General features: G+C 34.2%; 4 protein-coding genes across 6 annotated transcripts; 3 read left to right on the plus strand and 1 right to left on the minus strand.

The window, feature by feature from the left end:
* LOC109725956 (GDSL esterase/lipase At3g26430-like) lies at window positions 2216-7114 on the minus strand. Of its 2 annotated transcripts, none has more exons than XM_020255365.1 (5): window positions 6746-7114; window positions 3477-3689; window positions 3162-3331; window positions 2732-2997; window positions 2216-2616 (listed from the first exon to the last, which is right to left on the minus strand). In XM_020255365.1, the coding sequence occupies exons 1-5, from the start codon at window positions 7044-7046 to the stop codon at window positions 2448-2450; spliced, it is 1119 nt and encodes a 372-aa protein (XP_020110954.1). In that variant the 5' UTR covers window positions 7047-7114; the 3' UTR covers window positions 2216-2447. The 2 variants fall into 2 exon arrangements, with proteins under 2 accessions (XP_020110954.1, XP_020110953.1); XM_020255364.1 differs by having other exon boundaries at window positions 2727-2997; window positions 6746-7111.
* On the plus strand, window positions 13501-15409 carry LOC109725906 (pentatricopeptide repeat-containing protein At3g48250, chloroplastic). The gene has a single exon (XM_020255307.1). The coding sequence runs from the start codon at window positions 13641-13643 to the stop codon at window positions 15147-15149; it is 1509 nt and encodes a 502-aa protein (XP_020110896.1). The 5' UTR covers window positions 13501-13640; the 3' UTR covers window positions 15150-15409.
* Window positions 36124-38798, plus strand: LOC109725766 (beta-1,4-mannosyl-glycoprotein 4-beta-N-acetylglucosaminyltransferase-like). Of its 2 annotated transcripts, none has more exons than XM_020255109.1 (2): window positions 36124-36499; window positions 37244-38798. In XM_020255109.1, exons 1-2 carry the CDS (start codon window positions 36431-36433, stop codon window positions 38342-38344), a joined length of 1170 nt encoding a protein of 389 aa, XP_020110698.1. In that variant the 5' UTR covers window positions 36124-36430; the 3' UTR covers window positions 38345-38798. The 2 variants fall into 2 exon arrangements, with proteins under 2 accessions (XP_020110698.1, XP_020110700.1); XM_020255111.1 differs by having other exon boundaries at window positions 37247-38798.
* On the plus strand, window positions 53317-59914 carry LOC109725514 (protein NBR1 homolog). Its single transcript, XM_020254724.1, has 7 exons — window positions 53317-53588; window positions 55240-56354; window positions 56819-56927; window positions 57013-57249; window positions 57612-57761; window positions 58957-59451; window positions 59553-59914. Exons 1-7 carry the CDS (start codon window positions 53535-53537, stop codon window positions 59655-59657), a joined length of 2265 nt encoding a protein of 754 aa, XP_020110313.1. The 5' UTR covers window positions 53317-53534; the 3' UTR covers window positions 59658-59914.

Raw genomic sequence — 63832 nt, forward strand, 5'->3', positions numbered from 1 at the left:
TATATATATATATATATATATATAGTTTAATTATGAGTTGAGCTAGAATACTCTCAAAAGCACCAAGGGGTTGGTACTTTTGAGTTTTTAGCCTTTGGATGGAGAGATATAGGGTTGAGATGATGGTGGTAAGTGGTGGTAGATGGAATAGTGTTTGATCCAAAGATTATTAGTAATCAAGAAATAGATCTAAAGGCTAGAAACTTAGAAGCACTAAGAGGTTGATGCTGCACCGTTTGGTTCTGGTATAAGCAAGAACTAGCTATTACAGGGATAAGTACAAGTATAGGGATAAGAAAAATAGCGTTTGGATGAAAATTGGGTTGTTCCCAGGAATAAGAAAAAATAGCGTTTAGATAGATAATATAGAATAAGAAAAATAGTGGATAGCTATATATAGAAAATGCAGGTGTTGGTGGGAATAGTTATACCCGGTTATTGTAGGTAACCGAGAACTACTATTCTCGGATAAAAAATTAGCATTTGGATATAAAAAGTATCCCCAATCCGAACGCAACATAAAGTATTCTAGCTCAATTCGTATAATTACTCGTATGTATACGTTGAAAATAGCAAGGTGTAATACATAACAGAGTAAAAAAAAAGTTAAAACTATTTATTTATTCATTAAACCGATTGGCCCCTAACCCTAGAAAAACCCTTTAATATATTTTTAAACTTAAGCAGATAAAAAATAATCAAATAATCGGACTCAAAATAAAAAAGAAATATTGAACTTTCCGAAAATAACCTAAAAGTACGAAAAATGAAGGCCGTAATAATTAAATTTGGATCCCAAACTCGGCTAGAATGGTTTCGTCATCCGACGGATAAATCTAGAAAAATATTTTCCAAATTGAAGTTACACGCTGAAATCAGATACTTGAGCGAGCAATTATAGCTGTTTAAAAATTTTCCACGTCGATTATAAACGTTATCGAACTCAGTAAAATTTTCGGCTCAACTTGGTTGAGTTGTATTTTTTCTGAAAACTCTAATGTTAAATTGACCGCATCAGATACTAAATCTATAATCTGAGAAGCCCCGAGATCCTACAAACTCTTGAAAAGCCACAATTACAACAACCAACTATTCTAAGCAGTAATTAATGTAAATTTTAATAGAATAAATTTCCTTTGATAACATTACTCAAATAGTATTATGTACATACATTATTCAAATAGTCCTATATGACCTCCTAGTAGGGATGCAAATGGATCTGGGTTGGTGAAGCTCCGCCCCGATCCGCCCCGAATGGGATGGTAAGTGGGAACAAAAAATATAAAAAAATATAACCCGCCCCGAATCCGTCCCGATCCGCCAAGTAAATGGAGCGGAAGGTGGAAGACTCTTTTCTTCCTTCAATCCGCCCCGATCCGTTAAAAATCCGGCTCCCGCCCCGATCCGCCCCGAATGGAGCGGTAAGTGGGAGCCAAAAATAAAATAAAAAGTAACCTGTCCCGAATCCGCCCCGCCCCGATAATAAATGGAGCGGGAGGTGGGGGAACGGATCCGCCCCCGGATCCGCCCCGTTTGCATCCCTACCTCCTAGTGCTTAGAAAAATTACATATGTGGTCCTCAAACTATAAGTTGCATAACAATTTATTACTCAAATTTTAATTTGTTATAATTTCTGGCGCAAACGTTCTGAATTATTATAATCAAGTCACAAAAGCCAATTTAATTGACTAAATATTAATTTGTCATATAAAAGCGATGTAATAGTATTATGATTAATAATACGACAATAATTAAGATGTCACATCACTTTTACATCAGCAATACTTCAATATTTAATCAATTAAATTAAATTGTAAGACTTTATTGGAATAATTTATAAAATTTGAACCATAAATTACAGCAAATAAAAATTTGAGGATCAAAATATCACGCGCCTCAATTTGAGGACCAAAACTGGTGTGTTGTATTGTTAGCCAAAAGAAAAAAGGCTAAAATTAAAATACAGAAAATTCTGATGAAAATATCTTCTTTTTTTTTTATCTTTTCTCTCTGACTCTCAAAAACTTATATTCCGCCTTTTTAAAATTTCAAAAATAATTTTAAAAATAATTTTAGAGAATTCCAATATTAATAAAAAGAGCAAAATGACCAAATTGTCCTTATACTTGTTCTAGAGAAAAAATAATAATTTTTGAATATTTCTTCGGTTTAAAGGGCATTTAAAATATAAATTGACATGAAATAACAGAACAGTGACGAAACCCTGACAGTGGGGAGACAAAAGTGCATCAACTGAAATTTCACGCGAGTATTTACAGGAGAGCTTCCTGTATTTTAGTCAAGAAAGAAAAAGAAAAAGAGAACAAAAAATAACACGATTTGTGCTCACTACTGTTCTTTCTTTTGGCAGGCCAATCTTAAAGGAATTGGAGGATCAGAATATGCACCCCCAGCAATGTGATCAAACACAAACTTGTTAGCAGCCTCAGTGTAGTGAATCCCATCCCAGCATATCCTCTCCGACGGATCTTCGCACGACTTCCCGACCAAAACCTCGGTGTTGTTCACCGTGATCTTCGACCCGCAGCCCATGTGGTCGTCGTAGTTGTACTTCCCGCCGTGCCCGCAGCACGCCATAAGCGGATGCTCGAACCCTTCCACCAAGTCACAATCCACAATCAGTTTCCCTTCGAATGTTTACGCTTGGACCGCGTTGTTCGAATCTTAGTTGTTGAACTACATGTGTTTAGACTTTAGATCTTACCGTACTTGTTGGCTCGGCTTATGAGCTCGTACTTGACGGAGTAGACGTCGACGTAAGTAAGCGCCGCGAGGGGGAGCTCTTCCCTGAGCTTAGCCACAGTTTCTTTGAGCTTCGCGTTGAAAAGCTGCGCGACCTCGTTGAACGTCGCGCCGCACCCGACCCTGTCCTTTCGAGCGGCTATGCGCGGGACGCGAACTAGGACGTACGGGAGGCAACCGAACGGGCCGGTGTTGTGGATCCAAAAGTACCTCCCCCCGAGATAATACACACTCTTGCGCACACAAAAAGAAAAAAAATCTCACACACTACTCGAAGTTATAAATGTTTCTTAACAGCGTAGATCAGTTCTATCGATACATAATACAAATAATAGATGTATTTAGGGATAAAATTTAAGCTCGACGGCGAATACGGTAATAGGTAACTGTGAAGTACCTTTATAACGTCGGCGAACTTGTCCAGGACATCGGGGATATATGCTTTAACATCCTTGGTTGTCTTGTTATGGAAGTACCCCATAGTTAGGTCGTTTTGGCCGATGTCGAAAGTGTAGAGCGCGCGAGAGAAATACTCCTCATTTGGAAACAAGTCCTTGTAAAATCCTCCTGTTGCAAATAAAACCATATCACAAACTAAAACGTTTATATATAAACTTGAATTTTACAGGACCATATACGTAAAAAGCTCCTTCGAGGAAAAAAAAACTGCAGTTGAACGAAGTAGTTTGAATCAGTTAAAAGCATTGCTCACCTCTTTTAGAAACCACCTGAGACCTAGTAACGAATTGCGAAAACTGCCACGATTGCACATCTAAGGAGAAGGGGCTGAACCCGCCGCTCTGAAACAGCGTCGTGTTCGACCGTCTGATCGACGAGCCCGCCGTCGCGAAATTGGCTCCGTGCGAGAAATTACTCCCAATCGAGTCGAGATACGCACTTAGAAAAGGAAGTCCCAGGCCGCTTGCTGCAGGCCCATGATTGAAAGTTGGTCAGAAACTGTATTTGACACGAAGCATTCAGCGTAAAATCTATGTATAGAAAGTTGAAGCAGAAATAAAGTGCCGAAACTTCGACATGCGAATGTGGATGCTCCCTCAATTGCTACTATTACAAATCAAATCGAGCCCACGCATCGCGCGGAATTAGGGGCTAGTACATCATTGGATACTAACCGATAAAACTTAACAGTTTCTACTAGTACAAATGTCCTGTGGATCTTCTTATTGGGGGAATAAAAGCAAGCTCTGGATTCCATCTACTGAAATCTACCTATCTGATTAATCCACAGATTTCGACGAGTAAATTCGATCAAAAATCGACGACTAATTCAGAAATTGAATTTGCTGTCGGTAATCGACCGAGTTGGACGCTGGTATGGTTATTCTACTGTTCTTTCCAATAAAGCCTGTAGTGCTTGTTGCATTTGTTAGGAATACATCAACAGATGTTTTCCGCCACTGGAGCTTCTGCAGAAGTGCTGCTCGAGCATTTACAGAAGCTAACCCAAACCAAAACTACTGCACAAAATCGACTGTCTAAAACTTTTAGATTGAACGAGTTTCAGTAAATCCGCCACATGCATAAGTTTTATGCAGCATAATTTCCCAACACTATCCAACAAGCCCTTACCCAACTCTCACTGAAGATTATTAAGTAAGAGCTCAAAAACTTGTACTTGTGGACTAGTAAATTAAACTGTCCCACAAAGCCCCAATTAAAGATGCAACTATTAAAAGCTACTTTTTTGTTTTCTATTTTTCCTTTCATTATGGTCTTTTTTTTCCCAAAGGAAATAATAGATGCTCCCCCCCTGTCCCATGACAATGAACCCAGAGGCCTCTGTGTGTGGTCACATGCATGTGTCTTGTCCCAGTCAAAAAATTAAAGAACCCTGTCTTTTTATGTACCAGTCAAAAAAATTAAGACCCCTGTCCTTTTCCATAGGCTTTGGCTTCTCTCCCCCTCTCTCTCTCTCTCTCTCTCTCTCTCTCAACACATTCTCACCTCTTCTTACTTATGTAGATACTTTTCTCTAGATAGAAGACGGACTCTGATAGCTCTCTTCGCATCTGATCCACAACACGCGTGGGAGAAGACAAGATACGTGAAAAATTCAGAAGCATTGAGACAAAGACCATCCAAGAAGGCTAGTAAAACAAACAATCCGATTCGATTTCGGTTTCTGAATACATTGACTATCTAATTTGTAAGTTTTTGCTACCCTCTAATTTCAATACTCCCTGAGAGAAAAACATGTATTCTCTATCTACCACCACCCATTAAAGCACATATAGAGTGAAAAACAAGTGCAAAGACTACAATAAATTGTGGTCTAGTTAATTAGGAATGTGCGCTCCAAGCGCGACTGCTTTGATGCTTTAGATGATCTGAAATTTTTAAAATCACTTTAGATCTTATCTTTATTCGAAATGCTTAAAAAGACCTTCTCGACCAACAATGTAGAATCTTTTGATTCATTCGTGAATTCGCGCACTCCACAAATGTCTTATGAATTTGTCAATGTATCACTACCATGTAGAGACAACATTTTGCGAGACTGAGCAATTCTATACAAGAGATAAGGTAATGTTATCCAAAAAAAATAAATCAATCTTAATAGAAAATGAATTAGCTTTAACACCTTTATTCACACGATGGAACCATGCCACGCGCACTAAATAAAGAGATAATGAAATAGACAACAACAAAATAATAAACATGATTACTAGTCATAAAATATCAAACATGGAAATAAATTGGGGTTTATACGTATAAATCTTACACTTTAACCTCTGAGAGGCCAAATTTTATTCACTTATAAACTTCAGAAAAATCTAAAAAGATTTTTCAAACCCTTAGATTATAGGATATCAAAAATATACACTAGTAATAAGATGTGCGGATAGCATTTTTGTTATAGAAAATGGCCTATTTTGGTAATGTGGTAACTAAAATCACCATTTTTATACAACAGCAAGTAAAGAACTCATCAAAATGTGGGCTTAGAGTTCAACAAAACACTCATTATTTTTTTTAAAAAAATATTATATCTCTCTCAAAAGGAGAAATTTGTTTGGTAGATAGATGATGCGGTGCAACTACTACATAGAAGACAACATTAGAGGATGAGAAAAGACTGAAAATAAAAATTTAAGCGGCCATCGGCATAGACCATATCCACTGTATCGTATCGTGCCAATAAGATATCAGCACGGTACAGTCTCGCGCCGATACCACAGCTCAAAATTTTCTTTTCTTTAGAAAAGTAAATAACTTTCTTAATGAAGTTCAAATAAATCGATAAAAATGCATAATAAACAATTAGAATTTTTAATTGCTAAAAAAAATAAATATTTTATAACATTTTGTGTCAACACATATGTATTTTTTTCTATCGCTGTATATCGGTACGATCCGGCACACACCATGTCGGTAAATTTGCGGCACGACCGCATGTCACGACACTTAAATCATTGATTGAAAGTATTTTTAAAATTTTCAAGTCATTCTTTTTAATAAAAAATGATTCTTTTAGTCACGGCATTACAAGAGTAGGAGACGTAATAAGAGGCCGTTTAGTTAAATATAATTACAAATACAGTATAATTAGAGATGCATGCAATTGAAAAATACAGCAATTGCAACTACATCCATTATGTTTGATCGGATGCAGTAGTAGAAAGCACTGCAACTACAAATAATTTATTTAACTGCATGCAGTTGAGAAATAATTTTTAAGATTTTCTCATTAGATATAAACGATGGTGAAATTACTTTCAATGTAAAAAAAATTTATTTAAAAAATAATTAAAGAGATAAGTTTACTGTTTGCTTAAATTTACTCTTTACAACTGTTGCAGTTGAAACTGCGGTCAATTTAAGCGTAGTTCTAACCGCTGCAGTTGGACCTTCTCCTACCGTTCCTACTGCAGCAGCAGCTAGAGCTAAATATATCAGAATTAAATACTGAATATAATGTAAAAAGTATCAGAGCAGCTGCGTCCGGAGAGAGGGGCGCACCGATGAAGTCGACGACGAGGCGGCCGTCGCAGTAGCGGCCGACGGGCGCGCCGAAGAAGGTCTCGCCGTTGGGCGGCGGCGCCTGCCCGAAGGCCGCCGACAGCCCGCCCGTGTCCGAGTTCGAGTCGCCGAAGTTGAACACCGCCGGAAACTCGCACTCCGCCCCCGCCGCCGCCGCCGCCGCCGTCGCCTTCCCCTCCTCCTCTACCACTACTGCCAGAATTAATCCCCAAATTATAATTATTTTTATTTTGCAGAAAAATATTAATAATGATAATGATAAATAGCGCAGAGGACCCATCGATCCCCTTTTCCTCTAGACTCTATATAGAGAGAGAGAGAGAGTGAGAGAGTGAGAGAGAGAGAGAGGAAAAGGTTGAGAGGGGAGATGTAGAGATATGGAGGGGAGTGGAGTGGAATGAGTGGAGTGAATTCATGGGCCGTACCTGGCAGGCAGACGGGACTGACGTACGACGTTTGGCAGGTAATGGCTAGCGTGAGGGACTGCTGCCGGCTTGTCGTGTTATGTAAACTTCCTCCTACAGTCGTGTGGAGTACACTCAGCTTGAAATTAGCCCAGCATTGATGGCGTAATTAGTGAACAAAATCCGAATATATGGTCGGCTACATAGTGTGTGAGCATTTGGTACTTACAAAAATTACATCATTTTATAAAAAAAATTATTACTACTTAGTATAAATATGGGATTATAGTGTTTGAGATAAAAATTATATTTTTTAAAAATAAAAATTATGCTTTTTCGATAAAAATTATACTGTTTCAGAAAAAATTATACTATTCTCCGACCCTCGTCGCGCCGAAAAACGAAAACAACTTCATCGCCTCTGTCCCTCATCCGAGCACGCTTCGAGTTCTTATTTTCTTTCTCCCGCGCCGGCAGAGGTAAAAGACGCGGCGCCGCTCCGGCGCCGACAAAGAAGGAGATGGAGGGAGAGGATTTGGCGTCGCCTTCGTTACTATCGCCGAGAGCTGCGGAGAGGATGAAGAAGGTGATGAGGGTCAGAGAAAAAAAAAACTGAAAAAAAAGAATAAAAAATAAAGGTATTTTAATCAATTTGTTGAAAATTCAATCTGAATCTATAAAATCAGAAAAGACGGTCCAATTTTATAAAAGCTCAAAATTTATAAATTTTTTTATACTTGACCCAATTTTTTCACCATTTCCTACTCCGAATCCATTTCGAGTTAAAAAAAAATATATATGATTCCTATTTAATGTCCTGAATTCGTATATCAGTCCCCACTTACCGCCCCATTTAGGCGGGAGCTCCGTTAACTCAAATCCGTTTGCATCCCTACTAATAAGCTATAGAATGAATCCTGCATACAGGGAATCCTATGCATGGGATTGTACGCAATGCATCAACATTGGATCCTCTAATTTTAATTTATTATAATTTCTAAATTTTAACTTGAAAATTTTAAATTATTATAATTAAGTTCTATAATATGATTTAAATTGACTGAATGATAATGTAATATAACAATATTGCGGTTGACGATATAGCAACGACTAGATTGTCACATTATTATCATATCAACGACGAATTTTTATTTACTTAGCTAAATTGGGCTCTAAAAATTAATTACAATAGTCTTATCACAAATTAAAGTTTGAGACGAGAAGAACCATTTCCCTCATAGCTTAAATTATTATGATTTGTCGAGATTGTCACATTATTATTATATTAACGACACATCATCATTTAATCAGCTAAATTAGATTGTAAAATTAATTGCAATAGTCTTAAAAAAATTGAGCTAAAAATTATCACAAATTAAAGTTTGAGACTAGAAGAATCATTCTAGAAGAATCATTCTCCTCATAGTTTGAATTATTATGATTTGTCGTCTAGAATATAACAAAAGTTTGCGTTCTTTTGTTTTTCGATGGGACAATAAAAACTTTTTTTTTTTTTTGAGAGATAGGTAGCACACTATCCGCTTCGTTTATTTTATTTAGAAATAAACTTAGTTGAAAATGTGAATCAACTAGGATTCGAACTTGGGTTTCGGGTACCAACCATCAAACTCTTTGCCACTTGCTCTAAGGACGGTCGGTAATAAAAACTATATGTTAACCACATCAGTGTGATTTATAAAAGGAAAAACTTCAAAAAACCCCCATGTGGTTTCGTAGTTTCTCACTTTGCCCCCCTGTGGTTTAAAATGTATCAATTTGTCCCATGTGGTTTCTTTTTTCTCTTTTTCTTATCAATTTCATTATATTTTTTTCTTAAATCAGTGATAAAGTTAAAATTAAAGAGTACTAAAGTGAATATTTGATAAATCTAAATAGGTATCTGAAGTTTTTTGTATATAATTTAATGAAATATTAACGGAAAAGCTATCAAAAAGATAAAAACGAAACCACAGGGGAGCAATTTGATACATTTTAAACCACAGGGGGGCAAAGTGAGAAACTACAAAACCACAGGGGGTTTTTGAAGTTTTCCCTTTATAAAATGTGTTACCAATGTCGGTTTAAATCATATTTCAGAATAATTTTTATTTCCTATATCGTACTCCCTCATTTTTGACAACGATACTACCAAACTATCTATTTTTATACAAAAACAAGCAAATTTATCAAAAAAAATGCACTAATTGAAAATAAACAGAGTGTATACTCAGTTCATTTTAATAAGAAAAAAATACAAAAAGTTAAAAACATTTAGAATAGCACAAAAAATAGTTGAGACTAATTTAATAGAAGCTCTGAAGTGAATAACTAGCCCTTTTTTCTTTTTTTTTTTGATAAATTTGCTTGTTTTTGTCTTAATAGAGTCATTAGGTTTACTAATTTACAGCTTATTTACTTTAGCAAATAAATCAGAAATTAAAAAAAATCCAATATATTTTTTATTGTACTTTTTTATCATATAAAACACATTATGTTCTCATTTGTATTGAGAACTATCTAATAATATTAAATAAATAGAGTTGAGATGACTGCATGCAGCGTTATGNAGAGAAAGATAGCATACTACTCGCTTCGTTTATTTTATTTAGAAAGAAACTTAGCTGGAAATGTGAATCAACTTGTATACTTTTCTCATTTCTCAAAAATATTATTAACTTATTATTTTCTTTTTTTTTTTGGTACTATTCAACCAATTTCTCTTAATAGAGTCATTAGCTTTGCCCTAAAACATTAAATTTATTGATAGTGGATAAGTAGAAAAGAAAATAATAAGTTAATAATATTTTTGAGAAATGAGAAAAGTATACAATAATATATAAAAATAAATTTAAACTACAATGATGACAAGGGAACGATTAGCTCAATGGGGTCTTTGAAAAATAAAAAATAAATCAGAAATTAAAAAAAATCCAATATATTTTTTATTGTACTTTTTTATCATATAAAACACATTATGTTCTCATTTGTATTGAGAACTATCTAATAATATTAAATAAATAGAGTTGAGATGACTGCATGCAGCGTTATGCTTCTCTACTATTTGTTAGGAATGCAAAATAAATATAGCCGGACTATATCTATCTATACTCTTATATGAATCCTCAATATCAAATGATGACGTGGCAAGCTCTTATTTTTTTATATTTTTTCAATTATTTTATTTTATTTTTTAATTATTCTTTTCTCATCTTCTTCACCGTAGACTTCCTCACCTTCTAATAATTCTAACTCTTCTTCTATTCTTTAACGTCTGTCTCTTTACCTTCCAATAACCTCACATTCTCTCTCTTTATTATTATAATTAATTAATAATTAATTTTTTCTTCCCCCTATATCTCTATTAATCTCTTCGTTTTTCAACTTTGCTAAACCTCTTTCACCGATCTCCCTCTCCCATAAAAGTCGCTCGCTTTCATCACTGTCACATCACGTCGAGTCCATAGAATCCGCAGATCCCGTTGTGTATTTGGTGGAGATGGCAGTGATGGTAGAAGATGAAGATCTTGGATGCGGCGGCGGCGGCGGCGGCGGCGGCAGCGACGACAGAAGCGGAAAAAAGTGTATGGATATATAATCAACTTACTACTAATAGTATATATAGTGATAATCAAGTGATCAGAATTTTTTTATATTTTGCATTTTCTTTAATGTTTTTTTTTAACTATCATATCTATTAGCTTTTTTCAATTTCTTTTATAGTTATTTAGATGTATGAATTATTAAATAATAAGCCGATAAAAAACATATTTTTTTATAGGATTTGTTTCTAGAATTAGATGTCTTTTAAAGGATTTGCATGTATATTATAAATAATTGCTTGCCCCAATTTACAATTTTATATATACACTGAATAATTTTAAAAAAATTACTATTATACAATTAAAATCTAATTCAACAAATACAATTTAAATCATATTAAAGTTTATATATAAAAATTAGACTAAATTACAGAAAACCTCCCTGTAATAACCCGCTTTTTCACTTTCCCCCCTGACATTTTAAAACCTACACTTTGCCCCCTTGTAAAATGAAAAATGTTCACATGGGGGTCACGGTGTGTAAAATGACCATTTTGCCCCTCGCCATTGTTGTCTTCTTCCTGAGCTTTCTCAGCCGCCCCTTCGATCCGCCGCTATTTCCACCTCAATCGGCCACGATTCCTCTCCAATTTCTTCTCCACCTGCTCCCCTTCTCCTCCTACACCGTCGCCGCCCATCGATTTCGGCGACAGTATGGAGGATACTAAGATGGGTGTTGATGGAGAGGTAGGTAGGGACAACGAGGGCGAAGGCGAGGTAGCGGAGGAGGACGAAAGGGATGTGGGCGAGGGCGAAGCAGTGGAGGACGGCGAGGCGGCGAGGCGGCGAAGCGGCGAGCCGGAGGGAGCGAGGCATCAGAGAAAAGGTAGAGGGGTATTTTCGGTATAAAAAAATATTTTTTAACAGAACCCCTAATGGAACCCTAACGGTAGGGGTGAAGTGCACATTTTTCATTTTACAAGGGGGCAAAGTGTAGGTTTTTAAATGTTAGGGTGGGAAAGTGAAAAGCCGGGTTATTACAGGGGGGTTTTCTGTAATTTAGCCTAAAAATTATAGCAACTTGAGCTAATTTTATTTAAATTATTTTTATTTAAATTAATTGAATTATTAATCTGGCTAATAATTTTATTTAAATTATTTTGCCATTCCTTCATTTTACGCCTCTCTTTCTTTCTCTCTTTTTTTCTTTCTTCATCTCCTCACTGTATTTTTTTTTTATATATGTACAATTTCAGACTATCATTAATGATAAACAATAATAAAAAAAATCGCTTTGATAATATCTGTCTGCTGCATCGTGCGGACAACTATACTAGTGTATTATTAAGATTTTAATTTTTTTAAATTTTTTTCAACTATTTATTAAATAGTAGGACTGACAGTCTAACCTGCTGTTCACGAATCAGCTCATGTCCAACTTTTTAATAAACAAGCCAAAGACAAATTATATTTTTCAGTTTGATATTTTAAAAAGGGTTAATTTCATACAGGTGCTCGTAAATATGATGAATAGCAGATATATCCCTGCAAAGTTCAACTTTCATAAGTTATTCCTGTAAAAGTCTTAACGTATGCAGATATGTCCTTCTGGTTAGGATTCGTTAGAGAACTTTTAACAGTAGAGTTGTGAAATGATAATTTTGCCCTTGCCCTCTTACTCTACCTCTGCCTCTTCAGGCTGTGGGAGTGGACAGCGGCGGTGGCGACGGTGACCTTGCGGAACTTGTTGGGTTGTGGCCAACAAGGACTAGGAAGAGGCGGAAGGGTAAGGTGCGGCCGATGCCGTCGGAGGCGCCCGTGACGACGGCCCACGCGGGCACCACGACGGGGACGACAATCGGATCATCGACGACGACGATGAAGAAGAAGAAGAGGAGAAAAGGAGGAGGAAAATGAAGATACGAAGAAGAAGAGGAAGAATAAGAAGCAGGAGAGGGAGAGGAAGAGGAAGAGGAAGAGAAAGAAGAAGAAGAAGAGGAAGGACAAGAGGAAGAAGGATAAAAATATCATTTTACCTTATTAACTGACCATGGTTAAATATTTTAACTGTGGTTAACTAGATTTCTCTAACGGATATTAACGGCAGAGACATATCTAAGGCTTAGTTTGGTAATGAGATCTATCTAACGCTATTAGATAAAATGGAGTTGAGGAAAAAACATATAAGGATATACTTCTGTATTCTCCGTTGGGAACGCAAAAAATATATCGTAACCGACTCATCGCGATATGCAGAACACAATATTACCTACGAAAATAAACATGGCATTTTTTTAACATACTTTCTCACCGCACGTAACGCAATCTCCCTACAATCCCAAACGAAGTCTAAATATATTAGAATTTTCACAGTGATAACTTATCAAAGTTGAACTTTACAGGAATATATCTGTTATTCATCGTGTTTGCAGGGATCTGTATAAAATTAACTCTTTTAAAAAATCAACTCGTTGGTATTTTAATGTGCCAGCTCGTGTCTGGCTTGTTTATTTCCACTTGTTGACAGCCCTAGTGTGTATCCATTCACCTCTTCTCTCTCTCTCTCTCTCTCTCTCTCTCTCTCTCACATTTTGCATCAAACACTTCATAGTTAAACCCTCCAAACCCTAAACCCTATAGAGAAAAATGCTCCCTTCTTCGTCTTCTTCTTCTTCCTCATCTCGCTCCCTCCTCCACCGCCTCCTCCACCACCACCACCATCGCCACCACCTCCTCCTCCTCCCCTTCTCCTCCCTCTCCCTCCCCACCACCCCCGATCCCCCTCCTCCCACCACCCCCCTCACCCAAGAATCCCTCCTCTACGCCCTCACCAAGCTCTCCAAATCCCCCCACCACGCCCTCTCCCTCTTCCGCCGCGTCGCCTCCGACCCCTCCTCCTCCTTCGTCCCCGCCGCGCCCGCCCACAACCTCATGCTCCGCATCCTCGCCCGCCCCGACTCCCTCCCCCAGTTCTGGTCCTTCCTCTCCTCCATGTCCCGCTCCGGCCACTCCCTCGACCACGGCACCTTCCTCTCCCTCCTCGCCTCCTTCAAGCGCGCCAATTTGCCCTCCGACCGCTCCGCCCTCGCCCAGTTCTACTCCCGCTCCGCCCTCCTCTCCGCCTCCGACGCCGCCCTCCGATCCACCTTACACCTACTCTCCTCCCCCTCCGACCCCCCGTCCGACGATCACTGGAACGATGCAGTTGAATCGAATTTGAACGCATTGAATCCCCAATTATCCGAGGATTTCGTCGCCAAGGTCCTCAGAGAGCTCCGCAATCGCCCCCTCACGGCTCTGGGCTTCTTCCGCTGGGCCGGTACCCGTCCTGGCTACGCGCACGGCACTGTGGCGTACAACGCGATGGCCCGCGCCCTCGGCCGCGGGGAATCCATCGAGCAATTTTGGAGCTTGATCGAGGAAATGAAGCAGGAGTCGCGCGACATGGATATCGACACCTACGTCAAGCTCTCGCGGCACTTCCAGAAGTGTTGGATGATGAAGGAGGCGGTGGAGCTCTACGAGCGCATGATGGACGGGCCCTACAAGCCGGCCGTGCAGGATTGCGGCATCCTTTTACGGCACATCGCGATGAGCAGCGCCCCGGATCTCGAGCTGGTTTATAGGGTGGTGAGGAAGTACGAATCCGCAGGGTATTCTCTTTCGAAGGCCGTGTACGATGGGATTCACCGGTCTCTGACGAGCAACGGGAGGTTCGGTGAGGCGGAGGAGATAGTAGAGAAGATGCGAAGCGAAGGGTTCGAGCCGGATAACATCACTTATAGCCAGTTGGTGTATGGGCTATGCAAGGCTCGGAGATTCGATGATGCGTATAAGGTGTTCGACGAAATGGAGGCCGCCGGATGTGTTCCGGATCTTAAGACTTGGACGGTATTGATTCAGGGGCATTGCACTGCCGGAGAGGTGGATAAGGGGTTGGAGTGTTTGGCGAGGATGATAGAGAAAAACTGCGAAGCGGATGCCGACGTTTTGGATATCTTGGTTAAAGGGTTGTGTGGTAAGAGCAAGGCGGAAGGCGCTTACAATCTGTTCGACGAAATGGTTGAGAGAGCTCGTTTGCGACCGTGGCAAGCGACGTATAAGCATTTGATTAGTGAGCTATTGAAAGTGAGAATGCTTGAAGAAGCATTGAAGCTTTTGGGTTCGATGAAGAAGCAAAACTTTCCGCCGTTTGCGGACCCGTTCCCTCCTTATATAGCCAAGTTTGGGACGATTGACGATGCACGGCAGTTTCTGAAAGCTTTGACGGTGAATAATTATCCATCCCCGGCTGCTTATTTAAATGTATTCAAGGCCTTCTTTGACGAAGGAAGGTATTCAGAGGCGCAGGATTTGCTTTTCAAGTGCCCTCATCATATTCGTAAGCATGCTGATATTTCTAAGCTGTTTGGTTCCATTAAACCTGAGAATTCTTCTTGATCATATTGCCTTTCCCTGTATTTCGAAATTATGTTGTGATTTCCGAGATCTCAACTATGAATGTAGGAGTATCCATATTTTGGTCTAATCGGTTTCGTAACATGTTTGTTGTTGGTCAATATATTTACATTATGTTCACAGTTCCTTGTATATCACTTCTATAGATGTTGTAACGTAGGATTCTTGTCTAAGTGATACGGGACCAAAATTCTTATGTTCGTGGTTTCTAGTTTCAGTTGAATTGAATAATCTTCTATACATATGAGGTTGTAAAACTTATACTTTAGTTGATCTTACGATTTAATTGATACGATGGAGAATCTTTTTTTCCTTAGAAGATCATGCAATCGACATATTAATGTATGTCTTTGAATTCAAATTTGTAATTTTCCTCTATAAGAAGAACCGGATAGAATATCTCCTTGGAGCTAATTTTGAGGAAACCTAAACGTTTCGTGGGAGACAAAAGTGGATGAAAATATCCTCCTACAAGGGCCAGAAAACTACAATTGCATGGTTGAAATTTGGTTCTTACTTTTGATTAAGCTAATCACTTTGTTGAAGTTGTTGCAATATGGTAGTTCCAGGAAAAGCTATATATGAGGCGTAGAACTTAGGTCATCAGGTGTGCTTTTATTCCTCTCCAAGTTACCTATCTCTCATTCGTATATAGTTTGTTTTTTTCCTAAGCACTATGATCTGTCTCGAAGGATGTTTCATGGCCTACCACCATAATGAGTGGTTGCACAGTTTTCCTTCGAGAGGGATGTCGAGTTGTCATCCCCAGCAATCGGTATTAGAGCAAAACTTTTAGGATGTGAAGGTCGGTATTTTTGATGATTCGAAATTCGATTGCTTGTTAAGAAAGAAGATCGTGGAGATTATAATGCTGTAAAATAATTTTAACCTGATTAGGTGTGATGGAATAGGAGATTATTTGATAGATCAAGACATTTTCGGAATAGAGACCCGAGATCGAATAGGAAGTATAAAAATCCTTTTGTTTTACTTTGTATCAACCACTTGATCGAAAAAATATTCTGGAGATTACCTTAAGTGCGCAAACAGCTAAAGAGGCATGGAATCTGTTGAAGGCAATCGACTCTCGAGATTATAATGTCCGATAAGTTGCAGTAAACAGAATAAGCTATGGTGATGGATCATGGATACAATTAAAACTCAAAAAAAAACCATAATGTGAAATTCGCTAGGATGCTAAAAATATATTCAACAATAAGCTGATGATGATGATGATGATCCGTATAGTTGACTGTGTCAATTTGATGCAGAAGATGGAACAAAGAGAAGATAAACATAATTCAGTCGGCTTCTTATTTCCCTTAGACAACATTCTTAACACAATGTTACAGTCGTATTCTATTACATGAGATTTGTATAGCTAGAGAGAGTACGAAGAGATATATCTCTAGTTTATTTTAGCATAGTGGGGATACATCAAACAGGTTGTATATAGATTCCATTCAATTGTTCTCTAAGCCAGCGGCTTCGATGACATGAGCTTCTGGAGGTTAAAGTACTCGTGCTTGCGCTTGATGAAATCGCTAGCCTCGACGTCGATGTTCACCTCATTTGCTGCAATCTTGGCGGGTTCGCGGCTTGCTTTCTTTTCTTCTCGCTCAGCCCAACCGCGAGGGGCGGTGGCAAAGCCGACCCCCGCATCGCGTGCTACCGTTTCGTAGGTATATTTTGCCTTTTCTATGTAAACCTTCTGAAGATCCGGGGAGCAAAGCTCTTCGTAGGTGTACTTCATCGAATCATTTGCAGGGTTATCATTGGCGGGCGGGAGGCTATTATCCTCAAACTTGACATGCTTTCGTCGGGCGTGGTTGCTTCGGTTGATTTTGAGAGAATGCATCTTCTAAATAGGCTTCTTTGGGAAGTGCTTCAGGCTTTGTAAGTATTCAACTTCTCAATCCCCTTTTATAGGCCAAATAAGTTTTTTGGAGATGATAAGTTTGCATCTTTCTTTCGTCAATGTTCACGAATCTTTTTCACTTTTCCTTATTCTGCTTCAGTCTTGAAGGCATCTTATTCTTTCAAAAGGCATGACGATGTAGCAGCCCTCCTTTTTGAATAAATATCTTCTTGGTATAGCATTTATTCTCAATTTGAACAGCACTTCAATTATATCCAATCACATTCGACGAATAAGAAACCCTATCATTTTTCACGTTCATTGGATCGCTAACATTAGGAAGCACTCTTTTAAGGCACATGCTTTGTATGCGCAAGGAATATCTCTTTATGGCGGCGATTTACTCCGTCAATCTCGAAATTTTTTATTGATTTTGAAAATTGTGTGCATGTTTGGCCTGACTTCTGAAATAGCTTTTTGAAGTTTTCGACGGTGTGAGATTGAAAGCTTTTGAAGAGATTTTAGTAAAACCGCAGTTGATAAGTGCTTCCAAAAAGCACTTTTTTGTAAGCTGTAAGCTTTAGCCAAACTGCTCTAAATGGACCAAGTATTTCTTGTGATTAGTTTTTGACCCTTGCAACAAACCAAGGAACTCAATCAACTAACTTTGCTTGTCCCAGTTAATTTCGTCTTTCGAGTTGTTTACGGTACCGGGTCGTTTCGCGACGAACCCTTTTTGTTTCGAGTTGCTTCGAATTCAATTTGTTCGAGTTTTTCGAGTTTAGTTGAGTAGAATTTGGTTTTTCATTTGTTTCATGAAGGAATTTAGTTTGAAAAGAAGCTTTTTGAGGTGATGTGTGTAATTACATTAGCATATGTTGCATGAAATTTAGATGTTTTCAAGGGCACATGTGAAAATTTGAATTTTGTAAATTTCTAATTTTATTGGGGAGCAAATTCTGAGTATACTACAAGTTGATTACTCACATAATCAATTGATTATTATTTTTTTTTTTGAAACATCATTTAGTTTTTAAACATAGTAAACATGTTCACAATAATCCCAAAAGTGTATTAAACTCCAAATATATTTTACAAATTATGGTTGTCACACATTTTCTTTTTCTTTTATTTTTTTTTTAAAATGTCATTTCTTTTGCTTGCAAAATAATAATTGAATTAAATTTATCTATTTTTTTTGATTAATAATTACCAGGTTTTCGACAAATCTCAGTATACTCGGTGCGGATTATGGGATAATATTTTGCGAAAAATATAATGATTTATGCCAAGTTGAAATAATTTGAAGTGTATAAAAAGGTTTGAGAAACTACAGGGCTCAACTCTTGCTTCAAAATAGTCTCAAAATCAAATTTAAATAAAGTTTCATATTCTACAAAAAAAACTACACGGGCTCGAGTCCGAATCCGAATCTGAAATTGGTGGAAACCCGGCCCGAAATAGAGCTTGGACCCAATCATATTAGAGTCCTTTTTGAAAACTTTAAAAAAAAAATCTAACATATGTTAATGTTTGAATTTTATAATCATACACAAATAAAAGATAAATAAAAGATATTTATTGAGTATTTCATCAGTTTTAGTTTCTACAAGTTCTGAGTGTGTGTAATAGATGTGAATTTTTTAATATATTTTTGAATATGAAATCAATATACATTTGAAATTGAATCTCAATTTCTAAAACACACTTTTTTTTTAATTTTTTCCTCTTAAGAAAGTAACTAGTCTCAACTCACTCTTAACTTCTAAAAATAGTAATAGTAAAAGATAGAAAGGGCATTGTTGTATATTCACTTCTCAAGGATTATATATTTGAAAATTAGCATTTTGTTAAACAAAACCCTAATTTTTTTAAAAAACTCTCTTTATTGCTTTATTGGCCAAACTCAATGCAAGGCATGTTATATTTGTCATTTAGTGATGATTTTGTCTTTTTTCTCACCCCCCACCCCACCCAAAAAGCATGAAAATAATTATACTTTTTATTATTTTCTAACTTGTATCAAGTTTGGATTGGTGTTGCACAATTCTAGTTTAAGATTTAGTTTCTGTTTGGCTTAGCTTTGAATATTATGGTGGCGATAGTGCGCCACAACAATCTATTTGGTAAAAGTTAAAAATAATTATAATAGGAACTAGGCTGGAATACTATCAATAGCACCAAGCTATTAGTGCTATTAGGTTTTCGGCCCTTGGATGAAAAAATGTACGGTTAGGATGATGCGGGCTCTTTAGGGTTGAGTGAGTTATTAGTTGAATAGTATAATCTAATGGGTGAAAATAGTCAAAGTGTTAAATCTAACGATAGAAAACTCGATAGTACTAAATGTTTGATACTATCGATAGTATCCCAGCCGGACTTATTATAACAGATACTTTTTGTTCTAATCTAGTGCTGTAAGTGTTGTACTGTAGATTAGATCAAATAGACCCTAAAGCATAAAAGAAACATACAACTAGTAATTTTTAATTTAGTCCTATTAAAAAAGCACTTTTTGAAGAAGCTCCATCTTTGCAAATAGGATCTTATTTTTGGCCATTTAAAAGAACCCCTTATTAGTGAATTCCTATGAGAAAGCATATGTTGCTTTCTTGGCCAAACTTAATACATAGCATCTTATGCTTGTCACTTAGCATTTACATAAAAAACAAATGGTAGGTTACTAGTCCATCTATCAAATATCTAACAAAAGCTCCTTTCAAATGATAGTAATTTGTTTTGTTTTTTTTTTTTCCCTTTGAGAGAGAGAAAAGAATAGTATGCTATTCAGTTTAGTCTTTTTTTTTTGAATTGAACGTAGCTGAAAATGTGATACAATTAGATTTCAAATTTAGGATAGGATTCAATTTTTTTTAACCGATCGTACCTAGCACAATTGGCTAAGAATTTGATGGTTGGTATTTAATGTCATTTCTTACTTTCTCTCTCTTAAAAAGGAAAAAGGAAAAAAAAAAAACTCCCTTTATTCTTTTCTTTTTCTTTTTGCTCCATTTTCCTTGGGTTGGTCAACAATCTAAGAGCTATTAGCATGAGAGAAATTATCTCCTAAGCCCTGTCTACCATGTCAGCATGGCTCGTCTAGTGAATTTGTCATCTATTCCATCTTTACCAGCGAGTTGCAATCCTTTTCCGACTTTATTTTTACCATAGTTTCGTTTTGGATCGTGAGAACTGCGAACAGATATGAGATAAATTGTAGATCGTTCGGTGGCGCACAACCAATTCGGTGGACTAGGTCCAAGCAAATTCCTTGTGGCATCATGAGATGGTCACATAATTTGGTTTATTGTGTAGTTAGTTAGTGGTTGCTATAATAATTAAGATTGAAGTGTAGCACTTGGGGGCACAAGCAAAAAAATTAAAAAATAAGCACTTTTGAGTTCTTTCTTTTAGTATGGTCAACAACAATTTAACTGATCTACCAACTCTTTTTAGGTGTTAAAAGGGAAGTATTAATAGGTTGTGGTCTTTTGGTAACTAATATGTATCTTAGCACATAAATCATTGATTAAGGGCCTAAGCCTTGAAAAAGCTTCCATTTGTGACCCATTCACCGCTGCTTTTACACTCGACAATTAAAGAAGTTCAGAGCTTTTTTGTGGCGAAAATTAGGAATAAAATCTAGAAGTTCAAAAGCAGAAGCTCTAATAACTTCCAACTGAAGCGAAAGCATGAGTATTAAATGGAGCATGTAATCTTGGAGCCTAAAAGTTCTTTTTGTTTATATCAAAAGTTTAATCGTTTAGGAAATCATGCATCTAATTTTGGTGGTTGTTTTTTTTTGCGAATTTTACACACTAGAGCTCTACGTTTCGTTTTCTCGGTTTCAAGTGCTTGACTTTTATTTCTTCAAATAGAAAAAGTTAATCAGAAGTTAGGTCGAACAGGCACGAACTTAACCTTAATATATAGTGGCTTTAAAAGCAAAATAAAAAAAAAAAATTGGCTCTCATTTGGGCTTTATCCCAACAACTTAGGAGTTGGCAAGTTCAAGTGGCCTTTGGCCTATGAAAACATCACTTATTAGTGAAGTCCAAAGTTAATGTGCATCTTAAACTAAATTATATGTTTTCATAAATTCCAAACTACTACATACTTATCTCATTGTTCTCTAGCTTTAGTTTGCTTTCAACATTAGTTCACCTTAATAGGGCTTTGTTTATGATTTCCCAACCCCACACTATATCTAATATTTAAATCAAGTGTGTACAAACTCCCTTAGGTGCTTACATTTTATTGATGGTATTATTCTTTAACTAATCTCAGCTAATTGATTGGGTTGGGTTTGATCCAAACCCTAATTGCAAGTTTTTTTCTTTTTTATCCATTTGACATGTAACTTTAGTGAGTTTTTTCACATCATTTAAAGAGTACTTAGTGGAGACAATGAAGTTGTTTCATGATCATGATCATCATCAAAACCTTTTCCTGCCAATCCATTGTTGTTTGGTTGTATATGGTTGTAACTATACTGTATTTTCAAACTAAATACAGATCGAAAATTGGTATTTAGTTTGACGCATTTAAATCCATTGTAGCTGTGGGAACTACACGAGCAGATTCAGTTGTATTAATAAGAATTACGCCCATATTGACCATAGTTCCTACTATAATAGTTTGGGAGAATATATAAAGTAATAAAAGTTTGTAACCTCAACTGCGTGTAACCAAATAAAATAATTTATAATTGCATCATTTTCTATTATCTTTAAACTTGTAACTAATACATTTCTAACTCCATGAATATTCAACTATACTGTATTTTTATTTACATCCAATCAAACGACCCCTATAATTGGTTAATTTAGGAGGGATATTTTTGGGATAAGAGCCTATGAAGAGCTTTAAAAAAGAAAATAGGGAAAGAAAGAAAGAAAAAAGGAAAAAAAAAAAGGAAAACCTTTTCCCTAACCATTGGGGGACTAGATATCTTTCATGATAATAAAAGACAAAATTGAGAAAGCTAATAATAATAATAATAAATCAATGCTTAGGAACATTTCATTACTAAGATTATATGTACATTGGAGTTTCCCTTCATAATAAAGAATGTAATCTTACAATTTAAGAATAAAGACAACAACTAAGAGGAGCAAAGCATACATAAAAAAAAGTACTTTGTGATTCCTTGTTTGTGTGGTCACTTATTTATATATTATATTCTTCTTGCACTACAACAACCACAAAAATAAAAGAATATTAGTAGAATCTACAAGATGCTTTTTAGGGCATCATGTGCTTGTCTTGCAATAGTCTAGGACAAACTTGGGCAAAAGGAGATAAGAGTTTGTTTATAAGGTTATAAACATAGGGCTTTATGAAATTTGGGTATTTCTTCTTTAAATAACTTTACAAATCTTTTCAAAAAAATTAATTTTCTTTGTATTGAGGAGAAATTTTAGTCACAACTATCAAGTAATTATCCACTCTTCAATTTTTCTCGGCCCTAAATGTTTACTGTCATTGATTATATAAGTCACTGTAACTTCACATTCAGTCAAAACTCATTTTCTAAAACCAACTCATTTTCTCTCACTCCTTCAGTTTAGAATCAGAAAAACTTTAGCCTATAACTATACAAATAAAAAAATGAAAAGAAAATAATTTTCACCTGAACTGTAGCTCACTTAAAAAATAATTTCAACATAAACTTCACTTTCGTTGAAACATGAGATTGTTTAACTTTAGAAGCTTAAAACTAGCAAAAATAGTAGCCATAATTTTGGCAAACATGTGGGCATAAAAATGGTGGGGGGTATTGATGCAGATGAGGGGAAAGTAGAGACTGCCTCATGCCACTAATGATTAACACAGACTGCCTGATGCCATTACCAAAGTTGATAAATGCCTTTTAATGATTAAGAGCATGTCAGTGTAACATTGTGACCTTTTGATTCTTGTAACTCCATGGCCTATAATGCTTATAAATTGGGGAAAACTTCAAATACCACCTATGTAGTTTCGTATTTTCTCACTTTACTATCCTGTGGTTTAAACTGTATCAATTTAGTATCCTGTCGTTTCACTTTTTTTTATTATCCATTTCACTAAATTTTTTTCATTAAATCAGTGATAAAATTAAAACTAAAGGATATTAAAGTGAATATTCGATAAACCTAGGTGGGGTATCTGAAGTTTTTTGTATACAATTTAACGAAATATTAACGGATGAGCTGACGAAAAGAGAAGAATGAAACCATAGGATACTAACTTGATACACTTTAAACTGCATGGCACTAAAATAAGAAAGTGCGAAACTGTAGAGGTGGTATTTGAAGTTTACCCGGTAAATTAAGAGCATCTTTAAACCTTTTGGCACATGTCAACACAATTCACACTCTATTTCTTCTATTTCTTTATTCTATACACTTGAGAGAGGCCAATAAAAGGTATTCTTTGGAGGAGTCACTACAACAGAATTAGATTATAGGAACACATGTTTGTGACACTTTTGAGTAAGTGTCCTATTTATGCTAAAACTTAAAAACACATCTACTAATGCCTAAATATAAAGCCCAATCCAACCAAAAATAAAAGATTACTCTACTCAACCCACCACACCCAGTCCATTTGGCTCGATTACAAACAGAAAAGAAAAAAAAAAAGAAAAATTAATTACCATCTTTTCTTCTCTCTTCACTCAATCCACTGAAATTCTAGATGAAAAGCCTTTACTGTCATCCTCCTCCACCACCGCAGCCAACGAGATAGAGTTTCGGCGGTTGCTAAATGCTTAAATAAGTGTTGGTAAATTAGCAGCACTCTTTTAGGTTATAGCGACACTCTTTAACTGTCACTATATACCTAGCGACCCCACATATAGCAACACTTTTTAAAAGTGTCGGCAATTTTAGCTAGCAGCACTTTTTTGATATGTACCTATATTTAAAAGTGTCGCTATAAATCGTTTTTGTTGTAGTGAGTTTTGAACTCATTTACTTATACAGGTTTAGTGAACCTACACAACGAGGGGGGTCGAGTCATTTGTACCATGGAGGAGACAAGTCAGAGTTCTGTCACATCAGTTCGAAAATTATCATGTATTGGCTTTGGGCTCCTTGTAGTAACATGTTGGCCCTGGGATATTTCAAAGATAATAAGAGGAGTTACAAACATGCTATCAAATAAAATGGCCTAATCCTAGTTTTTCTCACTTGGAAAGGGACCCTTCAAGGAGAATATGCTTCAGTGGCCATTTTATTGTTTACTCCCCCAACAAATTTTTTTTTTTTTTTAAAAAAAATGCATTACTTAGAGAATATCTGTGCCAGCTCATGGGTGTTGACTTACTGCATTGTGTAATTAGCTGGACTTTTTTTTTTCTTCCCATTCTTACCTAGACAGGTGTCAGATGTTTCCAATTCTATTATTATTATAAAGATTAAATTTTGGAGGATGCATTGAGGGCATGTAGAAGAAGACTCTAGTAAAAGCTATGTATAATTTGACTTGGTTGCAATTTTAACTTGGCATGGGATAAGATAGATATGAAGAACATCATGGTGTTATTAATAGAACTGATTTTAATACTAATTAATAGTTTAATTAAATTTGATACGTAGAATTAATCGGAATCGATCAGATTCAATAAATCTTTTCTGTCCCTGGAGACTTGGAAGTTTTTAATTCAATTTTAAAGCCTAGCTAGTGATTCTTTTCAATCATTAGTTGTGGTCATACTATTACTAGACTTTCTTTTTCTTTTTCTTTTTTTTTTCTTTTCCCAACTCTCTCTCTCTCTCTCTCTCTCTCTCTAACTTAGTTATAAAACATTTAATCTAACCACAAATACATTGAGGCTAGTTCATGCAATGTTACATGCTAACAAGTTGGACAAAGATCGACTCATCGCGAAGGAATGTAGCTACAAAACCTGATCTGATCTGACTCAACTATCTGAAGAATTTATCGAATCGTAATTTTAGTGAATTTCGAAATTTGATCTACCACGCGACCAACAAATTGGCTAGGATTGGATCTGGCTCACACATCTTTTATAGTAGAGGTTTGACCCAAACACAAATCAATGTCCCATTCAATGTAGGTTTATAATTGTGGTGTTGAAATTGATCAAGCTAATATACATGGAACAACAATTCCACTTAGAATGTGACTCCACTTAGAAAGTGACATAAATGAAATGTAGGATGATTCCCTTCATTGAAAGGGAATTGTGGTGTCCACAACCTCATGTTAATTTTGGTAGTGGAATAAAACCACATAACCAATTCTCCATGGGAGGATATATTATTCTTTGTGAATGGTTTTCAATTTTTTTTTAATTTCTAGAGTTTTCTCCCCTCCTATCAAAAAATATGGTTACTTCTCATTAATTTTGTGCAAATTTAGTCTATTTTTTATGCTTAAAAATTTTCTTTTTTAATTTAGCTTAAAAATTTATTGCTAATCGAATCAAATCAAACCAAACCAAACCAAACCAAACGCACCCCTATTAGTATTCATTTGTTTGAGAAATTTTCAAATTACTAATAATAATCATGGAATAAAATTATGGTATATTGAATTTTTTTTTTAATTGATGGCTTGTGTTAATGTAGAAATCAACCTTTGTCTTTGTTGTAAACCATTAAAATGTCACCATTGGGTTGTCACTTGATGCACATTATGAGGTGCTCATAATTTTTGACCTACCAAAAATATATATACACATGTGGTCCATGACAAATAAGATGGTATATCATTAGATAAAATGCCTAGTCCTTTTGATATTTTTATTTCTTATTTATTCCCTCCCTCCATTTTTTTTTTCCTCTTTCTTTCTCATGCTCCACAAATTATTTATCATCAATCTCTTGGCTTTTGAGAGAGCATGTGGGTCATATGTACTTTTGATTGTACCATTTGAAAGGACTAGATTATCTATATTATTATATGAGTTTATATTGACTCAAATTTAAAGTTATGTAAGATAGATTGTGTTGTTAGGAAGAAAAGGGCTGCATAAAACCATGAATTTAGTGCTCCACATTAAAACTTATTCAACTTAACAAGTTAAATCATAATTTTCACATGTTAATATCCTAATGAGTGAATTGCAATGCCAATTCTTAAACTTTAGGTCCAGTTTGAATTTTGGTACTCGAACTTGCGAACTCCACGTTCGAGATTCTGAGTTTACTTTCAACGATGTTTTATTATAGTCTTTGACCTTTCAACAGTACTATTTTATTTCAACCATATTCATAAAGTACAAATCATTGCTTTCACTTGGTTTCTTCGTATGTCCATGCGCCATGAATCTATTCATCTTTCATCTATCTCAAACATCTAATAATTCAAAGCGGTAAGACTAAAATATAATATAGAATAAATGGTTGACAATGCGTATAGCTTGAAGTTAAACTGTTTCAAGAGCTATTCCAATAGAATTTGATCTGCATTTAGGTTATATTTGGTCTAACTTGTTGCGTTGTTCATCATTTATTATAGTAAACTATTTCACCACAGAAACTTCGAAGAGGAGTTTCTGCACGAAGACTACTTCTTTGATTGCACGTCACAATGCTCAATAAGTGCTAACGCGCGCAGTTGTATAAGGCCCCATTTTAGTGTTGCTACAGAACACGATATTTTTCGATAAACTGTTATTTGAATAGTGCATATACAACAATACAATCATGTATCTCAACAGTTTTCTCTGTATAGAAAATTCCTCAGAATCTTATGTTAATCTCTTTTTTTTCAACATAAATTTTATTGTATTTTATTTTGGTTTATTCATTAGACATTTTACTATTCTTAGCCAAAAGAAAAAATTTCTAGTAAAAGGACAAAGGGTTGTGCCAAATCAATAAAGCGCGTGAAGATCATGTCATAGATAGACTCCTAAGATTTGACTAAACCAAGCCACAAATCTTGATTAGGCGCCAAATGTACACAAACCCTAGCTAACTTGTTTGACTCACCCAAATTTATTAAGTTTACAATTTGGAGGCCTAACATGACTAATTCAATGAACCAAAGTACTTCTCCAAGAAGCATTTACATATGTGATTTATTAGTCCACGTAATTATTGCCAAGACCAAGTCCATCCTATACTTCATGTAAATCGTTAAATCTGATCTACAACATCAAAAATACTCGACAATGTATATATATTAAAAGTCTAAGTTTTATAAACCCGACAACAAACTATCTACTCATCAAGCAATCTCAAAAGCAAACGATGTTGAAACATATGTTCGATCGCCTACTACATCAAAAGAAAAAAATATTTGCAAATGAATAATTTCTAATATATAACGGTTCATACATTAGATTTAAGAGAACTAGTTTTGATATTGATAGATCAATTCAGTAAATTTTCGCCATTGTTTACTGAATTTAACTAGATTCGAAAAATCTTTGAGTTCACTATTAAAAATAGATCTGTTAATATCTGTTCCCCCCCTTTTTTTTTTAAAAAAAAAAAGAACTTTAAAGGAACATTTCATGGTGGACCAGGTCCACACAATAAATTAATTTCTTGATATGTGTGATGTATTTTGACCAGGCTCTTCCCACGGCCACATGTTATGTACCAAGAAAAGTCAAACTCTTTTGACCATGGTCATTTGACTAGAGCAACTTAGATTTTTTTTTTCTTTTTCTTTTTTTTTGGTCCAAATATCTAATTTGGATTTTGAGAAACTTCGCAATCCGACATGACCATAGATTTTTATTTTATTTTGATTTCATAATTTTTGTTGTTGGTTTTCATTAAATTTGAAAAAAAAAAAAGAAGAGAAAAAGAAAAGTCTCTTTTGAAAATGATAGTAGTGGGTATTATTGTACCAATGATGAGCTTTCAATGAATTAATGTTCCTTAATTTGTTCTTTATGTTGTTGTGGTCAAACAAACATGAACCATTTAAAGTGGCACATAAATTTAAGGATAAGTTCAAGTGGATAAAGAAAATGTGAATTTACACTTCTACCAAAAAAGAAACTCCAACGAAACTTCGTTGAGGAGCTCCTCTATCCAATGTATTTTGCATTTATATCTTATCATTTCTTTTCAATCTAAAGGGCTATTTAATTTGATGTAATTAGAAATACAGTATAGTTAGAGATGGATGTGAAAGTGTCGTAGTTATAAATAATCTATTTGGTTGCATGTAGTGAGAAGTACATTTGCAAAATCTTATTAGGTACGAGATTACCTCCAATATCAAAACAAAAAATATTTTTTATTTAAAAAAGTGATTAGGAAGGTAAGTTTACCTCTTATTTAAAACTGTTACTAGCTACAAAAAAACGTCTATAGCGACACTTTTAAATGTAGTACATGTTCAAAAAGTGCTTGCTAGCTAAAATTACCGACAACTTTTAAAAAAGTGTTCTATATGTGGGCTAGGTATATATGCACAGTTAAAGAGTGTCGCTATAACCTAAAAGAGTGCTGCTATATTTACCAACACTTATTTAAGCATTTAGCAACTGCTGAACACACTATCTCGTTGGTTGCGGTGGCGAGGAGGACGACAGAAAGGCTCTTCGTCTAGAATTTCATGGAGATTGAGTGAAGAGAGAAGAAAAGATGGCAATTGATTTTTCTTTTTTTTTCTTTCTATTGTAACGGGCCAAATGACTGGGTTGGTGGGTGAGTAGAGTAACTTTTATTTTTGGTTGGATTGGGCTTATATTTAGGCATTAGCAGATATTTTTTAAGTTTTTACGTAAATGGGACTACTTTACTCAAAAGTGTCCAAACATTGTCTTCTATAACTAATTCTGTTGTAGTTACTTTCTCCAACTGTTACAATTGAAACTGCAAACCAATTTGAGTAACAATTTCAACCAACTACAGTTGTGGTCCTCCTTATGTAATTCCAACCGCAGCAGTTGATTCAAACGCATAAAATCAAACCCGGATTGACTTCTGAAATATTTCGCCCAAATCTTATGATGGTATTAGATAATATAGATATAGAAGGAAATAATAAATGAGATTGCTAGAATGTGGAACTCCTTATTCAAGTTTTTTTTTCTCTCATTAGAAACCCGGTCATCAGTTAAAGATGTATAGTTCAAAATCTAAATATCAAACCTGAACTCGAAACATTATTTCTCTTTACCATATTTTCAAAACATAAAATACTGAAGTCTAAATTTTAAAATACATATAATAGGCAAGTATTCATATATATTATATATTGCAAAGTCTATTCGAGTTGGGTTCGGTAAGGTAACGGTACAAAAATTCCGGAATAATTTCTACATATATTGTATTAATATGGATAAGAAATTCAGAGATAACACATAGATGCCTAATAAATTTTTCCTAATTTTTTTTTCATTTAAGCTATCCATTCATATAAATATTAATGTGTTTTCCCCCTTTAGATATATTTTTTTTGCCTTTTTTTTAATACAACTCAATGGATACAAAAATGTAGCTCTCATAATTTGCGTGACCATTTCATGCATGTTTCTCCCTTGTAGAAGTAAAGAAGATTACAACAACATTGTGGATATTCCAATGCTATGTGCTTCATGTGATACAAGCAAAGTACAAATGTGATAGATTGATATTATAAGATTCCTTTGTTTTGGAAAATTAAGAATATGCTCTACATAATGAATAGTATATAAAGTTTTTAATGCAACTATATTAATAGGTCAAAAATGAATTGAAGATTAGTTTTTAAAAGATGACAATTAGTTTGTTTCAGATTAAATATCCAACTCAAATACTACAGAAAAAGTAATTTGATTCGACGATCGTATTTGGTAAATCTATTGAAAGACACAAATACAATGTCCATTAATAGAAGTTACAAAAAATGTTGAATATACATATTAAATATATTATTTTTGGCAACTTTGGTTTTTAGAGAATAATAAATTTTTATATGATTTAATTAAAAAAATTGCATGTGTCATGTACTAAAGGTTCCATTCAATTGGAGTACCCAACAAAGAGAAAGATTTTTTTATTTTATTTTAAGCTTGAGTGAAACGACATGAAAATATCCACAACCCAATTATAATGCAACAACTAAGTTTTTGTTGGTTACATTAATGATGTGGTATCTTAATGGATACCGGTGCAGTAATCCATGCGATGCGATAAATAGATAATTAAAAATAATAAAAAAAAAAATGACGATAAAGAAAGAAAAAACGGTGATAAAATTTATTTTGCCCAATGAAAGAAGATAACAACCGAAAGAAGAGGAAGATTTTCGCCCAATGTAGAGATGTGACTGTAACGACCCAATCCACTAGCAACAATAACTCGTTGGGTCCACAACATCGGCCCAAAATGCTTAAGCTCAGTTATTATTACTAGTGTCTAAGTCTCTTATATACCCAATCACATCTCTATTTCTATTCGATGTGGGATTAATGGGGTGTGACAGTAACCCAATTCGGTTTAAGCAAAAAAAAGAGAAAACGTTGAGCCAGGTTGAGATGAAGCTCACACTTGACAGTAATCAGTTCAATTTACGCAAAGAAAGAGCAAAATTCAATTCAAAGATAGAAATATGTGGAGCAGTTAGGCCAGTTCGGCCTAATGCGATGGGTTGACTCAGTTCGGTCAAGCAAATAAAGACGAAAATCAAGTTCGGTTCAAGCAAAAAAAAAAAGAAAATGTAGAAAACTTGAACTGATTCGGGAGGAGTCTACATTTCACAATAATCAATTTGATTCAAGCAAAAAAGAGAAAAATTAGTTTGGTTCAAGTAAAGAAAAGAGGAAAACATGTAGAAGAATTGAGTTAGTTTGTGCTGGAGCCCAAACTCAATAATGAAAAAAATGTTGTCATATAACAAATTTAAAAATAATAATGTATAGATATAGATATAAATACTTCAATATATTCCTCACTTGTCCTTTTTTCTATCTTAGGAAACAAGGTTGGTATAAATAAATATATATATGTAGGTACTCAAATGTACAATAGAGCATTAGGATAAATTCCACATATGAATGGTAGGTACCTAGTTAAGTTAATGTACAACCCTTAATTTTGGCTAATTAGGAAATAAATAAGGTTTTAACTACATGAGGAGTATTACTATAGTTACCATAAAGTGTACCCCCAAGGTGTACTTCAATTCAAATTTTAGGGCTTTTTAGTATAATTTGCATGTCAATCCATGAGTGTTGTTAGGGTTTGATCAGCCTAACTTTTTGAACATATTTTCTTATAAATAAAAGTCTGAAGCTGGTGGTAAGAATAAGATGAAATGAAAATTTTTAAACTACCAAATGACAAAGGTACAATTTGATTTTTATTTTTATTTTTTATTTTTTTTCCTCCGAGCACAGCATCGGGTATTATAAATGAAGAGGTCGAAGCATTTTTTTTCAAACAATTCTATACACATATTTTCTTTTCAAAAAAATTTGATCTAAATTTTTTAAAAGATAAAGTTGCATCGCTGCAAAAGATGACTACAGCTAAAAGTATAAATAGAAGCAAAGTCAACATACTACTAATTGTTGGCTTAAAGAGACCGGCATTCTTTTCTGTGACGGAAGGTCAGGTTAAGCTGAGTCATGCTCCGATGGCTTGAGACTGGGTTGGGCCGAGTCAGTCATGTTCGAAGTGAGGTGAGGCTGGTTGGACCAATTCACAATTGAGACCCGTAGGTGTTATTTCCATACGTTTTAAGTAAATTAGTTATGTATTTTTAATAGCTCAAGCTTTTAGAATTAATAGTTTACACCAACGATTCGACATTAATATAGAAAAATATACTGGTTTTGGTAAACTTGGGTACCCATAAGCACTCCTTTTATTTGAGAATTAAAGTATTTAGAGAGAGAAATGGGTGAGTGAAAGTGAGAAATGTATGGAGAGAGAGAGAGAGAGAGAGAGAGAGAGAGAGAGAGAGAGAGAGAGATGGGTTAGAGTAAGAGTGTGGGTTTACTGATTGACCTGTTGGACTCAGTCAACTGGTCCAGTGGGTTGAACCGGGCCGGGGGCGACCCGAAAGGTGTGAAATGACCAAAATAACCCCGACTGCCCCAGTAAATAACAATATACTTAAAGCTGGAACAGTAGTTTCAAACTTATACCACATCAAATGGTGTTTGGATACAAGTGGGAGAATAAGAGCTTATTCCCACACTTGATTTCCAACCAAACAGTCTTAGAATATGTAGAATATGACTGAAGTCTTGTTATTTTATACTCTCTTAGCTAATTCATAAATTATTGAAAATCTGAATAAAATAGTTCATATGCAAATTTTTTTCCCAAAAAAGGGATAAAACACGAATTTATGAATTNATTACTGAAAATCCGAGTAAAAAAATTTATATTTTTTATTTTTAAGTATTAACTATCTTATATTTTATGTTTAAAGTATGCATTTTGTGTTTGTTCGACCTAAGAAAAAAATCGTATATATTTTATGTTTAATTATGAACTGTCTTAATCTCTTTCTTACTTGATTGTTTATATATCGTGGTGTATAATATAGTTTTGCTCTATTTTTTTACTTATTTTATTTTATTTTTAGCCTTTTATTTTATTATTCTTAAAATTATAACTTTTCATGCTAGTAGTATAAATCTAGAAAAAAAATTTAATTTAATAGCCGAATTTTTAATCCCGAATTTTTAATGGATGAACGTATAATTTTCGTATAAACTACATATATGAATAATTGACAAATTCATTTTTTAAACCGTATTTTTTAACAAATTTAAAAATTAGGATACGAATTTTATTCATATTATATTTGTCCCAAATTTTTGCCGAATCCGAATTAACTAACTATGATTTTATATGATGTTTATTTTTGTGTAAATCAAATTTAACGAAACCGATTGTCGATTTGAAAGCTGTATCATTAAAAATAATTTAGCAGCACGGAGACCTCCGTACAACTGATAGTATAGCAGTCGGACTTTAAATATCTATTAGATTCAAAATTACAATACAAACATAATAAATGATGAACTAAAAATAATAATAATAATAATAAATTGTGGACTCCAATGAGCATGTAGCATTGTCCACCAATTTGTAGATAACAAAATAATAAATGAAAAATGTTGGACTTTCCCAAATAATGACATTAATTATTATCACTAAATAAATAAATAAATAAAGAATATAAAAAGTCAGTAACCAACCACCCAAGTCATCATTTCCAAGAATTTTTCTTAGTAGTTATTAGTCACATTAACTCAAATAAAGTCAAATAATCCTAAATTTATGGGTAATTTAAACTTAGGGTTCCTCAACATTTTCGGCGCGATATTTTATTTCAGCTCCCAAGTAGCGATGTCAATGGATACGAATATCTAAAATTTTACTTGAATCCGAATCCGTATAGAGCAGATTTACGCGATGCCAAACAGATATAGTTTTATATATGAATATTAAAAATAAAAATCCGACGGATATGGATTTGACTGTACTAGATCCGAACCCGACCTGAATCCGAATTTATTTTACATTATATATGTATATAAAAATTTGACGTTATATCTGAATTTGTATTTTAAAAAATTTAGATTTAATGTAATATATTTTGAAACATTAAAAAAGAAATATTTTTTTTGGGTTTGGATTTCGAATTTTTGATCGGGTTTCGAGTTTCGGGTTTCGAGTTTTTGAAAATCTGCGCTGAATCCGACCCGTTGACATCCCTCTTTCCAACCTTTCAATTACTATAATTATATTTATTATTATCTTTATTATTTGACGCATTTAAGTTTTTCTATTCAAAATTTCATTTAAATTTGATGAATAGTTATTAATATACAATTACATAATATTTTGCTGCATCATATAATCTATTATAATTTTTTAAAATTTTAAGTAAGGACACAAGAAACACATACTAATATTCACTGAGTTTGATTTATTTTTCCCCAAATTTAAATATGAAAAATTAAAACCCCACATCTAAATCCCCCATATTATTGCATTCTTATTGGTTGGTCCACATGCAATGTGGTACACCATGTTCACCAAAACATATCTCTATAAGTAGATAAATTTATTCATGCTTACATAGGAAGGTCTTTTTTTTTTTTTATAAACTTCAAAATACTACTCCTGTAATTTCGCACTTTCTTACTTTAGTATTTTATGGTTTAAAGTGTGTCAAGTTAGTGTCCTGTGATTTTATTTTTATTTTTTTGTCAGCTTTTTCTTTAATATTTTATTGAATTATATATAAAAAATTTCAGACACTCTACTTAGGTTTATCAAATATTCATTTTACTACTCTTTAGTTTTAACTTTGTCACTGATTTAACGAAAAAAAAATTAGTGAAATAGATAATAAAAAGATAAAAATAAAAGCATAGGACACTAAGTTAATACACTTTAAATCACAGTGTACTAAAGTAAGAAAATGTGAAACTACAGAAGTGATATTTGAAGTTTTTCCTAAATTTATTTATGCTTACATAGAAAGGGTTTTTTTTTTTTTTTTACTCTTCACAATAATAATAATGATTTTTTTATGACATTTCTCCAAGGAATATCCCAACACCTTGTATGTATATCTTATACCACTTAAAATAATAAAAATTATTTTAATTTTATTTTTTTTGGCTTTTTGCAAACCCCTCTCCTTTGTAATTATCATGTCACACACACCCCTTTGGCCCTTTCCAAGACCCCCTCTCCAATCTCCATGTGCTTTCCCCTCCACCCCACACTATGTAAACAAAGTCCCCCCCCCCAAAAAAAAAAAAAAAAAAAAAAAAAAAAAAACTCATACATTTCTCTCTCTCTCTCTCTAAAAATAATAAAAGTAATTTGCAAAAAATTCTATTTTATGTTGTTTTAATAGTTGTGAGAAGTGATACGTGGGGATAAAAAAATTATATATAGAAAACAATTATTATTATATTTTATCGTATAATATTTTAACTTTTCGTCCAAAGTGAAATATATGAATAAAAAAAAATATGCGGTAAACGATTCGAGCAGATGCTTTTTTTTTTCTACTTCTAAATTTTTATTTACGGTGCTTTAAAATTCGTGCAAAGTAAAATTTAATAGCATAAATGATATGGCAGAATTAAAAAGAATTTACTCTATATCGTCTTAAAATTTGTGCAAAAATATAAAATAAAAAATAGTATAAATAATATCAAAAGAGGAATCTAATAAAAGAATATATAGATAATTATTTATTTCCATATCTCACTACTACAACTGCAATAAAATATTAATTATATAAGATATTTAAAAATACCTACTCACATTTCTCAAATTTTTTTTTACTAAAAATAAAGTTTAAAAAGGGATCCATTAGCTTAGGAACTAATATTATATTACATTGATAACTTCCATTATTATATTATTTAAACTAATTAATAAGACTCGTGACACTTAATTATATCAGCGAGTTAAATCTATACCTTGTAATCTAATCACAACAATCTAAACCGTCCAAATTAGAAATTGCTATAAATTAAAATTTGACGGGCGAAAAAGTGTAATTTAGGGAGGCTTTTTTATATATTTAATCTTTTTTTAAAAAAATTCTATAAATAGTCTTATAAAATTTATATTTATAAAATTGATTCTATTTCTGTCATGGTCTCACGGAAGCACTCATGAATATGATAAATTATTCATCGTATTTGGATATAGTGAATGATTTACAGAATTACAGTGTCCTTTCTGAATCTTAAGTCCCAAATATTAAGTAAAATCGTTATAAGAAAAATAATAGAATACAGTAAATCATTCATCGTGTTTGGATACTCTGAATGATTCACCGTGTTTAACTTAACCTAAACTGCCGCTCATGTGGCGCGTCATGGTCATGTGGCGCTCGCATGACGCTTGTACGGCGGGAATAGGACCAATCTTACAAATATATATTTGGTGGGATTATTTGTAGGAAAAAATTTTCTGAGAGGACTAATGCCCAAAAAAAAATCCTAAGTTAGATTATATTTTAATATTTTTATTTTAAAATTAAATTTAAATTTTATTAAAAAATATATTATATTTGGGTTTGGGATGTGATAATAAGAACGAGAGAGAGAGAGAGAGAGAGAGAGAGAGAGAGAGGAGCCACCGCACCACCCAAACGGCTATAATTAGGCGGTTTGTGAAGAGAGAGAGAGAAAGAGAGAGAGAGAGAGAAATAAGAGAGAGAAAAAAAAATAAAAGGTGAGAAAAAAGAGAGAGGGATTGGGAGAGAGAGAGAGAGGGAGGGAGAGAGAGGGAGATCGCCGCCGAGGAGATCGATCGTGCTCCGGCGAGGAGGAGCTTCCTCGGCGGGGGGATTCGATCTCTACCACTTTTTCTGTTTTTTTTTTTTAAATTGGTTCAATTTTGGGGGAGAAAAAAGGTGGGATTTTTTGAATAAAAGGTGGGATTTTGAGGGATTTTTTGGGGATTTTTTTGGTTTGGTTTGGTTTGGTTTGGTTTGCTGGGTTTTCGCGATGCCCGAGGCTGGGTATTATAATAATTCCAAGAAGACCGATGATATATGCGAGGATGTTTGCGGAGAGGTGATTAAATTAGATTTAAATTTTAAAATTTTTTTTATTTAATCCGAATCCCTCTCTCTTATTTTCTTCCTATTTTTCCTGTTTTTATTGCTATTTTTCTCCTCTTTTTCCGAACGGTTTGTGTAGATCTGTTCATTTGGGGATTCACTGTGCATGTTGGCATGGTAAAGTTTGGATTTTTAAGCATTTTATGTGTGTTCATATTGGATTTGCTGTTTAGAATAATCCCCCCTTTGCTTTTTCTCATGGATGAGTACTCTTTTTGCCCCCTTTTTTTTTCATCTGATTCAAATTTACTTTGCAAAGATTCGATTTTTGAATCTTATTGTTTCTTTTCAGATTTGAGTTTTTTTTTTTTTTTAAATTTCATTTCTGTAGCACTTATTATGATCTGAATCTCTTTATCCATCAAGTTTTATGCTTACAATGCAAAATAATTGTTATTAACATTTCAGCATTGATGGAAGTTGTTAATTTAGCACAATTTTTGAATCTGATTGTTGATTTTAGGAATTGGGTTCTTGTTTCTGTAGCATTTGTGGTGCCTGATACCTGTTTGTGTTTTTGCTCAATCCAAAATGTAACAAATAAGGTGCTAAGATGTTCATCAATCTAATCTATTTGTTCTATTGTATGATTCAAGTTTCCCTATAAATTCGTATTCGCCGCGATTTGATTTGTTGTTGTTACTTGTTATGTAGACAATTAATTGCTCTATATAGTTCAACTTCTCTAAATTTTCAGCAGGCTTCGAAGGCGGCTCTGAGCATGTCGAGGCTCCGGTGCGCGCTCCGCGGGTTCGATTTCAGGGCCTTGTTGATTCTCTTCATCGGCGTTCCGCTCCTTATTCTATTCATCTATGTTCATGGCCAAAAGATCACCTACTTTCTCCGCCCCCTGTGGGAATCCCCGCCGAAGCCGTTCACGGTGATCCCTCACTATTATCATGAGAATGTGTCCATGGAAAACCTATGCCGGCTCCACGGATGGGGGATCCGCGAGAACCCCCGCCGTGTCTTCGACGCCGTGCTCTTCAGCAATGAGCTCGACATTCTCGAAATCCGGTGGAACGAGCTGAGCCCCTATGTCTCGGAGTTCGTGCTCCTCGAGTCGAATTCAACGTTCACCGGCCTGGTCAAGCCCCTCTACTTCGCGAAGAACCGGCGCCAATTCGAGTTCGCGGAGTCGAGGCTGACTTACGGGACGATCGGAGGGCGGTTCGTGAAAGGGGAGAACCCCTTCGTCGAGGAGTCGTACCAAAGAGTGGCTCTGGATCAGCTTATCAGGATCGCGGGAATTACCGACGACGATTTGTTGATCATGTCCGACGTCGACGAGATCCCAAGCGGCCACACGATCGATCTCTTGCGGTGGTGCGATGATATTCCTGATAAAATTCACCTCCAGCTACGGAATTACTTGTACTCCTTCGAGTTCTACCTCGACGACCGGAGCTGGAGGGCCTCCGTGCACAAATACCGTGCCGGGAGAACGAGATACGCGCACTTCCGCCAGACCGATGACTTGCTAGCGGATTCCGGGTGGCATTGCAGCTTCTGCTTCCGCCGCATAAGCGACTTCGTATTCAAAATGAAGGCTTATAGCCACGTGGACAGAGTGCGGTTCGCCTACTTCTTGAACCCGTCGAGGATCCAGGATGTCATTTGTCGAGGGGCGGATCTTTTCGACATGCTCCCTGAAGAATACACTTTCCAGGAAATCATTGCAAAGTTGGGGCCGATCCCCCGCACTTTCTCTGCGGTCCGACTCCCCGGCCACCTATTGAAAAATGTCGAGAGGTTTAGATACCTCCTCCCGGGAAATTGTAGAAGAGAAAGTGGCTAAGTTGCCGAAACTTGTATGAGTTATTTCTTACAAAAGCTATAAAGGGTCTCCTTGGGAAACTGACGCTACTAGGCTGAATGATTTGTTATTTTTGGGTGTCCATGAGCGTGGACGAGTTGTGGAGATGATTATATCTCTAATGTTCCATTGAAGAGGGCGTATTTATTTGCCGCAGGAGCTCAGAGGGAGTATACTTACAAGGGATTCGAGTTCATTATTCTACCGTCTTATCGGTATGTGATATCACACTGTTGTAGAATTCAAACCTGGTGCTAGTTTTTATGTTATGGAAATTGGTTCTTTTTCCCCTTGAAACTAATTTATTCATCTATTTATCTTTTTGAACTTTGTTGTCGCAGAATGTTTTACTGACTAGTAGGTTTTTGTACCATTTGATTTGTTTATGCTCTCCTCTGGAGAAAATTCTAATCCAAGTTATTGTGATATCTTCGCATCTTTTTGTTTTGCTTCTGTTGTTCATCTTTTTCTTTCTTTTTTTTCCCGGTAAACGCTTCATTTAGTGCTCGAACTTAAAGGTAGATAAGAAAGTTAAGACGATGGATATTTGTAGTTATCAGGAAAAATGTTTGAAACTCGTTATCGAAAGGTTCCAAATTGTGGCTTTGGCCTCAATTTTGGCGCGGTTTCATATAGTAAGGTTATGTATCATTTTCCTGTTGTTATAAATGCATAGCTAACTTCTATGTTGTCGTTGTCAAAGAGGTCGAAATCGGGAGACAAATCAAAACTCAGTAGCTATAGCTAGTTTTAGCAAAATTTGAACAAATTCGATAGCTTTAGAACTGACAAACTGAAACTTGGATGTTTCGGTTTTGAACTAGTTTTCAGACCCTATTTTTGGATCTAGTTTGAATTGGCACCGACAGAAACACACTTGTTGTGGTAGTTTTGCTCGTGCCGATCGAGTTATACCTAAAGATACAGCTACAAAAAGAAAAAAAAAGAAAGAAGAAAAAAAAAAGAGCTACTGTCTGTATGAATCATGGTTACAAATTTAGTCCCTAAAGTTTGTCTGACAATTCAATTTCGCCTGTAGAGTTTATATTGAGGTTTGATTTGTTTTTCATTTTGTCTTCGAAAGTTAAATGTTACACATTTAGTACCTCGAATTTGTTGTTCCGCCCTCGGAATTTCATATTTAACAAAGCAAAATCTAACTACAGTGCTAACTTTAGCATCTTTTTCTGATTACAGTGTAACAGAAGAACTTTATATGCAGAACAAATTTTGAATACTAAGTTGTTATGATTAAGACAATGAGAACTAAATTGACTCTAGATCAAATTTTAGGCTCTTTAATTTTTGGATATTTATCCAATGAATCCCAAAAATTTCTTAGTGCACGATAGTTTCAACCTTAAATAGATTTCGTATAATAATGGAATGGTTGACTCTATCAACAAAAGTAAATGCTTTTGTATGAGCATGGCGTGTCATTTAAATTGTGATACAGCCATCTGCGCACCGTGTCGTGCTATATGCCGGCAAGTGCTTGGCATGATCTCGTGCCACGACACTTAAAAGTAAATGCTTTTATGTTGTAGTATCACGCGTAAGCTTGTCCAAAGTATGACTCTAATATCGAAAAACTAATCAATTTTATGGTGTACTTACACCTGAAATATAATAAGCTACAAGTAACCAAAAGATCTTCTGTTTCAGCAACCGGAACAGTGAATTTTCCACTGTGTTAGTGGATCATACATTGTACTACATGTAAATTGTTCTGTATAGTGCCAAATAGCTGAAATTTCAGGTCAGATGCTTCCATAGTTTGCGTAGGTTCATTAGGCCTTTATTTTTCCTTTCAAGTTGTTTCAAGTATTAGATAGTTTACTAAATGATGACTCAACCACATTGTGGTGCACATGATCATCTACTTTGTTATGTGGCATTGGAGATTTAATACATGAAAAAGTAAACTGTTGAATAGGAAATTGTCAACTGCCAACTAGGTTGAGAACAATTCAAATTTTATATTTCATATAGCAGTTGGAATCAAACTATGAGCCTATTTTGGGTTGTACAAACCATAGGTCAAAATTAGGGATGTCAATAGGTCGGATTCGAGGCGGGTTTTTAAAAACCCGAACCCGAATCCGAACCCGACAGATTTTAAAAATCGATATCCAAACCCGAACTCGACCAAAAATCTGAAACCCGAACCCAAACCCGAACCCGAACCCGAAAATCCGAACCAGAAACAATTATCTCTTTTCAATATTTCAAAATATATTACATTAAATCTAAATTTTTAAAATATAAATTCAAATATAACATCAATTTTTTATATACATACTATACATAATGTAAAATAAATTCGGATTCGGATCGGGTTCGGATCGGGGTCGGGGTCGGGTTCGGGTCGGGTACAGCCAAAATCCATATCTGTATCCATATTCGTCGGGTTTTTGTTTTTTATATCTATATCCGAAATCATATCCATTTAGCATCGGATAAATTCGCTTCATTCGGAATCGGGTTTAGATAAAATTTTGGGTATCCGTACCCATTGACATCCCCAGTCAAAATGATGCTTTGATTATGTTGTTAATTTATTATTCAGATGATATATGGATTTCTCAGAAATAGGTATCTGAACCTTGCAAGTTATTATCTTAGAACTTAACGGGGGTGTTTGCTTCCTCAGAAAAGTATGGAAAACTGTTTTCCGAGCAAGAAGTTTTTCATGAAAAATCCCATTTGTCACACTTTTCGTTTTGCGGATAAAAAACCGTGAAACCAAAACTTGTTCACAAAATCTGAAAATACATTTCCAGCCAGAAAACTATTTTCTGGAAAACCAAACACCCTTTTGATGGAATATTCTAATCTAACAGAATATTATGTTACTCGACAGTATATTCTTTTGAGAATCTTATAGATATTCTAAGGTTGGATAACCAAATCAAAACCTTCGAAGCTCGGGTACCAATTTCGTTGGTAATGTAAGTTTACTCTAAATTCAAAACTTACAAAATATTAAAATTTTAAATACGTATATCAGAATTCGAATATTTTTCAGCTATCAATTTCATTGGTTTCTGAAGAATTGAAGGACTAAATCAAAACTGATAGATGGAATACATATTAGATAAAAATTAGTTGACCAATGTTGTTGTTTGATCCTGTCCAATTAATTGATTGTAAAATTGGTTTTCTTATGATTGCGGCGAAAGAGAAAGAGAAGGTCAATTCTCAAATTTTGAATCTTCATTTTGACTTGTTCAATTTAGTTGTATTCTGCAAATTAAGATGCTAATTCTTTGTTACAGCACACTGGAGCAACTAATTAGAAATTAAATTTCCTGTGTCGTCGTCGTCGGATGTTTAGTTGATTTACTCTGTATGTCTTAATTGAATGAACTTATCAGAAATCTAAACAGGTATCATCAGAATACTCATTATAGTTGTTTGTTCATGGATTTGCAAAAATTTTACTCTGTATTTTAGTTTCAGTAACTTCTTTAGTAGCAGGCACATTGGCTTATTGGCTTGATTCTGAATTTTTTGCAGTAGGAGTTTCTCAATTGAGTTGTAATTTTGCTTTACAGAAACCAATTTTCAGATATTGAAGTGGGATAAGTACTCTGCTAGATTTTGGGTGGTTTGCTATCAAAGAATGCATGGTTTGGAAAAACAAACCCTATTCTTTTTAAAAGCATATATATATATATATATATATATATATATATATAAAGAGAGAGAGACAGAGAGAGAGAGAGAGAGAGCTACACTCCTATACTTTCGAAAGTACGGAGACTTCCGTATTTGTAAGTTATTTTTGAAAGTACGGAGGCCGTCATGTTTGATGATAGGACATCTAATTCAGCGATCAGTTCCGTTAGATATTGTCTATGCTATTAGAACTATCTAGAAACCAAAATTTATAATTTTTTGACTTTATTTGTCTAGTGAATGAGTAGCCTAAAAAAATGGTTGAAAATAAAAATTTCATAAAACATAGTGATAAAAGACTCAATTTTAAATCAGAAGTATTGATCTTGTTATTGCTATTAAGTAGAATTTTCTATTAAAGTTTCATGTAATTTGGATTGTTCTATACCGTTGAGCTTAAAAACATACCACATCAACTGTTAAAATAGTCATTTTTGAGACTTTTTATCACGTGGTAAATTATGTTGAAAAATTATGAAATTTGGTTTCTAAATAGTTCTAATAGCGTGGATTATGCTTAATGGAGTCGATCGTCAAATCAGATATTCTATCATCGAAAATTACTTACAAGTATGGAGGCCTCCGTACTTTTAAAAGCACAGGAGGCTTATAGTTAAGGGTCTATGCTTGTTTAAAACTGTTGCAATTAAAGTTTACAATCTAATTTAATTAATTAGATGTTGATAAATCGCTACTGTGGTAATAATGTAATACTAGTGAAGTTATCCGTGCATTGCTACGGGCTAATATTAAAGAAGATAAAAGATTGACAAAATTAGAATTTTAAAATTTTTAACTTATAATGAGACATCAATAAATACAAAAAGAAAATATAAAATAGATATACATACAAATGTGGCAAAAATTATAACAGCAAATAAATTATACATAACAATAATGAAAGTTACAATGGCAAATAGATATTCTTTTTTTTTAAAACGATTTGTTTAGATAAAAATAGATCATATGAATACATTAATTAGAAAGTAAGCGGGTGAGAAGACAAAGCATCGGGTAGAGATGAGGTGAGAAGGCGAAGCATCAAAGAGTGTGGAGAGGGGATGAAGGAGGAATTGCCACGTGGCAAATTCCATGAGAAATAATGTATAGGTATAGATTTTTATTATTGGCACACCATCAATCATAATACTGCTACGTCGCTAACATATCAGCATTTAGTCAACTAAATTCAGCAGTGAGACTCGATCGCAATAATTCAGAATGTTTGACCAACAATTTATAATAAATTAAAATTTGGAGACCAAATATAACCCTCATAGTTTGAGAACTAAAAGTGTAATTTAACCTCTCTTTTTTCTTTTTCTAAACAAAGAGAAAAAAATGCAAGTTTGGGCCTAGCCATGTTTCAGCCCAGCTCACTAAGCTCTGTCTGGTTTTGCAATTTCACCATCACCATCAAGCAAATGGTAGAGATTTATATGTTGAAAACTAAACATTAACTAACGAAATTCGCACTTTTGTTATATTAAATAGGTACTGATAACTTAAAATATCGCCATGTAATTTTAATTACTTTTAAAATTTACTAATGTTAAACAACATTACAAAATCACTTCGGCAAAAAAATTTTGCCAAACAGCTTTCTAAAATCAACTTTCTATCAGACTCAGCCAAACGTCGCATAAATTATATTTTTAAACCAAAATTAATTATATAAAAATTATTTTTTTAGAATCTAGGCCAGACGGGCTCTAAATAAAGAGTTAAATGCATCCAAACCATCTAAACTTTTCACCCATTTGTAAAACTTTTATATGTAGCATTCAAACTTTTAATTGTTCGCAATTAGCCATTTTGGTTCATTTTTTATTAATTTAAAGTGGTTTGTTAAAAATTGAAATGTGATGATTTTGATTGTTTTTATTACAGCATTAATGGTGCCCTTTTGGCATCAATCAAAGTAGAAGTGCCTAAGTTATAGTTTTAGCTTTTAAGAAAAGCACTGACCGTCCTTAGCGCAAGTAATAAAAGACTTGGTGGTTAATATATGAGATCCTAAGTTTGAATTCTAATTGATTCACATTTCCAACTAAGTTTATTTCTATATGAAATAAACGAAGCAGGTAGCATACCATTTTGAGCTCAAAATGCCTATTTGGCTCTGCTGACGAGCGAGTTAGAGTCGTATCTTGCTAAAAAATGTAACTCATGTTCTGCTCGTTTATTGACAAGTTGAGCACGAATTGGCTCACAAACAACAAGTTAAAAAATTAAAAATAATATATATAGAAAATAAGTTTACAAGATCTTATCCATTAGACTTTGCTCTAATAGTTGAAACTTTACTGGTAAATGAATTTTTTATAATTTAGTTGGATTTTTTATTTAGGTTAGGCTAAAACGTAAATAATAAAGTGGTGATATAACATTAAAATTTGCGATTAAAGACATTGATTTTACTGTAAATAGTATAAAAAATTTTCTATCAGAATTTTATCTGATTTGAATACTTCTACACCGTTCAACTTGCAAACGGTATACATCAATTATTAAGAATTATTGATTTTGATTCCTTTCGATCGCTAGGTAAATGATATCAAAAATCCTAAAATTTGTTTTTTTAAATACTTCAAATACACTAGATCAAATCTAACAGATCCGATTGTTCATTCGAAATGTCCATCATCGAAAACGGCTCCCTGCTCCAAATAGCACACAAGACCTACATTATATATAATTATTTATATATATAAATATAAATTTCATAAATTATATAGTGTTGTATCCGAGCTGTTATTGAACCGAACATGAGCGAGCCAACCCAGCTCGTGTTCCGCTCATTTATTAAACGAGTGGAAGAATTGAGCTCGTGTTTGGCTCGTTTACTAAACGAGTGATTCAATCTCAAGCTCATTTTGAGCAGAATACGAGCTGACTCGTAAACAACGAGCTGCATTGCCATCCCTAATTGCAATATAGTTTTAGGGTAAGCTTCAAATATCACTCCTGTAATTTTATATTTTTTCACTTTAGTATCTTGTTGTTTGAAGTGTATCAATTTATTACTCTATGATTTTTTTTTTTTCTTTTCGTCAGCTCCTCTGTTAATATTTCGTTAAATTATATATAAAAAACTTCATATACCCAACTTAAATTTATCGAATATTCACTTTAATATCTTTTAGTTTTAACTTTTTCACTGATTTAACGAAAAAATTAGTAGAGCGTATAATAAAAAGAAAAAAAAAACTACAGAATACTAAATTGATACACTCTAAATTATAGGGTACTAAAATTAAAAATTATAAAACCACATGGATCGTATTTGATGTTTTACCATTGTTTTATGAAGTATTCCCTAAGTTATAATTTTAAGAGAGCCACCATAATACACTTTCTCTAATAATTTCTCGCCACAACAACTGAAGTAGTAGAGACACACCTATTGGGATTTGGGAGCTTGTGATTTTAGCTTTTGACAAAAAAAAAAAAAAAAGTACTAAAAAATAGGACAAAAAGAAGTTTTTGCTAAAGCATTCCTAAGTACAAACGCAATGATTAATACTTTGCCTTTATTTTAGTTCTGTAAAATAATTATTATACTAGTGCAGAGTCTGCGCATCGCAGCGGATAGTTAATTAAAATATATAATTATTAAAATTTTACGATTAAAAATTTATTTAGTATGTTAAAAAAGTAATTTTTATTAATATTTTCTTAATTTTTGAATAGTTATATTATTCTAATAATTTTATTTAAAAATTAATCAAAATTAATAGTTTGAAAAACTGTTCAATAAATAACTTTTTTAACTAAAAAATAAAAATATGAATGTATCGCTTAATTGCTCAAAATTAATTTTTGTAAAATATAAAATTAATTTAAACTTTCATCAATATTTCTTTTATTTTTTAATCTGCAATCTATATCTAAATACCAAATATTATAAAATAAAATTTTATATTTAATATAAATAGTTTAAACTATTAAAAAATTATTTATATATTTTAAATTTTTATAATAACAAATAAAAAATAAAATTGGACTTAAAAAAAGATTATAAATTTTTTTCCCATATTTAAAGAGAGAAAGGGTAGGAAAGGGGAGAGAAAAAAAGGGCAGGGGAAGAGAAAGAGAGGAAGAGGGTGTGAAGAGAGAGGGTAAGCTGGCAGGGGAGGGAAAGGAAGAGAGGCTCGGGTGGAAGAAGGGGAAGAGAGAGGGGCTCGGGTGAGAGATAGCCTCGCCACGTAGAATGAAGCAAAAAATAGGGGTGCCACATGTGATCGATGCCAAATTATATAGTGTTCGTTTCTAAAAGTTTAAGTTATTAGAGAACGATGTTTATATATTTTTATAGTTAATACTTTTTTTCACGTCTAGGCTCGAGATTTTTCCTCATGTCTGGACTCGAGAATTTTTTTTTAATGCCCCATCACGTGGACTTGAATTAAATGAGAGAAAATTAATAATATTAGAAGGTTGGTGTGACTCGAACTGAAAATCTCACGTTCTGATATCAATGTGAAATTTTTGTCCCTTCTTGAGATAAGAAAATGAGAAAATTTTTAAGATTCCAATATCATAATTACACGTTCTTCTATATATACACACACGTGAATTGAGGTGACGATTTTGCCCCTTTTGAGGATACGTGAGGACACGTCCTCTTATGTACATACGCGAATCAATGTGAGGATTTTGTCCCTTCCCAAGATAAGAAAATGAGGATTTTGTGGAAAAAAATTTGGATAGATTTGGTAACTTTCCGAGGTAGATTTGAAAAAATTTGATATCTTTTCAAGATTTAATTATAAAATCTAGATTTGTTATTTTATAGAGATAAAATAATTTTGAAATTTAAAATAAAAAATATTAGAAAAACGTGGAGGCGCCACGTGTATTTAAGAAACCGTTATATATTTGTAATAAGAAAATAAGAATTTTCTCGGAAAAGATTTGAATAGATTTAGTATTTTTCTAATGTGAATTTAGAAAGATGTGGTAATTTTTCGAGATTAATCATGAAATTCAAATTTGATATTTTATCGAACTAAGATAATTATGGAATTCAAAATAAAAAATACTGAAAAAATGTGAAGGCGCCGCTTGTATTTAAGAAACCGCTGATTTAAATATTTGTATGGATGGATATTATACACGGAATTTATTCCACCACTTACTTTTACAAATTTTGAATTTAATTTTTTTTTTTATTTGAGAAGTATAAGTTAGATATCTAGTGCCTATTTGGTTCGATTTTTTAAACTAGTTCCAAAATTTAATTTAGTCCCCTATTTTTGAAATGAATTGAATGTTTTCTCAGCGTTTATAACAATAATAAATAATATTAAATTGGCACGCCACTTCATCTGATCTTAAATGCATTGATGAAATGATTACATGCCGATACTGGTTTAGATTTTGACAAGATACATTTTGTCTCCAAAGATTTTTTGAGATCCGGAAAAAAGATATATATATTTCTAAAGTAAGTATCTGTCTAATCAAAGATAAGTTTATTTATACTTTAAATTTAGGGTTAATTTCATTTGTACCCTCACAAAATTATGAAATATCATAAATACCCTTTAAATTTTAAAAATTTCACAAATACCCCTCTAAATATAATATTTCTTTCATAAATACCTGCACCGTTAATTTTTTTGCTAACTTCCGTCAACATAGTATTTTTTTATTTTATTTCAAAATATGAAATTACCATATTACCCTTATTTTTTGTTTAAAAATCAAAGTTTTTTCACTTATTTTTGATATTTATACTAAAACTATCAACTATAGGTCATTAATGGATTAGATAAAATCTCTAATTTAATAATAAAAAATCATTCAATTTAAGAAAATAAAATTTAAGAAGACTTTAATTAAAAAGTTAAATTTATGAGGGTATTTCACAATGGGTAGTAATTGAGGGGGTCTCCATATATTCAAAAAAAAATTGTGAGAGTGGTGATTAAATTAAAATAGAGGGTAAAATTGGTATTTTGAAGCCAATATAACAGATTGCTAGCAGTGAGGGTATTTTTGAAACTTTTCCATACTTTTGGAGGGCAAATATGCAATTTTAAAATTTTGAAGGGTATTCATGAAATTAGGACTACTTGGAAGGGTGTTGAAGAAATTTTCCCTTAAATTTAATAAAAAACTTAAAAAATCACTCCTCTGTTTTTTCTTTTATTTTAGTATTTGTAATTTAAAATATGTCAATTTAGTATACCATAATTTTAATTTTTTAATATTTTATTTATTACTTTTTTTTATTAAATTATTTACAAAGTTAAAATTAAAAAATACTAAATAAATATTCGATAAATCTAAATAAAATATTAAAAAAATTTTATATATAATTCAACAAAATGTTAACAGATGGGCTGACAAAAAATAAAATAAAATTATAGGATACTAAATTGATACACTTTAAATTACAGAATATTAGAGTAAGAAAGTGCGAAATCACCGGGATGGTTTTTGAAGTTTACCCAATTTTGAATTATTTTTCTTTTCAAAATAACAATTTTATAAAAAGATATATTTAACGAAATAATCCTCCTTTTGTCAAGTCAGAGTAGAAGTGAAATTTTATTTCAAAAGTACTGAATCGTTCAACGTCTTTATGAAAACGACAAACGATTCACCGTCTTAATAATATCGTATTATTTCTTTTTAAAATTTATTTTTTAGATTTTTTATATTGTTAAAATTAAAAAATGTAATTTGTTGAAATTTTTATATGATTGTTAGAATTATATATGAAAAATAAAAAAAAGGTGAGATTGTTAGGATTATATGTGGAATATTAGATTTTTACGGTTTTTGTTTGATTGTTAAGATTTTATGAATAAATTATTAAGATTGTTTGGTTATTAAGATTGTATTAATTTGTCGAAGTATTTATATAGTTGTTAAGATATATACGAAAAATAGAAATAAAGAGGAACGTATTTGAAAGAAATATGTTTAACATATTGATCATAACTGTTTGTAGAATTAAATTTATAGATGGATATAAATGATTTTTTGAAATAAATCGATCATAATTGTTCATAGAAATATTTTTTTATTTCTTTTTTATTCGGTTTGTCGTCATTCCTATAGGTTCATATATATATATAGAGAGAGAGAGAGAGAGAGAGAGAGAGAATGATTACTATACTCATATGAGTATAGAACCCTTCGTACTCATAAGTTATTTTCAATGTTGGAACTTTCGAATCGACGATCTACATTGTTAAATATGATCTAGAGTATTTGAAACTTCTAGAAAATAAATTTTGTAATTTTTCGAAATCATTATAAAGTTCATTAAGCGGGTATAAAACGAACGGTCAAAATCGAACGACATCCTAAAAATGAATAATTGGATCTTTCAATTTAAGATCAGAGTTATTAATCTTTAAGTAGGTAGTGAATAGAATTTTCTATCAAAAATTCAACCTATTTCGATTCTTTTATACCGTTGAACTAACAAGTATCTTATACCGGTACAAAAAATTATAAAATTTGATTTCTAGAGGTTTTAAATACTCTAGATAATGTTTAACGGTATGGATCGTCGATTCGAAAACTCTATCATCGAAAATAACTTATAAGTACGAAGGCGATCGTACTCATTAGAGTATAGTAGTTGGACTCTCTCTCTCTCTCTCGCTCTCTCTCTCTCTCTATATATATATATATATATAAGAGAGAGAGAGAGAAGAGAGTCCGGCTACTATGCTATCGTAAGGCACGAGCGCTCCACTGCACTATGTTTTAGATGATTCGGGCTCCAAATCGATCGATCGTTGTTAAACTTGATCTAGCACTATTGAAAGTATTTGAAACTAAATTTCAAATTTTTTCGACATCATTTGACTAGTGATCAAAAGATCTCAAAATTGACAATTTTAATGGCCGATGTGGTGTGTTTGTGAGTTTAACGGTGTAAAACAATCCAAATGCGATGAAAATTTTATAGAAAATTCTTTTCACTATTTAGAATAAGATCAATATATCTGATCTTGAATTTAAATCTTTTATCATTATTTTTTATGAGATTTGTATTTTCAGCCGTTCAATTTTAGATAACTTGTTTGATAGGTAAATGACATCGAAAAATTATGAAATTTAGTTTCTAAATACTTTCAATAGTGTAGATCAACTCTAACGGAGCCGATCGTCGATTTGGAAGTCACATCATCGAAAACAACTTGGTAGCACGGAGCGCTCCGTGCTACCGATAGTATAGTAGCCTAGCTATATATATATATATATATATAGGCCATGGCTACTATGCTATTATGAGTATATTGGAGCGCTCGTACTCATAAGTTGTTTTTAATGATGAAATTTCCGAATCGACGATCCACTCCGTTAAATATGATCTTGAGTATTTGAAACTTCTAGGAAATAAATTTTATAAATTTTCGAAATCATAATAAAGTCCATCAAGTGGGCATAAAATGAACAGTCAAAATCGAACGACGTCCTAAAAAAGGATGATCGGATCCTTCAATTCAAGATCGGAGTTATTGATTTTTATCTAGGGATAATTGCCTATATACCCCTCATGCATCTGGAAATATCTGATCTACCATTTTTTTTTCTTTTTAAAATGCCCCTCAATGTTCCACCGTTATTCCAAAATACCCCCACAGTTATCTCCTGTTAAGTTAACCTGGGTTAAACGTGAATTAAATATCTATCATAGTTAAAAAAAAAATAAAATACCAAATTTGCCCTTAACTTAAGAGCAAATAAGAAAGGTTGGTGACGGTAAAGGGGTATATTAGAAAAGACTAAAAGTTGAAATACTTTTTGTGCCCCTGACTTTAAGGGCAAATAAGAAAGACAATGATGGTGGAAGGGTATATTTGAAAAGGACAAAATAGTAATTTTACAGAGATAACAGAGTTACTTAACAGATTTTAACTCTAAGGGTATATTAGAAATATGTTAGAACGTAGGAGGGGTATTTTCAATATTAGCCTTCTAAAAGGGGTAAATCGGAAAGTCAGAAACTTTTTAGGGGTATATAAGTAATTGCCCCTTTTATCTATGTACTGAATAGAATTTTCTATCAAAAATTCAATAAATTCCTATTATTTTACACCGTTAAACTAGCAAGTATCCTATACCGGCTGTTAAAAATTGTCAAATTTGTGACCTCTTGATCGTAAGATAAATGATGTCGAAAAATTATAAAATTTGATTTCTAGAAAGTTTTAAATGCTGTAAATAACGTTTAACGGTGTGGATCGTCGATTTGGAAGCTCTATCATCGAAAACAACTTATGAATACGAGGGCGATCGTACTAATAATAGTATAGTAGGCCGGACGCTATATATATATATATATATATATATATATATATATATATATATATATATATATATATGATACTTGTTTAACGGTGTAGAGTAATCCAAATAGCTTGAATTTTTGATAGAAAATTCTTTATACTATTTAGATAATGTTTGATAACTCTGACATTGGCTTACTATACTATGCACGGGTCAAAGTCCAAAAGTGCAATATACACACCAATTTCACTAAATGAAACATGATCCACAACTAAGTATGAGAATGCTAACCATAGGCCCCAAGCCTAACATGAAAACTCTCTAGTTTATAGAGGTCAAATATGCATCATATATAGCATGTGCATTTTAAGCATAAAAAAATTCTCAAATATTCTATCAAGCATGATTATGCGTGCATTTTTATTTTACGATAAGCAAAACCATCAAATGAGAATTTTATCTCATTTAGGTGAAGCCAAACCCACCGAACCGTCTCGGAATCCTTCGATTCGCCGAACGGAGTTGTCCACGAGTCTCTAAGTACCCTAAAAGTAAGGAGCGAAGAGATATACGAACGTTACGAACAACGAATAGGTTAAATATTAACCAACTCAAAGAAAAGGCCAAAACTCACCTATGGTAGTGAAAATCCCTCACAAGCTCCAAAGGGGGGCTAGAACCCTTCCAACACAACCTAGAGGAAGATTCTAATCCAATCAATTTAGCCCAAAATGCCCTAGATCAAAAATTTTCAAATCAACCCTAAAGTCACAAATCTATGGTTTCATCTCAAAAAAACCATCAAAACACAAATCAAGGGGAGAGAGTAAGTTTCTAACATCTTAAGAAGCTTTCAACTAGGCTCCAAACCAACTAGGGTTGAAGTTCTCTCCTCTAACAAGCTCAACTCTAAGCTCCCAAGCTTCTCCCATGGTGGAGAAGTCACCAAAAGGCAAAAAGAGAGCAAAAGAGGGAATTAAACCTCAAAAATCTCAACCAAAAGAAAGAAAAAGAAAGAGGGGAAGAGGAGAGCTCCCTCACCTTCTGCTTCACTGTTGGCAAGCCCAGTAAACATCAAGAGGCGTGGGGTGTATTTGTAATGATGCTATAATAGCAAAAACACCCTCCAAACCCGAGCAGACTGTAGTCTGCACTGCGTACCGATATACGGGCCCGCGTACCGGTACACCTCCCACGAAAAGGCCAAACACGAGCCTCGGGTTTGCTCAAAACTGCCTATGTACCGATACACGGGCCCGCGTACCGGTACAACCATCAGTCCGTACCGGTACAGCCATCAACCCTGTAACGGTACACATCCTGAAAAAGCCACCTGAGAGTTGATCAAAAATCCGACTTTTTGAATTTTGGTGCACAACTTCAAACCTCAATTCTAGGGATACGAGCCATAGATCGGAACACTGTAAACGATCCATCAGAAAGTCTGGAAAAACTCAGAACACAGATCAGACACTCGAATCTTGCAATTTGCAAAAGTCCAGTGTGTCACAGCGCGAGTGCAGTAACACTCAAGCTCTATTCATTTAATTTCGGGTTGAGTACTGAGCCGAACACAAGTAGGCTCGCTCATCTACCGGTCCTAATCAACAGTCCTATTTATGAAAAAAATAATAATAAAATCCATCTCTTTTTTTCTGATAAAAATAAAAATCTTAACTATAATTCTTTCCCAAGATTGTTGTATAATAATAATAATAATAATAATAATAATAATAATAATAATATATCTCTCTCATCTTCCTTGTCACCTAAGTAACTACTTCAATGCACACACACGCTCTCCCCCCTTAACCCCGCCCCAAGAAAATGAACTGAAAAACAAAAAAGAAAAAATCGCGAGATCATTCAATCCACCGCCCATTACGTACGCGGCACGAATCCCAAAGCTGCGTGAACGGTGGATCGAGCGTGCCCCACCAAATATCTTTGTTCCCCTCTTTCCCCACCCCCCTCGCTCTCTCTCGCTCTATAAATACCCCCTCCCCTCTCACCCCTCTCATAGCGTTCGCCTCTTCCTCTTCTTCCTCCTCCTCTTCCTCCTCTGCCATCCCCGCTGCGGCTTACGGCTACGCACCGTGGGCGATCTCTTCCTCCTCCTAGGGTTAGGGTTAGGTTTTAGGGTTGCGGCTCACGGGTACGCACTAACGAACGAACGCTGGCTCGTCAGATCAAGCCGTGCTTCTTCGGCTCCTCCTCCTCCTCCTCCCCCATGGACTACCCGGCGATCAACCCCCAGGTCTTCGACCGCGAGGTCGTTATCAAGGTAACCGTTTCTCGATGGTTCTCGTTTCGTGCAGATTTTGGTGTTTTGGTATGATTTGGAGGATTTTTTTTTTTTTTTTTTTTGTGCTACGATCGATCTGTAGACGCATGGTGATGTGTTTACGTCTCGTTTGTTATGATTTCTGAATATTTTCGGCCCCGATCGTTCCTGTTTGTGCCAATTTTAGGTTACTTTGGGTGTTTTTTTTTTTCGTGTTTGGTATGATTTGGACGGGTTTCTTATGAGCAAGGTAGGTTTCTTATGATTTCGTGATAACTTTTTCTTCCGATCGTTCTTGTTTTGCCTAGATTGTGGATTAATTTGGTTGTTATGTTTGCTTTTGTATGATTTGGAGGGGTTTTTCCAGGATTTGGGAGATTTGGTGGTGGGAACTTGATATGATCTTGTTTAATTTCACTCACTCGGGATTGCAAGTAAATGAGGGTTTTAATCTCGTCGAAATTTTTCTTTGCGCCGATCGTTTGGTTTCTGCCAATTTTGGGTTAATCTGGTTGTTTTGATTGCTTTTGGTGCGATCAGGAGGGTTTTTTCTATGATCGATCTCTCTCTGCTTGTTGATATGATTAAGATACGATTCTTATGATTCCTTCATCACTTCTCCTACCGATGGTTCCTGTTTTGCGTAGATAGTCGATTAAGTTGGTTGTTTTGTTTTGTTTTGGTGTGATTTGGAGGGTTTTTTTTTTTTCAATGATTGATCTATATTCGCATGTTGATGTGTGGTATTTGGATGTTTTGGGCAATATAGTGCTAGAAACTTGAGATGAAGCTGTTTCTACTCATTTTGGTTGCACCTAAATGAGGGTTTTGATTTTTGTTTTAACTTGAGGAAAAAAAATCCTGTTTAAAATGCTTTCTTTTCCCTGATCGTCCTTGTTTTTGTGCCGATTGTTTAATTAATTCATTCTGTTCATTCTGTCAGCTTTTGATATGATTTTCTAATGATGTTTGTGGTATTTATATTACTCGATCAGGGTAGCACCCAAGTGGGGCTTTTAATATTTTTTTGAGTTTTCTTTTATATATATGGGAATCAATTTCTATTGTGATTGTTGATATATTGTTTTTGGTACTGCTTATTGTTTGTGGTGTTTTTCTTGTTGTTCGTTAAGAAATATATGGAGAGTGATGATATGTATCATAGGTAAAAGTTTCTTATTTTGTGGTATAAGTGGAGTTATGGGGTTGTTTTCAATGTTGTATGTGGTATCAGTAGAGGAGATGAGTGGATCATCCTGTATGTCTCTTGTTATATATTATCCATAATTTGGTTATATTTCAGGCTGCTTCTATAGTAACTTGAGATGCTTGTGGCTAACTTTACTCTTTTGGTTTTGCAGCTAAATTATGGTTTTAATTGTCTAATTTCCTTATTGAGAATGTTTAGCTGATAGTTTATATTCCCCCCATGTTTTGAAATGTAGTGTCAATTCTTAGTTGAGCAGATTACTCTCACTTCTGTTATGTTGAGATAGTTTTATTTTCCGGCATTATTTAAGTGCTTGTTGGTTAATGATTCTCCTGTGTAGAGCAATACATTTTACATGCAATAATTTATGGCACTTGTTCTTGGTTTGACTTCTCATATAAAGTAAAATTTTCATTATTCCCTGTTTTCTTTCTTTTCCAGGTAAAGTACGGCAATATTCTCAAGCGGTTCAATACTCGTGTTTATGGGCAGTACTTGGATTATGACATAACAAGACTTAGGATGAAGATCATCAATGTCTTTAAGCTGAGCCCAGATGCTGAGCTCACTCTTACCTACACAGACGAAGACAATGACATCGTCACGTTGGACGATGATGATGATCTGCATGCTGCCGTTAAACAGCAATTGAACCCTATCAGGATCACTGCTCAAATGAAATGCGATGCTTCTGCTGATGCTGAACTGACACCTCAGTCTGCAAACCCCACCCCAAGGTCTCCGAATTCCAACTTCGATCCTGCTCAGTTAGGCTCAGCTGTAGAAGAAGCACTGAAGAGTCTCCCAGAGCACGTTCGGACTAAATTTTCAAAGTTATCTCAGGACATCTTTTCAAAAGCTGTAGCTTCTGCACCGCCATTAGCTGAAACTCTGCAGTTCCTGTCAAAGTTGGAGTTTTTAAATGACACTCGGCCTTCGAATGGCTCAATGGGCCAATCATCTGTTAATGTGAATGCAAGTAATGAGCAGAAAGATAACCCAGTTCCAGAACGCTCAGATAAGCAGCCCAAAACAGATCATACTTCTCTTGAAGTCAGGACTGAAGCTCCTCAAAATCACGGCGCAGCTGGATTTAGCCCTATCGACGATGTGTTGCCGTACCTCTTGACAAAAAACAATGATGAGAAGAAGAATGTTAGCAAAGTTCATCATAGTCCTTATTCTGATTCATTAATTGTTGAGCCTTTAGGGTGTCATGAGGTTCCAAAGATGCCAACTTTCCCTCATTATGGAGTTGGAACGGATGCTGTGGGCAATGAGACAATTAAACAGAAAGCCTTAGGCACATTATTGCCTTCGACCTTCGGTGGTGGTTTCATTCGCAATGATGTCCCTTCCTTTCATGGGTGGCCCCTTGGTGCACCTTCGAATGCAGTTCCTCGTCCAGGTTTTGGCTATTCCCATTTCGAGCACCCTTACAGGCCTTACATAGGTGATGGCTATCCTGAAAGTATGCTCCATACTTTCCATAGGGGAGTCCAATGTGATGGTTGTGGGATGAATCCCATCTCTGGCCCACGCTACAAGTCTAAGGTGTAAGTGCCCATGATGCATCTGCTTCGCTTTATTTGAGCTGAATTTGTAGTCAGTTGCTATATTGTATAGCTATCATCTGCAATCCCCTAATTGTTTTGTTTTCCAACTAAGTCACCATAGTTCAACACGTTACCAATTTCATCCCATTTTGTTAAATGATCTGCTTATGGCGTGATCTTATGTGTGATCCTTGTTAGGCTAAAAGGGATGGATATGGATATGTCTTTGAACTTTTGGGGATTTAATCGATTGAAAAAAGAAAAATTAGTGACCTTATTGACATTGTATAATATTAGAGGGACTAACTGATTGGTTCATTTTAGATATTAGAGGGACTAACTGATTGGTTCATTTTAGATATTAGAGGGACTAACTGATTGGTTCATTTTAGTCCAGGTTGTTAAAGTGTACCCAGTCAAATTTGTGATGCATGATTTATTCCAACTTTGCTTCTACTCTGCAGGAAAGACAACTATGATTTGTGCAGTATTTGTTTCTCTCGGATGGGCAACAAAGATGATTATACAAGAATGGACAAGCCTTCTCCCTTTCCTCACAAAATGTTTAATCATGTATGATGCTATATTTTTCTCATTTTTTAAGTGTATTCTGTAAATCTGAAAGTACTTACAAACCGGCGTGCCTTCTTAAATGCAGCACCCAAAGTCCCGCTGTGTTTCACTAGGTTTCACGACGAGGCCAACTCGAGAAAAACTTGAAGGCCGCTTCATTAAGGATGTGGCTGTCCATGATGGAACTATGATGGCCCCTAACACCAAATTTACAAAGATTTGGCGGATGCGTAACAATGGGACCACACCTTGGCCCTATGGTACTCGGATTGTGTGGGTCGGTGGAGATCACATTGCTTCCCAAGATAGGGTTCAGCTAGAGGTCGTTGTACTTCCATCTTAGGCCTACTTTGATTAGTTGCTTTTATTTCCTTAAGTTGCTTGACGTTGGTGCCTGTTTGGCAAGGAAGTAGAAGCTTTGAGAAGACATGTTAGCTAGGTTGTTGGACGCGGCATGAAAGATAAAATGAGCTTTTGGGCCTCCAAAGAAGCTCCAATTTGAAGCTTCTACCTCTGCTTTAGTGAGAAGCTACAGAGTATAATTTTAAATGAAGCTATATGTGCTTAGTCCGACAGCTATTCTCGACATGCCCTTAGTTTGGAGATGTATGCCTTTACATAAAAAGAGTTGCACATTCTGTTAGTTGGTTGGATCTTATAGCCAGTTTGTTTTGGTTTATGCAGATTCCGACGAACGGATTTGCAGTGGACAAAGAAATTGATATTGCAGTTGATTTTATCGCTCCACCACTCCCTGGGAGGTACATATCTTACTGGAGATTGGCTGCTCCTCTTGGGCAGAAGTTTGGTCAGCGAGTTTGGGTTCTTATCCAGGTCCTTTTCTTTCTACCTCTTAGTCTTTCCCACATTACACGCTAATTATCAGTCTACGGGGTTTTTACTTGTAAATCCCCCACCAATGAGCAATTTACTCTATTTTGCCCACACTCCTGGATTTCCATATATGCCCTTCAAAAGATAGCGTGCAAATTTACTTCTGTCCATAGATGGGCAGTAGATGTCATAAGGAAAATTTACTTCTGTCCATAGATGGGCAGTAGATGTCATAAGGATATATTTGTAAAAAGATAAATTTTACAGGTTTTTCATATGCCCAAACTCTACGTTTATTTCTAGTTGTGATCCTTGCAAGATCATTCATTTAAATATACACCCTATTTTGAATTTTACTTGTACGTAGACCTCGATAGTGAAGTTTGATGCTTATATACATACATACATATAGAGATGAGAAAGTTTTTAATATATATATATATATATATATATATATATATATATATATATATATATATATATATAGTTGTGCTGGTATGCTTCTGGAAGCACGGAGGCCTCTGTGTTTCCAAGTCGTTTTTGATGTTCGGACTTTCGAATCGAAGATCGGCTCCGTTAGAGTTGATCTAGAGTATTTGAAGTACCTAGAAAATAAATTTTGTGATTTTTCGATATTATTTGCCTAGTGATCGAAGGGGCTCAAAATCAATAATTTTAATGGCCGTGGTGAGCCGTTTGCAAGTTTAACGGTGTAGAAATATTTAAATCACATGAAATTTTGATAGAAAATTCTTTATACCATATAAAACAAGATCAATAATTTTAATCTAAAATTTTAATGTCATGTCATCATATTTTGTAAGATTTTTATTTTCAGCTGTTGATTTTGAGCCCCTTCGATCACTAGGCAAATGATATCGAAAAATCGCGAAATTTATTTTCTAGATACTTCAAATACTCTAGATCAAGTCTAACGGAGCCGATCGTCGATTTGAAAGTCCCAACATCGAAAATAATTTAGAAGCATGGAGTGCTCTGTGCTTCCAAAAGCACCCCAGACGCGCTCTATATATATATATATATATATATATATATATATATGAAAATTCAGATTCTGCAGGAATACATGCAATTCTTTTAAGTGTTGCTTTTGTGGTGGTGGCATATTTGTAACTATCTATCGGTTTCTCTCTGTTTATGATTCGTTTCCTCTTTTCTTCCGTTGGAAGAGCAGGTGGAGAGCCCCAGTCCTCCGACCAGCGGCAGCAAACTGAGTTTGAACTTAAACCTTCCTCCCGCAGGCAGCAGCAGTTCTGTTATAGAAATGATGGGCACCAACGTCGAGACCAAGGACGAAGCTCACCCTCAGCCCAATGTGACCAACACTGCCGAGGAATTAATCAAGCCTCTGGTCGATGACGGCCCAGTTATTATAACTGATGAGCCTGTGGAGCCGCCGATTGTGGTCGTCCCTCCGGTACAATATCCTGCCGTCGATTTCCCGACGTCCGCACCGCCGCAGCCCCCGCCGTCGCCGCTGCTGCAGGCATTCAACCACGACAACTCTGTGGAGGAGGTGATGCTGAAGGAGTTGGAGGAGATGGGCTTCAAGCAGATCGACTTGAACAAGGAGGTCCTCAGGCAGAACAAGTACGACCTGGACCAGTCCGTGGGCGACCTCTGCGGGTTCTCGGAGTGGGACCCCCTTCTCATTGAGCTGGAGGAGATGGTAAGTTCTTGCTTTTCACGATTAATTTTACCGCGTTTACTCTGGTAAGATCGACTGCGGTGGGCACGCAGGATTAATTTGGTTCGCGTGGGTTTTCGCAGGGTTTCGCCGACAAGGAGAGGAACAAGAAGATGCTGGAGAAGAACGGCGGGAGCATCAAGCGCGCCGTGATGGACCTCGTCGCCGAGGAGAAGAAACCCATCTAAGTTGTCGTCTTTATCTATAAATACATAAAGTTATGGTGATATAAATAAATTAGGATCGTATATGTATTCAAATAAACATGTGGACATGGTTTAGGTTTGCGTAATCGGGGAACTCTAAATAGTTTCGCTTTGGGTTTGCTTTTGAGCATCTGCTTCTTGCGGTGCTACTGCTAAACTCAATTGCTGTGGTTGCTACTTTATTCAGCTTTTTGTAAAATAAAGCTACAATATATTATTGTAATTACTTGGGTGTTGTAGCACTAGGTCTTTTTTTCTCTTTTTTTTTTTTTGTTCTTTCTTTCTTTCTTTTGGTTACTAGCTTATCAAATTATTCTTAAGAATTAATATATATATTAATAGATTATTAATAATTTTTATTTGAGTATGGACATAAAAATATATTCTAATTTATAATAATCAAGTGTTTCAATTATTTTGGAAATCTATGATGGTTAGATTATTTTGCTAAAATTTTTAGTAAACTATTTGACTTAGTTAAAATTTTTAAATAAAAAATAGGATAAATCTTAACTATTATTTATATGGTTTTGTATTTTTTTGCTTTAGAAATGTATTAATTTATTACTTGTGGTTTCATTTTTTTTTCTTTAGTATTTTTTTAACATTTTATTAAATTATATATAAAAAATTTTAGATATTTTATTTAATTTTATCCAATATATATATTTTTGTATCTTTTAGTGTTAATTTTATTACTGATTTATTAAAAAAACTAAAATTTAAAATAAAATTATATGGTATTGTTATTAAAAATTAAAATAAAATTATATGGTATTAAATTGATACATTGTAAATCATAAGGTATTAAAATAAAAAATACGAAATCGTGAAGGTGATATTTAAAGTTTTTTTAAAAAATATGAAAAATTTTTAAATTTTTAGAAATCGTAAATCCAACGGGTCCTAATAAGAGTTTGATGTAAATATATTATATGAAGACGCAACCTGTACGCCTTATATGGATGTAAAATTTGTTAGGCTTCCAAGTGTTTTAGTCAACTCACCATGGTTTAGATTTACTCATACTTTTAAATCTTTGGATGCAAGGAATCAATCTTACATAACTATTGTAGAATTCGCAAAAATCTAAATAAATTTTAGCCAAAAAAAAAGGGTCATTGGATAATAGTGGATGGATTATACGATGTATGCCGAGCCTCATAGTGTACAGGTAGTAGGGCTGACAATCGAGCTCGCTATTGTTCACGAACCAGTTCCTATTCGGATTAAAATGAATTCAAAATCGCTGACTTGCTTAATAAACGAGTAGAACATGAGGAGTAAGCTCGAAATCTTATATATATAGTGAGAGAGAGCGTCTGGCTACTATACTAAAATCATTGATACTATTACATTTTCGGTTCTTAGATAAAAAGATGTGCGATTAGAATAATAATGATTTCTTAAGGTTGAGTAAGTGATTGGTTGAATAGTATAATGGTGGAAATGGTCAAAAGGATAAAACTAATGGCGGAAAACACGATATCACTAAGCATTTGGAACTATCGATAGTATAGTAGTCGACTATATATATATAGTTGAACTAGGATACTTTTAGATGCACCACCCACTTGGTGCTTCTAAGTTTTTAACCCTTGGATCCACTCTTTGATTACTAATATCCCTTGGATCAAACACTATTTTACCTACCACCACTATCATTATTATCTCAACCTCACATCTCTCCATCCAAGGGCTAAAAACTCTAAAGCATCACCCATTTAGTACCTTTTAGAAGTATTCTAGCTCCACTCATATATATATATATATATATATATATATATATATATATATATGCTAGAATACTATTATAGCACTAAATCATTGGTGCTACTAGATTTTTGGCCTTTCGATGAAGCGATGTACGGTTAGAATGATAGTGGTCCCCTAACGTTGAAATAGTGGTTGGTTGAATAGTATGATCTAATAAGTGAAAATGGTCAGAAGGGTAGATCTAATAACGAAAAACTTGATAGCACAAAGCGTTTAGTACTATTAATAGTATACTAGCCGGGCTCTCTATATATATATATATACACACACAGAGAGAACTAGTCTATTATACTATTAATAGTACCGAGTTATTAGTGCTATTAGATTTTCAGTTCTTGAATGAAGAGATGTGCGATTAGAATGATAGTGAATTCCTAGAGTTCAGTGGGTGGTTGATTAAATAGTATGATCTATTGGATGAAAATAATCAAAGGAATAGAACACTAACTACTCAGTGCTATTTGATAGCATTATAGCCACACACACACACACTCTCTCTCTCTCTCTCTCTCTCTCTATATATATATATATATATATATATATATATATATATATAAAAGGGAAAACTTCAAATACCTCTATTGTAGTTCCACTCTTTCTCACTTTAGTACCCTGTGGTTTAAAGTGTATCAAGCTAGTACCATATGGTTTCACACTTTCTCGTTTTAGTACCATGTGATTTAATATTTCATTAAGAAAAAAATAAAACCACAAATACTGACTTGATACAAAAATAAAATTATAGAGTACTAACTTGATACACCTTAAACCACAGGATACTAATGTGAGAAAGTACGAAATCAAAGAATATTAACTTGATACATTTTAAATTATATAGTACTAAAAAAAAAAAATGTGAAACTAGGTGATAAATTTTTGAAGTTTTCTCTAAACCTCCCGTCAAGGCACAAGCTTTAGTTTGTGGCATCATTGTACTGGTTGCTGACGTCGCACAACGTTGGTCGGTGCTGGGCCAGCTAGCGTGCGTGACAAGGTCTTTTTTTTTTCTTTTTTTTTTTTTCTTTCTTTCCCACTATAATTTTATTAAATTTTCACAAACAAGTTTTAATTAAGAGAAAAACTAGTTACCTAATTATAGAATATCAAATACCAAAAATGTTATCTACTTGTCTTTAAATTCAACTTCCACGCCAAGAAACTGCTCCGTTTACCCGCATCCGATGCTTAACAACCACGGCCACGACCACGACCACGATCACGACCACAGATACAAAGTCCAAATGAAACACGCGTCACCCATCGAACGGCGGTGGCGGCTAGAGCTGTGAGAGCCACAATAACATCCTACGCGCAAACGGAGAGAATTGACTTTGTGTATGGCAGTTATACTATGTCAACTATATTCAGTCAATTAAATATTTAATTTTAATTAAAAATATATAATAAAAAAATAATTATTTATAATTTATGATCAATTGGATAAATTTTAGTTCGAATTGTGATTGATTGAACTCATTGTTTAGAATAAATGACCGGTATTAGAATAATTATTTATAAATTTTCGACCGTGGGAGAGAGCGCATCCTCTAGAAAATTCTTTCTAGGGTGCAACCGTGATTCCCACGTCTAAACGAAAGCTACTTCATGTTGTTGTTGTTGTTGTTATTAGTTGGGATAGAATGCTATCAGTAACAAACGAATTTCGTTGCTATCAATTTATTTTTAATAATAAAGTTTATGAATTGATGATTGGTATTATTGGACATTATTTAGACTATAACTTTGTCACTGATGTTTTTTTCTCCGTTAATATTTCGTTAAATTATATACAAAAAATTCAAATACTCTATTTATGTTTATCAAATATTCACTTTAGTACCACTTAATTTTAACTTTGTCACTGATTTAACGAAAAAAATTAACGAGATGGATAATAAAAAGAGAAAAATGAAATCACATGATACTAACACGATACACTTTAAAACACAGGGTACTAAAGTGAGAAAGTGCGAAACCATAGGGGCTAACTTGATTTATTTTAAACCACAGGGTATTGAAGTAAGAAATTGTGAAACTATAGGAGGGTATTTGAAATTTACCCTAAAATACATTTCAAAATTATTATTTGTTTGTAAATATATAGCTTAATTTTTTTGTCATTAGATGAGACTATAGTAACCACGGGGGGGTTATATGTCACGGTTGCATGGAGCGGAGTATAGTAAAGGCAAATTCAACACACTTTTAATTACTTTATCGATCTATGAAACTTAAAAGTAGTAATAATAATTATTTAAAGCTTATAACATGCTTACCAAACGAACTTTTAATTTTAAAATATTAATTATGGAATCTCCATGAAGTGTACAGGAACAATCACGTGCGTGCAATAATTTTCTACAAGTAAAAATTTTTTTTAA

Source organism: Ananas comosus, linkage group 20 (assembly GCF_001540865.1).
Source record: "Ananas comosus cultivar F153 linkage group 20, ASM154086v1, whole genome shotgun sequence".
NCBI lineage: Eukaryota > Viridiplantae > Streptophyta > Magnoliopsida > Poales > Bromeliaceae > Ananas > Ananas comosus.

Bases quoted from the DNA above. Each gene is read 5' to 3' on its own strand.
- LOC109725956 (XM_020255364.1), bottom strand. From the start codon at position 7,046: ATGGGTCCTCTGCGCTATTTATCATTATCATTATTAATATTTTTCTGC. The intron at 3,332-3,476 runs GTGAGCAATGCT...TATTTGCAACAG, and splicing joins TCAGGTGGTTTCTAAAAGAG to GAGGATTTTACAAGGACTTG. The intron at 2,617-2,726 runs GTAAGATCTAAA...ACTTGGTGGAAG, and splicing joins AAGCCGAGCCAACAAGTACG to GGTTCGAGCATCCGCTTATG.
- LOC109725906 (XM_020255307.1), top strand. From the start codon at position 13,641: ATGCTCCGCATCCTCGCCCGCCCCGACTCCCTCCCCCAGTTCTGGTCC.
- LOC109725766 (XM_020255109.1), top strand. From the start codon at position 36,431: ATGCCCGAGGCTGGGTATTATAATAATTCCAAGAAGACCGATGATATA. The intron at 36,500-37,243 runs GTGATTAAATTA...CTAAATTTTCAG, and splicing joins GCGAGGATGTTTGCGGAGAG to CAGGCTTCGAAGGCGGCTCT.
- LOC109725514 (XM_020254724.1), top strand. From the start codon at position 53,535: ATGGACTACCCGGCGATCAACCCCCAGGTCTTCGACCGCGAGGTCGTT. The intron at 57,250-57,611 runs GTCGTTGTACTT...TGGTTTATGCAG, and splicing joins AAGATAGGGTTCAGCTAGAG to ATTCCGACGAACGGATTTGC. The intron at 59,452-59,552 runs GTAAGTTCTTGC...GGGTTTTCGCAG, and splicing joins TCATTGAGCTGGAGGAGATG to GGTTTCGCCGACAAGGAGAG.